Source organism: Sesamum indicum, linkage group LG1 (assembly GCF_026168435.1).
Source record: "Sesamum indicum cultivar Baizhima isolate 11 linkage group LG1, ASM2616843v1, whole genome shotgun sequence".
Lineage (NCBI taxonomy): Eukaryota > Viridiplantae > Streptophyta > Magnoliopsida > Lamiales > Pedaliaceae > Sesamum > Sesamum indicum.
Window position 1 is genome coordinate 13,993,279 of NC_142657.1, and position 57,548 is coordinate 14,050,826.

A 57,548-nucleotide genomic window follows, 5' to 3' on the forward strand; every position below is an offset into this window, starting at 1 on the left:
TTAATTTTACTCACATATATATATATATTATATTTATCATTTATAAGTACAAAAAAATATATAAGATTATTAAATGATGGATAAAATTAAAAATTTATGCAAAAAAATTTCTAATGCAAGTATAATTTATTCAAATCATGATAAAAGGGAGCCAGATGTAGATAATAAATGAAACAAAAGTATAGTTTTAATTTTTTTTTGTAAAAGGTGTAATTTTATATTTTCAAACTACTAAGTTTAATTAATTCTAAAGTGTAATTAAATGTTTATGTCCCCTACATCATCACTTCATCTTCAGTCTTCTTCCCTACCAATTTCCTCAACTCACTCACGCCACGTACTTCCCCTCTCCTCTCACGTGCCATGCACATTCGACAAAGCCACCACCCATCCGCTGACGTGTCCATTTACATCCACGTCACCGCCCTTAAATCTCAGCCGCCACGTGTCCAACTAATAAATTTCCTGCCCATTATCCATCACTAATTTCTCCCTTCATTTCTTCTTACAGAAACCAAAATAAAAGAAAAAGAAATTAGAGAACTCCTAGAGAGAGAAAAAATTCCCGAGAAGGGGAGAAAATTTCCTTCCTATACGAGACCGGCTTTTTGCTTAATCAGCTCCGTGTGTATGACGAGATGGCGACGCCGGGGATACAGAACGGTGGCGTTACGGTGATGGCGGCTGAGCCGGTGGTGGCGCCGGTGGATCAGAACGGACACTCAGCTGCGGCGCTGAGGCTTTCTTCTCCGATTAGGATTTTTTTGTTTTTCCATAAGGCGATTCGGACGGAGCTGGACGGCCTGCATAGGACCGCCTTGGCTTTGGCGACTAATACAAGCGGCGGCGACATCAAGCAGTTGATGGAGAAGTGCCACTTCTTAAGGTCGATTTACAAACACCACTGCAATGCCGAAGATGAGGTTTGTGCTCCTGTGTGCTCTTTGGTTTTTTTGGTTGTGTCTCAGTATTGGGCGGTACTTTTGTGAGTCTCCGTAGTATGTGTTTTGTTGATTTAGTTGGAACAGTCTAAGCATTTGAGCTCAAAGTTTTTAAAATCTAGGAATTTCTAGGTACTTCAACTTTCCTTTTTGGGTGAAGTCTTTCCTTTTAGCTACCTGATTTCTGTTATTTTTAATGAATTATGAGGATTATATGCATATTAGCGAAGGAACTGATTCATGGAAGCTTGTGCTAATTAGTTTTATTGGATGGTGTTGTTTTTCTTTTTGAATGACAACTTTTGCACTGTCGGTTTCTTTATAGCTATTCTAGAGTGCAAGTTATCTGCATTTTGGTTTAATCATGAATTTTTCTCATGAGTGTCGGTTGATAATACATGGGCTTTGAGCCTCAGAAAGATAATCCTTTTGAGAAATAGGGACGATATAACTGCAATTCTTACTGATTCCTATTTCGTGAATACTGGTGGCTGTTTGAAAGCAAAGTTGGGAAAGTATTTTTCCTTGCAAAAGTGTTCCTACCGATCATTAGTATGTAACACGCTTCTTCATGGTGGAGCTATGTGCTTTCTGAAGTTTTATGGGCGTGCATTCTGTGTGTGATATAATATCTTCTATCCATGGAAAATTACTAGATTCAGGATGTTTTTGGAGATATTTAGCATTTTATGAGGTTCAATTTTTCTTTACCCCTCTGGTGTGCCACGAATGCTAAGCTCATTGTTGAATATACATTTTGGTCCTGAACTTTCTTAATGTCCATGTAAGCTCCCGATGTCTTCTTCCTGCTGACTTTGGGGGGGGGGGAGGGTTTAAAAGTATGTTTTTGGTCGTCAACTTTCTAATCTGAAGGTCAGTGTTTCTACAGCATGGAGCAAATTGCATGATTACTCAGAATGTCATTTAGGAGCTCATAATAAAAATCTTACATCTGATGATGCCATGAGGATCAAATATTAAACTGTGCAAGCATTACTTCATTAACACACACATACACCTAACCTGATTTTCATTGTGCACCTCTTCCCAACTGATAATATTACACTTTTAATAATGACTGAGGGAATCTCCTGTGCATCTTATGTGCCTCCAGTTCCTTAATAATTTCCTTAATTAGTCTCATTGTAAAATAGGAGAATGTACAAGATAATCATTAAAAAGCCTTTCATATTCGTAATGGCAGGTTATATTTCCTGCGCTTGATATCCGTGTGAAGAATGTGGCACGGACTTATTCCCTTGAGCATGAAGGGGAAAGTGTGCTTTTCGATCAGCTGTTTACATTGCTTCGAAGTGATATGGAAAATGAGGAAAGCTACAAGAGAGAGTTGGCCTCTTGTACTGGAGCACTTCAAACATCCATCAGTCAGCACATGTCCAAGGAAGAGGAGCAGGTTTAGTGTTGATCTTTCTTCTTCATTTCCTTGTCTGATGACCATATACAAGTATGTTTGCTACAAAGCAGTGCGTTTGAAGGATCTTCAATAGAACAAAAATATCTCCTCTGGCTGCAAATATGTGGCCTTTGGTGCCCTGCAGGATGAATAACACATCCACACTACTGCCACATGTGAGATGGAAGAAGTGCGTCGTATTTGTCGTTATAGGTGGAGCTACATGTCCAAATGTCATGTTAGACCTAAGAAAGGCAGGACTGCTTCTCAAAAGGTGCTTGTCGTAAGCAATCGCCTTGTTGGGGTCACATTATAGAATCCAAAAATTAAAAGGTCGTTATACCCCATACCATTTGTAGCATGTAGACTTAAAGTTATTTACCCCTCAGCCAGAGTCATCATGGCCAACTACTTTGTTGATGATTCAAGGCAATGGGTTAAGGCGTGTCAGGAGCTAGGGTGGATTGTTCGGAATGGACAATCAACAAATTCTATTTTTGTGTTGGACTAATGGTCTTTGCATTTCAAGCAGCTTGTAGGCCACAAAGAACAATATCCACTCTCAACTCTGGGGTTTATTTTGTGGCTTTATCTAAAATTAGTTTGGTCCTCTAAAAATATTCCTTGTTTGGTGGATGCAAATCTGAATATGCAGCACTGACTCTTCCCTTCAGTTCCCTGGCGTCACTTTCGAAAACCCTGTCCTCCGTGTCTGTTTCTCTAAAGTGCCTTTGACCTCTTATTTAGCAGAAAATTCAAAGTATTAAACAGGAGCAAATAACAACTGCATCCAGAATGCCAAATTATGAATGTTTTGTCTGTATTAAAATAAGATATTATTTTATAAGCTAGGAGGCGATGGAAGCTCATTTTTATAGTAAAACATCGAAGTTTGTTTGGCCCACAGTCCACTCAACAGGAGATCTTATTAGACGACCTATATGCAGTTTATACTTTCAGCATGCATAGGCTAGATTTTTGAATCAACACCTTCATCATCTTATGTCTGATGCAACTTTGGGCCTGAGATCATTCTTATGGTCTATTTAAGGTACTCATTTTCCTGGTTTAAGACCTGTATGTTCTTTTTCACTTGCCAGGTCTTCCCCTTGCTTCGTGAGAAGTTCTCATTCGAGGAGCAGGCATCATTAGTGTGGCAATTCTTGTGCAGTATTCCTGTAAATATGATGGCAGAATTCCTGCCATGGCTTTCATCATCAATTTCAGCAGATGAACGGCAGGATATGCGTAAATGCTTGCAGAGAATAATCCCGGACGAAAGGCTGCTTCAACAGGTTAGGTTCATTGAGTGGAAGCACTCGTGAAACACTTGCTGATCCTGTGTTCTGACCTGTCTTTCTTGTTCTTAATGAAGATTATATTCAACTGGATGGATGGGCTAAGGATGAGCAACAAGCGTAAACGCTGTGAGGATGTACCTAGACTTTCTAGTGAAAATGAGAATGGACATTGTTCTTGTGAATTTTCACGGTCTGCTCAAAGTGATCTTCCACTGTCTGATTGTAATGCTACCAGCTCCTCACTATATCATCCGGTGGATGATATATTGCATTGGCATAAGGCTATCGAAAAGGAACTGAATGACATAGCTGAAGCAGCTAGAAGTATAAAGTTAACTGGAGATTTCTCTGACTTATCTGCCTTTAATAAGAGGCTGCAATTTATAGCTGAAGTCTGTATTTTCCATAGGTACTTTTCTCGAAATGCTTTGAGCCTTGCTGTTTTATATTCTAATTTCTTTTACTAATCAAGTTCTGCGTAAATTTGGACTGTTTGGTAGTTTGGGGCTGGAATGTAATTGAGGCATATTTTTTTCATACCTATTTCTCTACAGTGAAAATGTCCTCAGTGGTTTGCCATTGTAGTTTACGTTCTCGAGAAGAGTACAGATCTCATAATTTACGTGCTCTAGGAGATGGTAATTTATTTCTTGAATCAATTTTTCCTTGATTGATCAGCTGTATCATCGACAGAAATAGTATAATGTTCGCAATTTTGTGTCCCGAATCAATTTGTGCTAGTTTTCAGAGAATCATTATCTTTTTTGAAGGATGACTTGACAATCATTTTAACTTCGTTGCAGCATTGCTGAGGACAAAGTTATATTTCCTGCAGTAGATGCACAAATGTCTTTTGTCCAGGAGCATGCAGAAGAAGAGAGTGAATTTGACAAGTTCAGATGCTTGATAGGAAGTATTGAAAGTGCGGGAGCCAACTCATCTGCTGAATTTTATTCCGAATTATGTTCACAGGCTGATCATATAATGGAGACCATAAAGAAGCATTTTCTCAATGAGGAGAATCAGGTTTGTGTTTCACTGCTTAGTTGTTTGTGTCTGCACTTTGCATATATACTGTTGTAGCATTGGCAAGAAGGACAATCTCTTTAATAGGAAACAAATTTACCGGGGAACAGTATGATATGTGAAACATAGAATGCATACATCAATTGGAAGGTCTGCTACTACACTATCCGTTTTTGCCTGTTTAATAAAAGTGGGTAGAAACAGTGAAACTTTATTTATATGGTTCTTGATGTCTTACTGAATTATATTACAGGTTCTTCCACTTGCAAGGAAGCATTTCAGCCCTGGACGGCAGCGAGAACTTCTCTATCAGAGCTTGTGTGTGATGCCACTTAGACTGATTGAGTGTGTCTTGCCCTGGTTGGTTGGGTCGCTGAGTGAAGAAGAAGCTCGGGGCTTTCTTTATAACCTGCATGTGGCAGGTACCATCTCAGTGGCTGTCTTTTGAATCTTCGTGGCTCCTTATCCATTGATTATTGTGTGCCAAAAGCTGATGCTTATGATTTCTCTTAACCAAATTATTTATTGCAGCTCCGGCATCAGATACTGCTCTGGTTACTTTGTTCTCTGGCTGGGCATGCAAAGGTAGTCCTAGAAGAATGTGTTTGTCTTCTAGTGCAGTTGGCTGTTGTCCTGCAAAGGAACTCAAAGAAACACTAGAGCATGTTGGCAGATCTTGTCGTTACTGTGCATGTGCAAGTACTTCCAATGAAAGTACAACTTTTGGACTAGCACATAAGTGTGAGGAGACACTAAAGCAGGGAAACATAGTCTCTTCAGTGGAAAGTAATGCTTGCAGTGCAAAAGCTTCTCTCACTAACCAGTCTTGTTGTGTTCCTGGCCTAGGAGTCAATAGCAATAATCTAGGAATGAGTTCCCTTGCTGTAGCAAAATCTTTGCGCTCTTTATCCTTTGGTCCAAGCGCTCCTTCTCTCAACTCCAGTCTTTTCAGCTGGGAAACGGATAATAGCTCCAGTACTTGTGGTCTTACAACACGACCAATTGATAACATCTTTAAATTTCACAAAGCAATCCGGAAAGATTTGGAATTTCTAGATGTTGAATCTGGGAAACTTGGTGATTGTGATGAAACTTTCCTCAGACAGTTCAGTGGTAGATTTCGTCTTTTATGGGGCTTATACAGAGCTCATAGCAATGCAGAGGATGATATTGTATTCCCTGCCTTAGAGTCCAAGGAAACACTTCATAATGTTAGCCATTCTTACACCTTGGATCACAAGCAGGAAGAAGAACTCTTCGAGGATATCTCTTCTGCGCTAGATGAGCTTTCTCAGCTTCATGAGAGTTTGAACGCAAAAAATGTGGCTGGAAATTTGGGTGAAAGTTCCTCTGGTTCCTTAACTGGTGTTGATTGTTTGAGAAAGTATAATGAGCTGGCAACAAAGATTCAGGGCATGTGCAAATCCATTAAAGTAACTTTAGATCATCATGTTATGCGGGAAGAGGTTGAACTTTGGCCACTGTTTGACAGACATTTTTCTGTTGAGGAGCAAGACAAAATTGTTGGCCGCATAATTGGGACAACAGGAGCAGAGGTGCTTCAATCAATGCTGCCTTGGGTAACATCTGCTCTTACTCATGAAGAGCAAAATAAAATGATGGACACATGGAAGAATGCAACTAAGAACACAATGTTCAGCGAGTGGCTTGATGAATGGTGGGAAGGGACTCCAGCAGCATCGACACACGTGTCCACATCAGAAAGTAGTATCTCACAAGGTACTTGTGACACATTAGTCTGTCCTTGCACTTTTCCGTACTAAGTCAACTGTATTGTTTGTTACTAGTAAGAAATGTTTACCAATGTGATAGTCTGATGCTTCATAAGCATTATATACCATTTTCAGGTTATGATATACATGAATCTATGGACCAAAGTGATCATACGTTTAAGCCTGGGTGGAAAGATATATTCCGCATGAACCAAAATGAGCTTGAATCAGAGATAAGGAAGGTCTCTCGTGATTCAACTCTTGATCCAAGAAGGAAAGCCTACCTTATTCAAAATCTAATGACCAGGTACCACTCTCTTACTAGCTTCTGTTGTTTTGGAGCCCAATATTTTCACATTGGTTCTTATTGCCTTAGCACATTTAACTTACCCGGTCACTGTAACTGTTGTTTAGTCGGTGGATAGCTTCTCAGCAGAAATATTCACAATCAAGAACTGGTAAAGCTGACGAAGGTGAAGATTTACTTGGACGCTCCCCATCGTTTCGTGATCCTGAGAAAAAAATCTTTGGATGTGAGCATTATAAAAGGAACTGCAAACTTCGTGCTGCTTGTTGTGGCAAGTTATTTGCATGCAGGTTCTGCCATGACGAAGTCAGTGACCATTCAATGGATAGGTAACTCTTAGAGAATTGATTACTTTGTCCCTAGATCTCTTCCCTATATTTTAGCCCTGAACATTTTGTTATCTTGCAGGAAAGCAACATCCGAAATGATGTGCATGAATTGCCTACAAATTCAGCCTGTTGGGCCAGTTTGCTCAACCCCTTCTTGCAATGGGCTTCCAATGGCGAAATACTATTGCAGCAGCTGTAAATTCTTTGATGATGAACGGTAACTTTTCATGAGATCTCTTTCTCCTGATTTAAACTCTAGCCATATTTTTCTTCAATTTCTGTGTTTTTTCAGGGAAGTCTATCATTGCCCTTTCTGCAATTTGTGCCGTGTGGGAAAAGGACTTGGTATAGATTTCTTCCATTGCATGACCTGCAATTGTTGCTTAGCCATGAAACTATCAGTTCACAAGTGCTGGGAAAAGGGTCTGGAAACTAACTGCCCCATATGCTGTGACTTTTTGTTTACATCAAGTACAGCTGTGAGGGCTCTGCCATGTGGTCATTACATGCATTCTGCTTGTTTCCAGGTCTGTTCTGTTTTCTGTTTTTTCGAACTCACTTGCACTCTTGAATTATGCAATTCATCCATACTGATACCTCTATTTATCTTCTCTCGCTTGTACCAGGCATATGCATGCACACATTACATCTGTCCCGTTTGCAGCAAGTCAATGGGAGATATGTCGGTAAGGATGAACTCTTCCATTTAATCTGCAGAATCTTAAAATCGAAGAAAAAATTTTATATGCTTGTGCCATTATACTCCATATTTTTGCCTGCATTACATCTTTTCTTCCTCTGTATGCTGTTTGGCTCTTTTATGTAGTCCTGTATCCTATCCGTGGATACAAATGTTTCTGTCTGACCTGTTGCTAGTATGGGCAATATGGATGAGTAGAGCACGTGTTTCCATCTCTATACATGAAAAACAATTTGTACCATTTTTGAGGCATTTGGATTACTAAGAAAGCTGCTCTCCTATCCAGGTCTACTTCGGCATGCTTGATGGTTTAATGGCTTCGGAGGTGCTTCCAGAAGAATATAGAAATCGATGTCAGGTAAGCATCAATCTCTGTATTTCATTTTCATTCAGCCATTCCCTTTGGCACAAATGATGAAGAACCAAATCTTCCCTACGCAGGATATCTTATGCAATGACTGTGATAGAAAAGGAACAGCACCATTTCATTGGCTATATCATAAGTGCGGCTTCTGCGGTTCATATAACACCAGAGTAATCAAGGTTGATCAAGATCATGATTGTAGTTAATCAGGAAAGGAAATTGGAATGCTTCCAACAATTTGTTCATATGTGTATAAATCGTTGGTGGTACGATGTGGGCTATTACATGTAAATCGCGGAATCATCTATAACAAAATTTTGTCTTCCCTTTTTACGTGGAACAGAGAGAATCTGCTATTGGGAAGTGCTTAATAATAAAAAGCACTGTACATTCTATAGGTAAATATGAGAATAATAAAATTTAGCCATGGCTATGTGGTTTCTTTTCGAGTCCAAACTGAGTTTCTTCGAATTACATCTGTAGCTTATTTTCTCCTCTTGTTTGCTGTCTGAATCTTGGGAAACAACAATAATTATGATCGTGTTTTACATGGGATATGTTCACTTATCCAAATCCAGGTCCAACAGTATGCCTTTGTTCTAAGTTTTTTTGTTTTTTTAAAGTTTTTGTCGAAATAACACCGCCACCACTTTTCTAGTTACGAAAATTTATGTCACATAATGCTCCTTTTATTAAACTTTTCTGAAATATAATCCAATTTGAGAGCATAATTTGACAAATATATCAGGAATTAAATTAACTTTTCGTCGGATAAGTTCTAAGGCATAAATCATGTTTTTCTGTTTTTGTGATAATTACTCGTAAATCACGTTACATGTAAAGGTTGTCAGACAGGCAATACGAATAAATTCAAAGAATAATTGCAATGTTCTCTCTCTAAATTTTGTGTAATTATATATTGACCTATTTGTAATTTAGAAAATTATATATGGCACTCTTGATGTTTATTTCCATCTAACAAATAGACATATTTATTAATCAAAATCCATTAATTTGCTATTAGCAGCAAAATTATTAAATGAGAATTCATATATACCATTTGGTTGGTTTATTACTGACTTCTCCTAACGTTTATTTTTGTCTAACAAATAGAGTCATTTTTTTTAACCAGATCACCTTTATACATCTTCACACGTTAGTGTATTTGAGGAGATATAAGCTCATCCTCATAAGGGTATTTTGATTAGAAAATATTTGTTTAACTTGCAATAAGTCATTAATAAGACAATCGAAACTAATACGAATCTTCTTTCATTTTTTTTTTATTTTGTTAATATTAACAAATTCAATGAGTCTAACTAATGAATGAATTATTTATTAAATGAAATAAATATTATGAGTATCAAATATAATTCTTTTAAATTATAAAAAAATTATATATAAGTACACCAAATATAAAAAATAACAATATAATTAGCCCTCAAGAATAAGTTTGTATATCACTGTCGCGGAGGCCGAGTCATGAAATCGGTCTTTTTTCTACCATAACAATTTCACCTTACAATACTAAAGTAAATGTAAATATCTTTTAACTCGTAAAAGAAAATCGAAAGAATCTAAATACAAAAAGGTGGAAGTTAAATTATAATTGCAAGTTAGAAATAGAGAAGCAGTCACAGCAGTTAGTAATACTAAAACACTATACGAACAGCTTATGAAGACTTGATGCCAGCAAAAAGGTTTCATTTGACGAAAAAGGAAAAAAAGGGAAAAGAGGAAAATATTGAAAATTGAAAGAAGCCTCTCATTGGTCACTGCTCATCCTCTTTGTTTTTCTTCTCTCTTTCCCCTAATTTGCATATCCAAGGTAATTTCTCCAGAAACCCTAGTTTCGTTCTGTTATTAATTGTTATTGTCTGTCTGTATTTTGTTCTGTATTTGAGTGTTTAGGGTTGTGATTATTATGTATATAAGCAATCTGAATTCTCTGCGAGATAGATCTTGCATACAGGTCGAATTTCTTATTGTTATTATTATTTTTTGTTTTTTAATTGTTAAATCGTTGTTATTTTTGGCTGATTTTGCATTGACCCCGAGGTACTTTTTTAAGCGATCCGAGACATTGGATTTCGGCACCTACTCTAGCTTGTTTTCTCCCAAAGATTTTGCTTGTTTGTTTTAATTGCATTGTGCTTGCAGATTTGCAGACAAGGGGACTTTCTGTACGTTATACGTAAGACTATATATATTTGGGCGGAATGTTATTCAGATAGCTGAAGACAAGAAGTTGATTTTGGTTGGTGAAAAAGAAGAAGAGGACTAGGGGAAATAGGTGAATTTTGGGGGAGAAAAGGAAGACAAGTTTAATTTGGAGAGAAATATGGTGGGGTCAAAAATGGAGGGGCCGTCTGCACCAGCATTGCGGCGAGACCCATATGAGGTGCTTTCCGTGTCCAGGGATTCTTCTGATCAAGAAATTAAGACAGCCTATAGAAAGCTTGCTCTCAAGTAAGTTTCTTCCATTTACTTTTTAACCTTTCACCTGAGTTTTTCATATGCTACATAACTCGTATTTACTTTTGCTGCTCATTTTGAGTCTCGATATGTAAAATTTGTGCATTGTCTATGAAGGGTTTATGAACTTTTTGTATTTATGGTTTGTTTTAGAGCTGTAGTTATCTGGTTTAGATATTAATGTAGTTTGGATTCAATTCGATTGGCGCAGAAGTGTTTCCAGTGAAATACTGGTACTGAATATCACTCGTCCATAGTTTGATTGAACATTACTGATTTTAGTTTGTTCTTTAATTAATGTCCTTGAGAGACTTTTTTGGTGTGCTATTAAGGATAACGAAATGTATTCTCTTTTCATCATGAGGGACTATTTTTGTAATTAGAATTTAGACATTGTAATGGCAGCTGATAAGAGAAAAGCATTTTATTTCAATAAGATAGGACTAATGATGATTTCTACAGAGGTGTTAATGGCATTGCTTCAATTTGTTTACTGTGATAGAACTGGGGAAGTGCCAATGCTTTGCTTACAAAGAGAGAAAAATCTGCCTTCACTCTAGGATATCCATAGTAGTTAGTGGCGCACAATGGCGCCAAGGGCTCCTGGAGCCATGGCGCACGGTGCGGCGCGCGTCTTTTTGAAGGTTGGCGCAAATATAACAAATAATCTATATATTTATATAATTAGTATTAAATGCGTTATATATATATATATATATATAATATTTATATTGTATTTATAAGAATCTAAACAATAGTTACTTCATCATCTTTAAGTATGCTGCATGCAGTTTTGAGTTTCATGATTTTTGGCAAAAATTTACAATAAATATCAACATCAACATAAACATACAATAAAATACTGTAATTAATTTAGAAAAAAGTCATACGTGAAGTGTGAACAGCAGCGGCAGGACAAGATGCTTATAAGTTATATGGAAGAGAAGAAGAGAACTAGAGAAGAAGTAAGAAGAAGATGTGTTGGCACTTGGCAGAGGAAGAACCGAAGAAGAGAAGAGAGAACTGAAGAGTCATGTGAGAACTGAGAGTCAAGTCACAGAACTGAAGAGTCAAATTCCTTTTTTTAATTAGGGTTTACCTTTTTTTTTTTTTTAATTTCATGGGCCTGGGTGAGCTGCAGCCTAGCCAGCAGCCCGCTGCCCAGGCCCCTTCAGATGGCGCGCCTGGCGCGCGCTATTAACTACACTGAGGATATCAAGAGCTTCTTCCTATAAATTGGGGTTCTTAGTATTGGAGTCTTTTACTCTAAGATAAATGATAGTAGGGAAAGGCAGGCACCAAGAATGAGAAATAGGTCTGACAAATCTCTTCCATTGTTTTAACAATATTTAAGACTTTGAGTCTCTTTTCAGAGAACTGCATTTCCAAAGTACATACATAAAGGAAAACTTGATGTTTGAAAAATCTTCTCGGACTGGTTAAAAATAAATCGAATTAATTGACAGGTACCACCCAGACAAGAATGCTAACAATCCTGAAGCTGCAGAACTTTTCAAGGAGGTTGCATATTCATATAGCATTTTATCCGATCCAGAGAAGAGGAGGCAATATGATAGTTCAGGGTTTGAGGTATGCAGTTTATGACATTTTTTAACCACTTGGTTTGGATGAAATGGGCAGCGGCTAAGGTTCCTACTACTTATAAACTGTTAGTATTCAAAATGGGCATCCAAATATTCCCAAAGTTTGTTCTGTTGTAGATGGGTAATTTTTGCTTATGTTCAGATGGCCATCTCAGAATCATTTTTGGTGATTAAAGTTTTTCCTTCCCCCACAGTCACAAAAACACATGTGGTCCCATTCTTTTCCTTTTGCTGCTCTAAAAATCATGTATCATTATCATATATGTGTATGTACCTATATGAATGCTGTACACGAGACAAGATATTTATATTGATCTCTAATCGTATGTCTTGTTATTGTTTCACATTATCTTTCTCCTTCGGTAATTTATTGAAGGACGTTTTAATTGCTTTAACATATGTCATTAATGATAATAAGGCCCTTGACGCTGAAGGAATGGATATGGAGATTGATTTGTCAAATCTTGGAACTGTCAACACAATGTTTGCAGCTTTATTCAGGTTTTATTCTTCTTCAAAAAGTTGGATCTTGTCGTATAGTGTTTAACTTGTAAGTTTATTATTTACATTTATTTTGATAGCAAATTGGGTGTACCTATCAAGACCACTATTTCTGCTAATGTTCTTGAAGAGGCTTTGAATGGAACCGTCACAGTTAGACCTCTTCCAATTGGAACTTCAGTCAGTGGAAAGGTACATGTCTCTCGTAGCAGAATATGAAACCTTAATAACTTTGCTGCTCACATTTTTCTTAATCAATTTGTTCACTGGTAACTCTCTTAATTTATTATTTCTGAAACAGGTAGAAAAGCAGTGTGCACACTTCTTTGGTGTAACTATCAGTGAAGAACAAGCAGAGTCAGGAATAGTTGTTAGAGTTACTTCAGCTGCACAAAGCAAATTTAAGGTGTTTGTTTATATAACGTTCAGCTAAAACCTTGCGTGCTATCTACGATGGAGAAAATACTTCTTACTTGTATAATAATCCTTCTCTTGTTCTTAACTGGAGTTACCTTCATGGATCCTCTTCTTCTGTACCCTTTCTGTTTAAGGGCCAAAAAGAAAAGAAGAAAGGAAAAAGGGAAAAAGAATGGATTTTCACTCTTTCTTTTTGAGATTCGTACGCATGCAAGGTGCGACTTCCATACTAATGATAATGTTGCATGGTATTGCAGCTCTTGTACTTTGAACAAGATGCAAATGGGGGATATGGTTTAGCATTGCAGGTTTATTTTACTTTTGTACCAAACTTCTTTATCTGAAATTTCTTAAATTAATTTTGATTTCAAAACCTGCACAAATACCTCATTTTACAAACTTGTAATTCTGCTCATATACAGGAAGACAGTGAAAAGACAGGCAAAGTTACATCAGCTGGAATGTACTTCTTGCATTTTCAAGTGTACAGAATGGATTCAACTGTAAATGCGGTGCGTCATTTCTCTTTTTATTTTTAGCTGGAGAAGCTTATGACGTGTTCAATTATGTTTACTGAAAAGTGTATTGTATTTGGTGGTGTAGTTGGCAATGGCTAAGGACCCCGAAGCTGCTTTCTTCAAAAGACTGGAAGGCCTTCAACCTTGTGAGGTTTCGGAACTAAAAGCTGGCACTCACATATTCGCTGTTTATGGTCGGAACTGCTTATGACATGCTTATTGTTTTGATTTCATGGCAGATAAATTTTAAACTATAGATTGTATAAAGCAGCTATCAACTCCTTCAGGGCTAATGTTTGGTATGATTCCTTCAGGAGATAACTTCTTCAAACCTGCTACCTATACGATTGAGGCTCTTTGTGCGAAGACATATGAGGATACAACTCATAAGCTTAAGGATATCGAAACTCAGATTTTGAGGAAAAGAAATGAGCTACGCCAATTTGAGACAGAATATAGGAAGGTATTCCTCCCTATTGAACCTATTCATTTTTTTATTATGTATTTCATAGTAAGAGATTTGTAGATATATCCCTTACTGTACAACCCTTTGTCTCCCTCTATTTTCAGGCATTGGCACGATTTCAAGAAGTCACCAACAGATATAGTCAGGAAAAACAGTCTGTAAGTTTGCATCATAAGAAATCCTTCATAAATATGTTTTTTTGTTATCATAATGTCGTTGCCCTGATGCCTGAGTTTTGAACTCCCAAGCTTATCCTCCACATAAACTGGGCAGAGTTTCTTAGATAAAGGAATGGGACTACAACTATAGAGTTGAGGCATTAAGAGAAGAATACCTTCTCTATTTATTTGTAGATCCCCCCTAAGTCATATTTCAGAGATCTGATAGCTTTGTCTTCTACGGTCTGCTTTTTGTGCCTTTGTCAAGCCCCTTCTCTTCAATCCAGTTAAGTACAAGGCATGAAAGATTTTACTAACCTGGAATTTCCACGCTAATGTTCAGAGTATCAAAGCGATTTACTCTTATCTATTAATTAATCTGCATGCTTTGCGAGTTGCAAACAAGGAGAAGAAAAACTTGGGAGACCCAGTTTTCTTTCTTGACAAATAAATCACTTTCTCGTGGTGTTTGATTAAATGCACTGCACGAAGGAATTTATCGTCTCTACAGAACTCAGAATTTGGCATGACAAGGCGCTCCTACTTTCTGAGCTTGCTGGATGTGTGTAATCAATAGGAGGAGCCACATCATTAAGCCCCTTTATGGGATCCACTGATAAGTTGTTATAGGCAATCACTTACATCTTTTTTGGGACTTCTCTTATTTAAATCATAATTGTTTCTTTCTTATATATTCTTGTTAATTGGACTGTCTTAACGTTGGTATTTTATTCTTATTGGTTAGACCACTATGTATGGTTGACTTGCTGACGTGTCAACCCTAGCTTGTTAGTGGCTTTTGATTCCCATCATTTGTGCTTATGCTTGAACAGGTTGATGAGCTGCTAAAACAGCGAGATAGCATCCACTCTTCTTTTACTGTTGCGAGGGCTGTTGCCATCCCAAGTGGGAGTGGACATTTTAGCAATGGAAGCAGCAGTAAAATTCCTGGTGAAGATTACAAATCTGAGAGTCCAGGGGATGAGGGCAGTTCAGATTCAAAGGATAAGTCTTCAAAGAAGAAATGGTTCAATCTTAACCTCAAAGGATCTGATAGAAAGTGAATATGGTATTAGCACTATACTTGTTTCCTGAGGTTTGAAGTTCCTTATTGCATGCAAGCGTTTCTGCATGGTAGTCTGTTGTCAATACAAGGCTTGCCTCTTATTATGTGGTTGATGTTACTGAGAATTCTCGTGGCTGTTCCATGTGGTCTGTGATATTATTTCTGTAAAATGTTGAAAATTGTAGAGGTTTGTGTTACTAGACATGTAATTCTTGGAGCTGTCGAATATATGAGGCCCAAGTTGGGATAGTTTCTAGAACATTAGAACAAACCAATTAGAAAATGTTCGATTTTGTTGTAACTGTAATTTTGTTTGCAACACATTTCATTAGTTACATTGTCAAAAATATTAAGCTTGACAGAGCATCTTTATTGGCCCCTTTCTCATGATTTTGGTATAAAATTGCAAATGGCTCATATGATTAGTTCCTTACATGGTGAAATAGGCAAAAGAGTGACCAGTCCAGACATAAAGTTAGAGACTCTAAATAAAATCAATTCATTCATGCACTACAGAAAAACAAGTTTCTACAGATCTTTATTTCAAGAGATGATGACATTTGTTTTTGTTCGATATGGAGATGAATGGTGACTGACTGGACCTTCAACTATCTTCACTTGTGTTTTTTTCTCTTTTCTTTTGAACAAAGCTATCTTCAGTTTTTGTAATTTATTCTCCCCCGAGTTTCCGGGTTTGTTCTTCTTGGCCATCATTCGTATCCCTAAACATGTACATCACAACCCTTAATTTATATTCCATATATGCACAGTTAGGTAGGTGGAATGGTCGAATTTGAATTACGCTGCATTACGATATATAATATAAATGATCTTATGTCACTATGGTTTATATGGCTCTTTGCAGGCCTATGCTAAACTCTATGTATATAGAGTACTATCGATTTCATTAATTCTCGTGATTAGAAATCTCCCCCAAAATAGTGGCCTACTAACAAGAAACTTACCAATAAATAACTTTTTTTTTTATCAAATCAGGTTTGATTGAACCAAATCAATCATAGTACAAGTGTTGATATACTCATCATATAATTGATTACTTTTTCAATTTAACCCGATTTGTGCTAAAATTTTCGTTGATAAATTAATCAGTACTCCTAAACCCACAATATTGCAACTATGGGTTACATACAACAATAGACCAGAAAAGGCCGTCTTAGGTCATCTTTTCACATAACTTGCATACATAGTATTGCAGATTTGAAACTACATTAACATTCCTTTGATGGCAACACTACACTCGAACTTAAGTTGTCAACATTTGTTGATTATTTATTTATGTTGAGACAAATTGCATCGTCCCACTTGCATTCTTGGATGGCCCAAGTCATTGAGTGACGCTAAGAACTTGAAAAGACTAGTTGTTTATCTAAGGTTCTTTTCTTAAATAAAAAGCTCATCATCATGTTGTTGATGTATACAAGGAAAGATTTAACTATTTCTCAATGATTTGCTCTCTCACATGCATATATACATGTGTGTGTTTATGAAAAATATATATTCATGTCTTGGACCTCATCAATAATACTTTAATTTAATCCCTAATTAGATTCTTTTTATTTAGATAATATAGGATTTGTGAATCTAATAATCAACAGATTCATTGTATCTTCAAAGTCGATGCATTATTATATGTACTTATGAACTGCATTTTTGAACTTATGCTTTGTCTTTTACAGTATTTGATCAAATTGATCCGTTAAATTTATGAGATGAGTACAAAATAAGAGTGTTTTATCGCAACATTTATGAATACAAATTCATTGTGGTAAATTATTATTAGTGCTAGCAAATCAACTATATATAATTTTTTGAAATTAGGAGATTAATAAGAACTAATGCTGATATGTACCGTCAGAAAACACGTGGCGGATAAAATACAACGTGTGTCAATCATACTGGTCAGAAATGAGCAGAAAGAAGAGCTGCCCACAAGGTCAAAATATTTGTTGTAAAATAAATTAAATTAATTCCAAAACTGCCCAATTAGCATAATTCAAGGAGCAATTTTTCTTTAATTAATCCCTTGACATGTGCATGTGTCCCCCAACTAATGTCTTTGCATTAACATGTTATGTGGTGCTTATGTTGCCGTCTAAATGTCTACTTTATTGGCAACCCAAACCACATTTAGTTTGTCTTATTGATTGACCAAGTCCCCCCTACACATCCCCCCCCCCCCCCCCCCCCAAATCTCTCAATTCACGGGGCTTTCAATTAAAGCTTAATTTAATCTCAAAAGCTGATCATGGAGGTAGATCACTATGATCAATATAATTAAAAGAAATAGTAGACTACATTGTAGCTGTAATCTAGGGTTAGGGTTGAGGTAATTAGATTAGTATTTTCAAGTACTTAGATTTGTTTGATTATTGACATGTGTGTTCATTACAACAAATGGAGGTATACATTACATACATATATATATATATATACACACAGTAGAGTCGCACTTCACATGACTTAAAAAGCAAACTCCACCAAACCTACATTTCACTTTATTGTATTAATAAAAATATATGAAGTAGGTAGTGTCACTTGGAATCCATAGAGGGACTTATTTTGAGTCACCCCCACATAGCTTGGAATATTAATACTTAATTAATTATCATTATTATGCTTTCAAGACATCTTAGAAAAAAGGTGGGATCACTACTTGAAAACTAAGTCACATTATAGGGACTATATACATATATACATCTTTTTGGATCCTTCCAAAGTCATGGCTGTGAAAAGGAAACAAAGATGATCAGAAAGTTAATTAGGGTGGGGTTGGGGGGGGGGGGGGGGAAGTATTATGGTAGGATCATGTCCGAAATAATCTTATGTTGGTATTGATGTAATAAGCTCTTATTGGCTTATGTTGCCTTGATAAACACATCAGAGTGGGGCACACACGCGATTCGAGCAATCTCAAGATGATAATTATCACGGCATCACTTCAATCAACACTAAACAAAGCATGATTAAGGGTCCTAATTAAAAGTGTTTTATAATCATCGGTGGAAACCATTAACGACAAGTTAATCCATTATCAATTAAGTACAATATTAGTATATTAGTGAAGAAGCTTGAGAGTTGAGAAAAGTGAGTTGATTGGACAACCTAAAACAGTCCATTTATATGTATGAAAGCTTTGATTAAAAGCATAAGTACAGGGAGGGGTTTGTAGTTGTGGCCGATGGGGAGGATTAAATTGTAGAATTGTATGAGGGAGCACATGTATTTCCCTACAACAATGGAGTGGCCATGTGCTTATCTCTTTTCTCAAACCTTAACTATGTTTTAGCTCCTCTGACACTCTTGTCTTAAGCATACCATGAGTCAATATAAAATATCAGAGAATTTTGGTTGGGCCGATTCTTTGTTTCCCATCAATACTTTGTTTTATATACATATACTAGTCTTATAATATAATATTTCCTTTTTCTTTTTTCAAAATAAATAAATAAATAAACATTGACACTGAAACTTGATTATTAAAAATAACCTACCCCTATTTATACTTTGAGCTCCCTCAAGTTGATGGTGAAGCTTCTCAAGAACTCCCTCAAAAATACTTTTAAATACTATAAAAGCTTATACAATTATATATACATCTTTCTTAACTTTCCATCTCAAGTTCTGTATTTCTATATTTATATAAAATATTTTGAATTTTTCTAACATGGGTAAATTATTTTACACGAAACTGTACACCAATCACACGGTAAGTATGTTACACTAATCATATAATTATTTCAGGTTCGACCAAACTTCATTTGGATTAGAATTTTCTGGTTAATTTGGTCAAACATTTGATGAAAAGTGTAACTTTTAGTTTGTTGCATTTCTCTAAATTTTTGTTTTTGTGGTTGTGATCTAAATTATGCAGTCCGGGTTAAAATGCCAAAAAAAAATAATTAAGTACATTTTATTTGGACCAAATTTAAAAATATTCGTATAGATGCTTATAATTTTCTTAGCGAAACTTAGCAACAAAAGATTTGATCGGAATTTAATTGATCGAATTAGAAAATAATTTTAACTCAGTTGCGCGAACACTTTCAGTTAGTTCAAGATTAATTATTTGAAATATATATAAACGTATAAGTGGTAAAAGAAATACATAGCTTTATAATTCAATAATCAATAATAAATCTATATCTTCTTTAACAAATAACTTATTTTTTAATTTATTGTAATTATGTAAGTTTGTTGATTAAATCAATGACCAATTGTAATGAAAAAAAAATAAAAAAAGTTAAGGGTGTTGAAATTATTAGCTTAATTAAAAAGCTTATCATAAAAAATAAAAAAGAAAAAAAAGGAATGGATCTTGGACGGATGTTAATTAATCGGATGGAATTTTGAAATTTATGGATGGCAGCTGGTCTATTAATACCAAACACACCCTAAAACGAACACCCAAAAACCAATTTAATTGGTCAAGTTTGACTTTTTCCACAAAAAATCATCATTATCATCACCCTTTTGTATTTTCAAATAAAAGTTATTAGAATTGAGTACTTAATTAATTAACCCAATATATGTACACACATCCATATCACATAAAAATATGCATATGCATCATGCCATATTAATTAATCGAAAATGATGAAATTAGGAATCCGACGGTCCTAAGATGATGAAATCATGCATGGGGATCAAAGTCAAGTCTTGAAGAAAATTTGAATGTTGACCAAGTAGTGCTCATGTATATAGATGTATAGAGAGAGAAAGAGAGGAAAAAGAGAGAAGAGAGAGAGAGAGAGAGAGATGGCGGAGTACATATGGAAATTGAACACAATTGAAAGTGGAGACATGGTGGGTCATTCTTGGAGTTGTGGTGAAGACTTTGGAACCCTTGTTGTCCTTTACTTTATTATTAATACACACACCTATATATATACTTGTAATAAATTTAAAAGTTTCAAATATACATTTCATATATATAGTATGCTTTTTTTATTTATATTTTTATTATATATATATATATATATGAGTACTCTCTCTCTCTCTCTCTCTCGGTAGTTAGTAAGATTCGGGGAGATCTTTGGCATGGAAAGCAAAGCTTAAACAATGTAGATTTCAACGTCAATCACGCAAACATCCTAAACAATAACTCATCATCACCACGTAATTATGGTGTGGTGGGCTCCACCATCTAACTTGTAACGCCCTCATCAAATGCCCTAATTCAAACATATATGAATAAACATCATTGTATATCTATGCTTTACATATATATATATGGTTCAAATAAGAAGATATGCATGGAGGATATGATGTAGACACATGGGCCATGCAAGGATGTCCGACGCTGCTAGATCTTACATGTATCTACTCATAGATACTCTTATATTTCTACCTATACATATACATACATACATATAAATATGGATGCTAGGTTTGACTTTTTTGGAGTTCATTTCAGGGAGAGATATATATGTAATTAAGGTAAAATGAAGTTGGTTAATTCTGTCGGCTTTTTAGGTTGATTAGCAACATTAATGTTAAAAGTTGAAATGAAAGGGTAAAAAGATGGAGACATGACGTGAAATGGCTTTAGGAGAATTTCTAATCACAGACATTCTTGTTTTAGACGCTGTCTACCATGCCTACATTATAATTAACTATAATTATTTAATTAAATTTATAGAAATCAAGATTTATAATCTTTTTTCAACCTAAGTAATTAATAACACTACATTAATCAGAATTCAAATACCAGAGATACAGAATATCAATATTACACAACTTTACGCATTCAAATAACATTCTCTCTCATTAAAATTAATAATCGACGTATATTAATTTTGCCATTACTTAAATCTACATATATATATATGTAAATAAATTACATTAATATTTTTTGAGATTGTATCTAAATATATAAAAAAATTCTGTCATTTATAAAATTACAATCACACGTTTTAATTAATATTATATTGTAATTACAAATACAACATTTATTCACCAACAAAATTATACCCTATATATAGATATATATATATATATATATGGAAACACACGACAATATATGTTTTCTATGATAGAAAAGACATTCTTGGCACTTCCATGCATTACGAGGTCTAGACATTAATTATAGTATATGCAATTATACATATATATGGGGTGGGGTGGGGGGGGGGGTATATATAGAAGAGTCAGATGAAGTGAATGTGAAGTATGTTAGTTTTGTAGCAGAGGGAGTCAGATCAGAGAGCAATGGGCTTCACGCTACCTCATTGGGGCTCGTTCCACTATATTAATATATCTATCTCTCTAATTAATTAATTAATTAAAAATTATTATATTATATATATAGAAAATAAAAGGTGGTATGGCTGTGGAGTGCATGCCCAAAGCACTGAAATTTTAATTTTGGTAGCATTCAACTCTGTCAGCCTCTCATTGGAAATGCCTACTTATGTTCTGCAATCAACAACTACTCGAGTTAAAACCACCTCATTCTCTGACACCTTATCAATGTGTGTATCTGTGTGTGTTTTTATACACGTACACACACATATGTACGTATATATATATATTTTTAAATTATATTTTCTTGATGGAAAAGTGTTAAATCATTCTGGGGAACAAGTTAGCTTTCTAGGGTACAGTAATAATTTAACATTTTTGAATCCCGATCTAGAGACATTGATTCTCTACGGTTCTTTGCCATTAACATGGAGTCTAATTTAATTACTCCCTAATTAATTAAAATGAAGAAGGAAATCAAGAATTAAGAGTAATTAAGTGCAGTAATATTTCAGTTGATTTTTTTTTCCAATTTAATTTTCAACGTACTTTTTGGTACTCTATCATCATAATAATTGGAGTAGGACAAGAAATTGAATGGTAAATGTGAAGTAATTTCTTCCCGGTTTTCCCGGACCGGAATATTAAGTAAAAGTTAGGTAAATACCTAAAATTTAACCAAACTTGATTCACAAGATTAATGATCTACATTCATCTAATTATATTACGGAGCTGTGAATAATTAAATTATATATAATTAATAATATTAATATTTTATTTTGATGGTATTATTTATTGAGCTGCACTGATTAGGCGCAGAACAGATATTAAAATGATTGACTGTTTCTAGTTTTGAAATATTGTGTGGGATTACCAAATCTTTGATTAAACATTAATTATCCAATAAGTGTGTTTTCTTGGAGTTGTAATGATGGCAACTGTTTGATGCAAAATATGATGATTAGTAGGTAATTGTGATGTGATGATGTTGGGGATGATATAATATATGCATGTATGAAGTGAAGATTGATCTGATGAGAGTTGGTAACAAGAAAAAGAAGTGGAAATGTAGAGTGTTAGCAAGGAATTATGTTAGTAATTAGGGGGAAACTCAATCATTTGATAGTTCAACCACCTCACATGCATCACATTCTTTCACTCAAATCCCCACACACTAATCACAAAATTAGCAAATTAAATTGACAACCCCCCCACCGGAGATATACCCTTCATGGCATTACATAGGACTAATGTTTGTGGATAAAATATTGTCTTTAGGACATGAACCAAGGGCAATGTAGGAACTTTACATCAATGTGAAAATTTTACTTGGAGAAATGAATCAAGGATGATGATCAAAAAGACAAGTGCAATCCATTGGGTCCCCAAGTGTTTCTTGGGTCGTGTTCCCAGTTTTACACTTAACTTTCTTCTCCTTGGGATGTCCGCAACTCTCTCTCTTCTCTCTCTCTCTCTCTCACACTCATACACACAGTGACTGCTCACATAAGATTTAAACCCTTTTAAACTTGTATAAATACCCCCCCACACATGCATCAACTCTCTTCAACCACACCCCCCATATTTGCTTCCTCTTTTTCTGTCTCTCGATCGCTTTCATCTCCGAAACTCTGCTTCTCTCTCTCTCTCTCTCCAAAATCACACACACAACACCCACTGACATCTACGTGTGTGTGTATATATATAGGGTTGTATGTATAGCATGGCGGAGCTCGACTATCAAAACAAACCATGCAACAATAGCACAGCCAACGGTCGCTTGAAACTCTTCGGCTTCAACATGAGTACTGAAGATCAAGAAGAGGTGGAGTCGTCCACCAAAACACCATCAGAATCGCCGGAGCGCTGCGGATTCCCGCCGGCGGATGGCCGGAAGTATGAGTGCCAGTACTGCTGCCGAGAGTTCGCCAACTCACAAGCTCTCGGCGGCCATCAAAACGCTCACAAGAAGGAAAGGCAACAGCTCAAGCGGGCGCAAATGCAGGCCAGCAGGAACGCCGCCGTATCATATATGCGTAACCCTATGGTCTCCGCCTTCGCTCCACCGGCCCACCTCCTCGCAGCCTCCGGCTCCGTCGTCATTCCTGCTGCGGCCGCTACGTCTCCGTCGTGGGTTTATGTTCCACGCGCCGCGACGCCCTTCCACGTGTCGCATGGCTGTGTGTTTCCTGCTTCTAGCAGTGGGAAAGGTGTAGGGAGCTTATCGTATGCCAGCGGTGTAGGGGAATCGAGCTTGACAAGTATTGGGCCCCAGCAACCCGTCAAAGCCCACAGTGGAAAACTAGATGGGCCCTCTCTGAGTAGATTTTCTCGGGCTGATGACGGGCCCACTTTCGATGATGCATTTGGGCTGGATCTTCACCTTAGCTTAGCCCCAGCAGCACCGTAAGTTTTTAGACATCGTAATTCGTCACAAATCCGTCGCAAATTTATCAACAGTCGGACTTTGTAAATTTTCAAATTTATTTATTTATTTTTTTCTCAAGGAAAATGCACCGTTATTCTACTATATTTTGGTTCCGACTTTCAGGATTCCACATTGTAAAAATATTTAATTTCCCGCACTTTGATGTACATACATTTGTGAATATATATCTCTATATATATAAATACATCCTAGAATATGCCAAACTAAGAAAACCTGAAAGCCAAAAATAGATTAGACAATTAAATAAATAAACCTAGATGCTATAATATATAGTTGCAAAAAATTAATTCTGAGCCAAGTGGCTATTGTTAAGTACTCATTATCAATCACTTTCACGATTTCACAAAATAAGACACGATTTTGATTCGAAAGTGTGTGTGTGTATTTGATGTAACAAAATTATTAACCACTTCATTGTAGCAAAATTTGACTAACCGTACGTACCAAAGTGAGACATAATTTTGATTCAATCAAATAATATAAACTGGAAGCGTAATTATTAACTACTATTCGTCATATAAATTAACAGGAATTAATTACTCTCTAGGGGGCAAAAAGGGAAATTAATGTGGCCGGCTTAAAATAAGTTGAAAGTTGAAACAACAGCTTGAAAGGTGGGAAAAGAGGAGAATTAGTTGGGAAAATCATAATGAGTAGTGATCGTGAAAGTAGGGTTTCTTGGCAACCAATTGATGGTATGTATATGTTTGAGGAAGCTTAGCTTACGTGTAAGCACGAAAACAAGATAATGCATTTCCAAGAATCAAATCATCAGCTAGCTGCTTAATTTAAGCTGCCCATGAGAAAAGCTTTTTTAAAGTAGAGGGTGAAATCGTCAAATTGGCACCTCCTTTTCGGTGCAAAGTGAGGCTTAAAAATTGCTAGTATGTGTGAAAGTCGGTGCTTTTGCTCATTGCATGCCTCTTCATCTTAATTACCTTTATACTCATGAATCAAGTGTTGAAATATTAAAAGTTGTTTAGTGCATATTGCATCATGCCATGAGAGTGGAACCACATTGGTCAAAAGACACTAGCTAGAGTGATGATAGACACCCAACCAGCTCCTCCATCCCCTAATTATTATTCGTTATAACTTCAAATTTGTACATATATTTTGTTGACAAATAAAAAACTTGAACGACTTATAAGTCACAATGCCTCTTCTCCCTAGTGAGGTGTTTTTTTATGATAAAATCGTGAGTTTCATGCGAAACTATATTGGATAAATTGGTCGTAGAAAAGTAATATACGAGGGCGTTAAAACAAAATGCATATATTAGTACGTATATATGGTGCTTAGATTGAGTTTCGATTATGAATGAGCTAGTACTAATGACCTTGATATATAAAGTTATTATATTATCAAGTGCAAAAGTATATGGTGGAATAAATTAGTAGGATTAGTTTGGATATATAGGATGCTTTTCTTGTCTTTTCGGAGATATTTGATGACAAATGTATGAATCTTGGTGAAGAAGAAGAAGGAGGAAGGATTTGGAGCACAATGATAGATTCTTGCAAACTTGTGGACTTGAGGAAAAAGTTGTCTTCTTCCCAAGATCTTTTTGACAAATTGAGACATACTAAGTGGTTGGGCAAGGCAAAGTTGAAGAAAGCTATAACTCAATCCCACATTTCCCACAACTTTGCCTGAAAGAAATTGTACTAAGTTAGCTGTGGGTTGGGGCCCTATAGGGTTTTTTCTTCCTATGTTGAATTGATGTGTGGACAACCACTTCATATGAGTAAATCAATCAAAAACCCAAACTCTCTCTTTCTCTCTCCCCCCAACAACTTTGTTTGTGGGTTTGGACTTAGAGAGAGAAGAAGTCACCTTCCACTGCAGCTTCTATGTACAAATATAGAAGTTAAAGCAAAAGGGACCGATCCTTATGCCGACAGTACCATCTTCTGATCCAAAATTCTGATGGTGGTTAACTTTTGTCTCATTTCTAACATTTGGTGGGTGAGAGCTAGTTAGCTAGCTATAGCTTCCTCATAGTCAGACAATCATGCCCATGTATCATTAAACTCTGATTTTGATATTTCATTTGATCATCATCCCATCTCTTTTATATTAGAAAATCAATGTTTCATTGCGTATACTTTAATATTTAATATTTTGCTGTAATTATTGTTTAAGGCGAAAAACCATATCTCACGCCCCGATTCCTTTATTGTATAAAATACAAAATAAAATATTAATTGTAAAGTAAAATATACATATGAACTGACTTAATGATCTAAAGTACGTGGTGGGACATTTTTTCGTCCATTAATTTAAGGTCTTTCGATTATTAGTACCATTGGTTACAAAAGTCTTAATTTTATAGCTTTTAAAAAAATAATATTTTTTGTCTTATAACATTTTTTAGTGAGATATTTAATAAAAATTGCCACATGATGGTTAATTATATGAGACTAAAAGTGAGAATCTCGTAACTAATAGGACTAAAAGTGTAAAATTCTTAGTGGCTACATGCTTATTCAATAAAAATATCTAAACAAAATGTGTCATAGGAAAACCATTATTTTTTAAAAGTTCTAGGACCAAAAATGATAATTCGATAACCAATGAAACTAAAAATTTTAAAAAAAAAAATTGGTAACTCGATAACCAATGAAACTAAAAAAAAAATCTAAGTTATAAGACGAAAAATATTATTTTCCTATACATCCTAGATGAATTAATTCTTGATAATGCGTGCACACTTAATTAAATTCATTATTTGAGTGAGAAGACTATGTACCAAACTTGATTTTTGGGATCATGAGTAGGAGGAGAAAACACTAGCCAACTCTAAATATGACAACCATCAACTTGATGTGTACAATGATGTTATAAGATTCTTATGAAGCCAATCACATGTTTTGTTCCACTCATTCTCACTTGCATGCATGTGTGCCTTAATTAAGATTAATGTGCACTGTCACGGACTCGAGGGTTTTGTCTTTTGAGTAAATTTTGGCACTGATAATGGATCAAATTCCTAGGAGTACGTTAAGGTGGTTCAACAAAACTAGAGGCTCAAACCTCATTATCACACTCTTCTTCATAATTTTTATATGTGCATTTTTCTTAAATGCAATAATGACAACACATTAATCAATCCTAGTACTTCAATCGGTGATTAATAAGACAGTCCCATTCTAAAGTTTGGTCCCCCATCATCATCATAACATGGCTGTTCATCTATAAATTTCTGAAGCGTCTCTGAAAATTTTCAATTTCAAACAATCACAAACATTCAACAACTAGATTTATCGGACATTTTTAAAGTAACTTTCTTTTTAAAATAAAATATAATTTTACACTATAATTAATTATTACAATTAACTGTTGTTTCTGCAAGCAACGTCAAAATATTTGCTACAATTAAAAATTATGGTAATATTTTGACTATATGTAGGTAAAACCATAGCAAATGTTTATTAACCATAGTCAAAACTTAAATTTTTGCATTGATTTTGTATGATCATAATAGATAGTATTGATTTAGTACGATTTTTAAGCTGTAATGATGTATAATGTAAGGAATAATCATTTTTTCTCTTGGAGAAGCAACAAAGTGCACATAGGCATATAAGTTTCTTACAATATTTTATTTTCTTACAATATTTTATAAGTTTAATATATATCTTATAAAATGTTATAAAATGATTGGTAAAAGCTGAAACTTATTATTTCGATCTTAACTATATTATAATTGATCTGGGATGTTTTTTGTTGCTATCTGGCAGCCTAATATATATTATCTTTATTCAAAAAGAATTCAAGAACTTATATTTAAACAAAAACCAACAATGATTAATAAATAATTAAGCTTAAAAAATATCTGATAACCCCTAGTAACTAATTATAAGATGTATCAAACTAATTTACCCAAACAGTCTCAAACTCTAATCTAAAACATTTATCAGTCTGTATTATTTAACATACGACTTATAGAACACTAAACATTTCTGATGCGATATTGAAATTGCTTGTGATGGTACGTACTGCTGTGTTGTCGCAAGCTTATATAGATGAATGAAGGGTCAATTAGTTTAGCTTATTTAATGGTTAAAATGGTGAAAGATAGAGTGAATCTGTGTGTCCTTTTGCTTTCATAAGCCTCTTTCAAGTTTCTCTTTGCAGACTAAAGGTTAAGTCTGTAGGCCACACGTCCTCTATATCATATTGCCATCATTAACATTTCATTTATTTTCAATAAGTTTTTTGATGTGGACCTTTTTATTGCATCGTTCATATGATGATTATACCGAACGAACAACATTAATTTTCGGATATAACTAAACAAATATATAAAAGGTCTAACAATAATTTCTTCAACTTATATACTGTTGGAGTTTATGAAATTATTTACAGAAGTAGGAATCCAGAGCCAGTTTAGAGTTCTAGCTTCGGAAGCAGTGGATTAGCAGAGTAGGGTTGGGGCCATGGACAATGGAAACCGAAACTGTACCCAACTGGAATGCCAGAAACTTGATTGTTTCTCCTTCTCATGCTTCACGTGCATATTAAATGCACACTCTTCTCTGTGTAACTCATTAGACATTGGTGAATGCCTTGCATATTGTTTGTATATAAATAATTTTCACGTACTTGTCATTATCTTGCAAAAAAACAAAGTAGATATTTGTCGATTATCTGACTGTACAGTGTATTTGGCACTGAATGTAACATCTACGGAATTTTTCTTATTCAAATTAGGACGTATGAATGGTTTCGGACACTTTGTCACTCATCCGTATCTAATTTAAAAGAAAATAATGTATTTATATGAATTTAAGATTGTAAGGAAGAGGTATAATTTGAGAGAATACTTCGGACAATATTATCATTTTAAGAGCACGATTGTAAGTTTGCTGACTTGGTGAGTAATCGTAAGTGCTTCAGGCCAATTTATTTGGGCCATAAATTTTGGTGAAAGCTACAATACCATAAATTCTGCCCCTTCGCCATAATGTTGCCTGCACGGTTGTACGTTTACAGGCATGGGGTTGGTGACTGCTCAGATTGCAGATGATTACGGCCGGGGCTGTTTCAGTATCCTGGAAGGACCCCTACCTCAGGTTTTTCGACACCCTGTTAACTCCTTGAATGTCAATTCAGGAGTCGTTTTCAGTAATAATCCTGGTAGACCAACGTCGTTGCAATGAATATGGAAACTCGAAGAAACTGCTTGCCAGTGTTGACTGTCTGATCGATCTCTTGGATATACTTTGTTCTGGGAGTAAATGTCACAAACATGAGTATAAATGGGATCAGGCACCTACTAGGGGAGATGATATAACTACAGGAGAAACAAATAACATCAATTTTCAAGTTGATGTCATAGGAGATTTTAGTGATACTATTTTCTCTGTAACAATAATAGAACTTCAATTTTGTAACAATCAGTGAGCTTCTTGGCCCTCCATCAAGGTTCCAGGGCAAGGGAAAAACTCGGTAAAGACCCACCGACACAAAGATCTTGTCATAACATAAAAAGCAACTCAAAGTTACAGTTTTAACATTGTGTCACCTGTTGATATTACTTACCTAGTTCACAAGTTAAGTTAGCTAGTTATCGACTGCTGTTTATCAGCTGGTACAATGGACTGAGGCTTTTCAGCAGGCGGAGGGTTCTGTTGTTCACCTGGAACGCCAGGTTTCTCCTGTTGAGCTGGCGTGCCTGGCTGCTCTTGTTGCACTGGAACACAAGGCCTCCAAACAGTTTCCTTTCCGACATCCATTAAGGCAATTCCCTTAGCAGCAAGATCGCTCCTGATCTGATCACTTCTTGAGAACTCTTTGTTTTTCCGGGCTTGCATTCTATCCTCAATCGCACGCAAAATTTCAGCTTCAGTCAATCCCGCCCTTTTCAGAGCTTTATCTTTCAGTTGTTGCAAAACCTGTACCACAGAGTGCCCATTAACACAAATTACAACATTAAAGTCATTGAAAGTGTCACAGGTACAAATATGGAAAAGGTAGATTGGAATGCACCTCCGCATAACTCAAACTGGGAAGCAATCCGAGAACATCCAGGACTTCTCTAACTTGTTTCTCTAAATCAACAAGAGACTTAACAGTGGATAACTGCTGCAGCTTCTGCTGCTTCTTCTGGAAGCAAAAGGAAAATACCCTTAGAAAGACTAATTTTGGTAAGCATCCACAAGAAATGAGAAAGTACAGAGAGAGACTATTGAGTATAGATCCCTGCCTTAAGCATGTTCACAGAACTGTTGACAAATCTCAGAGCTTCTTGAAGAGCAGCATTCAGGATTGTCGGTGTGTGCAAATCATCAGCTAATTTCACTTCAAACTCATTATGCAGCTTACTGATGCAATCTTGAGCGGCAGGGCTGACACGGACTTTGGCGTTTGTTGCACTTTCTTCTTTCAGTGCGGATATTGCATCTTCACAATCTTGCAAAGTCTGCTAGTACAAAAATGACTCATAAAACTGTTCACTAACAATGTCCCAACCTTGAGCACAGTGTGGTGAAACAAAACATGTGATTCTTGACTTTGTTGTACATGCATGCACTCAAGGGGGAGACTAACCACCAAATTTACTGTGCATAAAGCATAATCTATCAAATTAAGAATGTTTGAGCTGCACAACAAGCTCATGCATAACCTGATTGAATTTCCCAAGATATCAGATCGACTGAAACGGAACAATAAACAGACACCATACTTAGTTTCTGCTGCCAAAGGACATAAAACAGAGTAGCTGGTCAAAAGCACAATTCATTTACCCAGATCTAATATGCAGGTCATTTCTCACCAGTTGTCAAACAAAATCTACCGACAATGATCCAAACAAAAACAATGACAACCTTATTGATGTGCAACTCAAAAATAGAGCAATCATTCAAGAGCCTAACAATATTCCATGAGAGAAAATTGGCATATTTTCAACCTGATATATATAGAAAACTGCTTCTGAAGAAATTTCTATCTGTGATATTGAATAATTGACAGGAGAACGGTAGTGAGTCCCCAGCAGGAAATGCCTCAATGCAAGTGGGTGGTATAATTTTGTAACCTGCAAAGGAATATCACGATAGTGATGACCCAAACCAGGCAGAAGGTTCAAAACTACCAAGTGAAGGGAATTAATCTCTCATCTTTTACCTCACGAATGGTGAAAAAGTTACCCAGGGATTTAGACATTTTCTCATCATTTGCTGTAACAAAACCATTATGTATCCAGTAATTAACTTTACTCTCTGAGCAAGCAGCACAACTCTGAGCAATCTCATTTTCATGATGAGGAAAAATCAAATCCATCCCACCACCATGAATATCAAATGTATGTGTCAAGTAATGAGCACTCATGGCACTGCACTCTATGTGCCATCCAGGTCTTCCGGGACCCCATGGACTGTCCCATAGCGGCTCACCAGGCTTTGCCGCCTGCAAAAAAGAATATATATACATATACATATATGTCGAGGCATGAAAGAGTAATTACACCAGAAATCAAACTGTAAAAGTTTGTTCACCTTCCACAAGGCAAAATCAGCAGGATTTCGCTTTCTGTCATCAACAGCAACTCGTTCCCCAGCTCTATTGTCTTCTAGCTTCCGTCCCGATAAAAGACCATATTTTGGGAAATTATCAACAGAGAAGTAAACATCTCCATCAACCGCATAAGCACAACCGTTGCTGATAATCTACAAAAATGAAACATAAATAGCACAAGAATATTTAATGAACTTAGAGAAAAGGATGAATTGAAATGTAGAAAGAAATAGAACTTCTATCTCCAGAAACAAGGTCATAAAGATAATATCCCTACTCGCATGACGTGAGGAAAAGAGATTCATATCCTAATTTCTACATAATTTCCTGTCAAACATAACAAATTTAAAGATGTCTTATTACAATATTTGAGCTAAAACACGTACAAAACATCAAACAAAATTGTACATAACTCATTGTTTGCTTCAACTACTGAAAATGCTTCTGTCCAGATGTATGAACATCAGAATCAAATCATTTTATACAGGAGAGAAACATGTATGTATAATGAGGATAAGAAGAAGATCATGATCTATATAAAATCAAAGAAAAAAAAAGGCGAGGAAAGAACCTGAGCTATCATGTCCTTGATTTGCTGCATATGATCAGTAACACGTGGCTGGTGGGTAGGAAGAAGGCACTGGAGATCAGCCATGTCATTGAGAAACTCTTGGCAAAACCGCCCACTTAGTGCTTTAGAATCCTCCCCAACCTCATTCGCTCTACGAATAATCTGAACATATTACTCCTTTAGGAACCATTACAAAAGTAATCCGAGAATATAATGCCCCCTCACCCCACGGCACTCTATAACCAAGAATCATGCTTCTCAAGCACAATTCATCAAGCATGCATATTAGTCTTTGAATGAAAAACCCAACTAATAAGTTAGATCTGGCATTGAGCATATTTGACATGAAACAGATTGTATGTTGATATCATTGAGAAACAAAAACCAATTCCCCATCCCATCTTCAATTTACTCGATTTATGTCCCATAGATTTGAAGGATCTCTTATTAAGATGTAACACATTCACCAATAAATGCATATCCTTGTTCTGTTGACATCAATTCCCAATTCACTCTCCTTGTCAACTTTGACAGAAATACAAAAATCACCATCATTTTGCAGCAAATTTGAAATTGAACAGTTTATTATCCACTCAGTAGTTCATTGTCTATAAATAATCTGAGCGCTTTAGAAATCAGTATAAGCATCAAGCAAAGACATCTCACCTTGTCATCAACATCAGTGAAATTGCGCACATAAACAACCTCGTAGCCCAAATATTTCAGATATCTACACAAATCAAATTTCAATAAATAAATTCAGATGGAATGCGCATGTAGTATAATATGAAAGCAACACTACTTTGTAGTACCAAAAATTCATACAGTCGCAATAAAACCATCCAATGCAAGTTCAAGAAGAAAATATTTTCCCCTCTCAACGATGAAACTAGCTTCAGCATGTTTGATCTCCATAAATGGGTAATATAATTGAAAATTAGAAAAAATGCAAAAGCAATCCATACAGTCTTATCAGCCTAAAAATCAACTGAATTTTAGCACAAAAACTAGATAACTCTAAGAGTACTCACAACTTCAAGATGCAAAAGCATCATTGTACTTAGCCTGGCAACTTAGGTTTGGCGTGCATTTATCAGTTGGTACTTTCTATCTATGAATCAAAGCAAATTATTGGTAAGATTTTCACAGGTAAAGCCACATTACATCCCAAATGCATCATTGTACTTAGCCTGGAAGTTTAGTTTGGGCGTGCATTTATCAGTGGCTATTTTCTCTCCAAGCATCAAAGCAAATTTCTCATGAAATTTTAACATATAAAGCCTCATGATATCCTGAATCAAAATACATCCATACTTCATCCCCAATTCAAGGAACTCACCATTTACAGCCCACAATTTGTCCAAATTTTCTTTTTTTCCATTAAAGTCTCGCGGGTTACGAAATCCCCAGTATCTATTACCATTGCCAAGCAATAACCAGAAACAAACATCCCTTATCTCCAGTTTAAAACACAAACACAAGAAAAGAACTCAATTTTGTAGATACATCTTCCAAATAAATGATAAAACAAATTCAATTACCATTTATGCACATAATGAACACATACACAACAAAACTATTTATCCAAAAGAATACGTGAATCCAGCTTAATCTCCATAGTTAACCGAACCAATCTAAATAATAAAGTCTAAAATCAAACCTGTAGAGAACATCGAAGGCAACGTAGGCACGCGCGTGGCCAATATGACTAAGGTCGTAAGAGGTAACGCCGCAAACATACATTCCGACTTTGCCCTCAACTATGGGCTTAAAGATCTCTTTTTGCTTCGTCATACTGTTGTACACTTGAAATTCTGGCCTCTTGTTCGCCATCTCCTCTAGAATTAAGGAAATTTGAGAAAGAAAAAATATGTTTTTGATGGATCGGAGTGTCTGGAATCAGATATGACGATTGAAAGGATGATTATTTCAGAGCAATTTCCCTTTATAAATCTGCAATGTTCCTTGAACCCTAAACCCAAAACCGCGAAGATGTTTGAGGCTCTGATGATTTTTTTGAATCAAAAGATGAGATTTTGAGCGAACCCGTATGTTGGAGAGGCAAAATCTGTGCGGCTTTGAGATGGGATTTGCTTTATTTTACTCGTTTCTCATCTCATTAGGCTACTGGTGTTCTGGCAACTCAAGAATCCAGAAACAAAACCCTAATCGTAGGAAGACGATGGTGTGTTTCTATAGTTGTGGGACTTGTCTTTATTATCACGCTGTCTTCATTACAAGGAAGGAATTAAAATCTTGAAAATCCATAAAAAAAAATACTAAAATCTTGAAAATCCAATCTATAATCTTGACATATGATTGTCCTAAAGTTTCCTAAAATTATATTGAGAATGAACAATTTATGTTGCATTAATTGAGTTGCAACTGGCATGCAGTTGTATATAGTAACTGCAATTTATTTTGTAGTAAATCTTTTTTACAAAATTCAATTTTTGAGCTTTGACATTTTTGATATTTTTGCTTAGTTCATTTTACTATACAATTAAAATTTAATCTAATTATTAGATTTATTCCAAAGTATTTAAAGAAATATTAATTTTTAAGTTTTTTACTAATAGTAACATATAAATTACAAATTCTATATTTATTCAAATCAATACATTAATATTATGACACGCTGAATAGCATGTCTGTCCAACTAATACTTTAATTTGACTATCAACAATGAATAAATTATAATTGCTGGCATGAAATGAAACAAATAATCACATAAAGTGAGATAAATACCCACCACACATATGGTAAAATTTGAACCCATAATATTGAACTTGTTTATAGAACCTCAACTTTAGCCTTTTGTAAACTTTTTTATTTTATTAAATGAGAGTTCATTATTGATAAAATTCCAAATCAAATGTAACTAACTCAAGGAAATTTTTTTGGAGATAAATACTTCTTTGAATATTTTGGAAAACAAATATTTTGTAGATAAACGCTGCAAGTCGAGTCATATTTGCCTCGCTCCTATATTAATTATATATGGCAAGAAAGGAAATTGAGGACTTTCCGATCCAAATATCAAAGCTGCAACTAGTGATAGAACAGATTGTTAGATTCATATCAACTATTAGCTGTTGAGTTGTGTGTAGTCTAGAAGTGAAGGAAAATAATAGGCAGTCATTGCATAGCAAAATCAAGCTCTATTTTCTGTATATATTGCAAAACTCTCTTATGAAGAAAATACAAAGGGTATATATATATACAGTGAGACATAATCTTTTCTAAAGAACTAACAAATATTGTTACAGAAATTGATAAAACGGTTGTGTTGTATCTATCTTGTATCTAATAAGATTGTAACAGAATTGTTGGCGACCTCACTATGTGTGACTTCGCGACGTGCTGGATCTAGTGCAACCTCAAGACGAACGACCCGATGTTGTACTTCATTGTGACCGGTTGATGATGTAGCGACCTCACGACCCGCAACCTCTTGGCGATTGGAGGTCGAGTTCTCAACATTAGCTCACTATAAATCAGATTTTATAAAGATTGTGGTTGTTATTAGAATTCGAGGATAGTTTGCAAAGTACATGACTTATGACGCTCTTGATTCTTGTTGTACATTATTATTATTTTTTATCTTGATGAAATTTACCTTTCTACCAAAAAAACAAAATAAAATTATCTTATGTTGTGTTAATTGATGAATTTCAAATTTAAAATAATAAAATAATAATAATAAATCCACTACAATTGTTACTTTTTCCGTTATTACTATTTCACGTGCATTTTTTGTTAGCTTTTAATGAATAATCAACGACAAAGATTAATTATGTTAAAAAATAATATATCGGGGAACTAAAGTTGTAACTCGTGAAATACAGAGGACCAAAAACGTTTTAATAATATTTTAAAGGGACCAAATATATAATTTTCCCAAAATTGGAAATTGAAGGTTTTGTAATTTATATTAATTCAAATCAATTATATAACAAGCTTTTCAAATCTTATTGAAGTTTCAGATATAATAAAAATTTCTAAGAATTACGGAAAATGAAATTTGGCACATCAAAACTCCATTAACAAGGTTGAATGAAATAAGAGCTCCGACCCTAAATCTACCTTAAAAATTTATAGTGAAATATAGATCCCATAAATATTTCTAGCATCAAACTTGGAAATTTCAATTTGTATGCATATTTATTAATGGCGTGTTCCTTACTCTGCACGACTGAATTTATTTATCTAAAACTATATTTTATAAACTTAAATTATGTAAAGTCAGTTGAAATAAATTCTTTTAATTAGATTAGTAATATAAAATAATTTTTTTCTCCAACTTCTTTTTGTATTTATTTATTATTTGCATTATAATAAAAATATTAGGCTATGTATATAGAGTTAATTACACTTAGACCCTATTTAAAAATATATATTTATATTTTTTCTCAATTTTTTTTTGAAATTACGCTTATACCCCTTTGAAATTCTTCTTTTACATCTAACATCCTTCCATTAGGGTTTGAACGAAATTCTATGACTAACAAAATAAATTACATAAATTTTTAGGTTTGTCCATCATTTAATATTTTCATATATATTTCTATACTTATAAATGGATAAATATAATATATATATGTGTATGTATGTGGAGTGAGGTTAACATTATTATAATTTTTTTTTATAAGTAAAAAATTATTACATAAGAATATTAAATGAGGGGTAAAATTAAACATTTATATATTTTTTCTACTAACGTCAATATTTTTCGTTCAAACCCAATGAAAGAGAGTTACATATAAATATCCAACTTTTTAAAGAAATATAAATATAATTTCATATTTTTAATAGGAATCTAAATATAATTAACTCTCAAAATATATTTTCCTTAACATAATAGTAGACACCCGCTCAAGGCAAACCCCTTAAGATAAAAGAGCGACTCAGTTGTAAAACGATTTAAATTGCATCAATGGGCCAATGAGTTTACGTGAAAGTCGCGTTTCGGCGCGACTTGCGCACAATTTTCCTTTCCCCCCTCACCTGCCCAAACCCAAATCAAAATAAAACCCGAATATTCAAGAAACAGACCCGCAACTGCAACCGCAACCGCAACGGAAAAAGGTCGAAAACTCAAACAGCTTCCCCTTCCCGGCGATTTTCTCTTACTATATATCATCAAGAAACCAGGCAACAGAATAGAGAAAAAAAATCCTTCTCCTCCTCTTCTGTTCCCTTCTTCTCCATTGTACAAATTCTTCCATTAAAATCCCAAGAACGGAGCTTTCAGTTTGTGAGTGTGCCCGGAATTGTGGATGAAGGATTATGGCTATGGGGATAGAAAGATTGAAGGCGCTCCACAATTTCACCTTGCCGTCCGAGCTCCGCTGGGGGAATCGGCAATTCCTCCGCTGCATGAAGATCAACTCCAACGGTCAAATCTCACCCCTCCGCCGCTTCACCACCACTAATTCCTATTCCTCTGATCAACACCAGCAAAACAATTATGTCCAACAGCCCCGCACCACCAGAGACAGAGAGAGAAGACGGGAGAAAGAGTCGTCTGCTGAGTTTCTGCATGGATCTCACAAAGTAGGGCCTAGTCCGCCTCCGGCATCGGATGGCTGTCGGAGATTTGGCGACGACGATGATGGGATTGCCGCCATGAGGGAGAAAGTGATGTTCGATCTCCAAACGGCGACAGATAAAATGAAAGACGCGATTTTTAAGGATGGGCTTGAAGAGGGCCAGGTGTCTGGTCCTCAGTTGCTGCGGACGCCGTCTGCGGCTGCCGCGGTGGAAGGTGAGATATGCCGGCCATGGAATTTGAGGACAAGGCGTGCTGCCTGTAAGACGCCATTGAGTGGGCTCGTCTTATGTAGAAATGGTGGTGCTACCGTCGTCGGCGCCGAGAACGACAGTGCCGGCGGGAAGGGTTTGAGGGTGGATATCCCAAAATCCAATTTAGTATCTTCCCAGATGAGGGCTGGCTCAGCGGCAGTGGCTGACAACTCGACGCGGCTGAGGAGCGCCGACAACTGCTCGGCAGCGTGCGGCGAGAAGAGGGAGCGAGCGAAGTTTTCGGTATCGCTTTGTAAAAGAGATATCGAAGAGGATTTCTTGGCGATCGTAGGTCACAGGCTGCCACGCAGACCAAAAAAGAGAGCTAAGATTATTCAGAGACAATTGGATGTAAGTTCATTAAAATTCAACACCTCATTGATCACAAATTCTTACAGATGATTTGTTCGTCAATTTTTAAAATCACTGTTCCATTGATTCTTTTTTCGTTTTATGGAATTTTCGCAGACGTTATTTCCTGGAGTGTGGTTGATAGAAGTTACACCTGATATGTATAAAGTTCCTGAAGCTGCTCCATAACAATGAAGGTGGACATTGCAGCTTGTATGGAATTTGAGGAGGCTTTTTTCCTTCTTAAAATGGTTTATTGTCAAGGATGGACTAATCGGGAGTTATACAGCACCAGCATTATGAATACCAAATTCGATGAGAATCTTGAAATTCCTCCGGTAAAATTTGGAGTTAAAGAAAGGCTCAATTTCTCGGGAAATGCTAATTTTTGTGCAGTTCTGATTCTAATAGTTCATAATTTTGTTTTCTCATGGAAATAAAACTGGCATAGTTCGTAGTTGGATAGGTTGGTGGCCGTTTTTCGTTCGGTCTTTCTTCTTTTACAATTGAACAGAATGCTTTATGAATCCAAGTTTATTTCTTAATAAAAGCTATTCTTCCTGTTTGACCCCAGTTTGTTCTGCTCATAGTGTGCTTGGTGTTATAGACGCTAGTGAAATGCAATTCTTGAGTGTATGCTTGCAGCAACATTCAGATCTTCTCCATTTAGCTGATTACCTGCGTTATCTTAGGAAAATTTGAGATGGAATTCATAAAGGCTGCTGAGTGGTAAATTTCTAGTGCACCAGACTGAGAAATCTCCAGTATGCTTTATCTCTGTTTCTCTCCAACGCCACTCGGAGATATTGTTTCTGTTTTCTATCATATTTAACATGACGGTGCACCGTTAAAATTAAATCTTTCAACCAGCTAGTTTGTGCTATTGGTGATCATGAAGTATTGCCAGATTTCTTCTCCTTGAACAGGTTCAATATCTATTGAGAATTGTGGATTATGATTCCCATTCAACTATCTGTCCTCATCTCCACCGACATTAAATACGAAGCAAAAGCATCAAAATCATCTTCTATAGCCGAACAATATTGAAAATTTTCATCTGCATAATATCCATACCACGACATTGTATGTTTCTCTTCTTCAATATTTGGAAATTCTTTCTATCTTAATTCTTTCACTGCTCTTGTTGTCATGATTTCAGCAACGCTAGTTGTGAAAATCAAGATCACAGGACAGAGGCAGACCGAGGAGAAATCGTTCTTCCACAATGTTCATATATTGGTTGCTCTGAGCTTTCATTGGGAACTTTGAAATTCAATCCAAATTCTATGTGCAAGAACTGATGATGCTCATGTTCTACTTCTTCGAGCATCGACATTTTCATACACCAGTGGCTGAGGTGTTTTCTTGATGAGCCCCATGCCTCAATTTTGGTGGAGCCGCTTTGTTATAGATTAATTTAGGCCATTCATTTTGTGCGCACACGTTCAACCTATGCTCTATTAACTCTTTCTACACCATTTTGCTGTGTTACTATAAGATTTCAGAAAATGCGTTGCTATAGTATTCGGTACAAATATTTTCATAAAACGAATAAGCAACACGTTTTTGTTTAATCAAGTTGTAGGTTCAGTTTAAACAATTGAGCAGAAGTGCTACAGAGGTTTAAATATAAATCACATATTTATATCGGTGTATGGTTTGCTAATGAACTAAAATTCTTGTCCCATCTTGGACTTGAAATATGAGAATTTTTTTTATAAATTTCAACAGCGATTTGACTATTTAATGAATGAAACCGAACAATATATAGAGTATGATGAACAATACAAGAGATGATTACCACCACTTATCATTAAAATTCTCAACATAGATATGCTAATAATTGTTAGAATTCAACCAATAATGGTAGTGAAGTAATAAATTTATCATCACCCTTGCTCTTATCAAATTTTAATTAAATTTCATTGATATTGTCCAAATAGCCCTCCTAGTCATCCCTACAGAAACACATAGAGGACAATGGAAGTGAGTCAAGGACAATGAAGGTGAGTCGTGTATATACAAGAGTTGAGCATTGTAGTTCACCAGTCACCATCAGTCATGATCTGATATATGAGCTCAAATTGCATTGGATGCCATGGTCATATTACAATAATACTATTATCTACCTTTATAGCTATGCTAGCTACTATCTAAACATTTATAGAACATTGTGTATTATCTACAGGAAAGAAGGCCCTACACTTATCCAACTTACTTCTTTTAGTCCTTTATCAAAATTGTCTAGTAAATGTTTTTTTGGATAAACTTAAACTCTTTGTCTTGATCTGATTATAGAGTTTAACAGTAGCCTGGAGTAAAAGAAAGCACAAACAAAGTATTTTATCTACATTATAAGGGCAAATATGTCCATGAATTCCAGCTATATATGTATGTATGTATGTGGGTGTGTGCGCACAGTTCCCCTTCCATAAAATAAGGATGTCTTGTTATAAACTTTTGACTTGTCGATATATGTGAATTATTCTTACTGCAATCATGAAATATCCAGTGAATTAGTTCTATATTTACTGTTTCAGCTAACGAATTATTCTATTACTGGATAGATCTACTTCGTGCAACCAATAATTTCATTAGGTGCATTACTGTACAGAAATATGAACAACTTTGAGCCTTCATTTCTTCTTCTTCTTCTTCTTTGAACCCTTATTGCACAAAAATGAACCAAAACCAAATAGAGTTATAGTACCTTTGCTAATGTAAGTGGGAGGAATGTTCAAAATTGGGCTAATTCCAACTCCATTCATGCCATGTAAACTGCTGTTACTCTTCCTTAGAGAAGGCTTTTTCCATGTATTATTGTGAGAACAGTATTGACTGTTCGCTCTAACCTTTGAATTTGAGCCGTAAGTTGCTGACTCTTTCAACAAGTGCTGCTTTTGAATAACTTTTGGATTTTGATTTGGAGCAGAACTCGTTGAGTTGCTTCGTGTTAGAAACTGTAGGGATCGGAGCAATCCGTTAGTCCTGCCAGTATCGCAGTTCAAACTGCTGCTTCTTCTGAACTGCCAGAATGGTCGTGGCAGTGGTTTATCCTCTTCATCACCATCAGAGTTGTAGGATAGAAACTCGATCAAACGCTTCTTCATCGTGTTATCATTTACGTTTCCTTGTGTTTTCGTTGCAGCTTGTCTTGCCTCACAATGGCCTAAAATTGGATCAGGTTGATGAGTTTCTTTCTGGGGTGTGATTTTCTTGATTTCAACAGGCAGGATTCTGCCGTTGGCGAAGAGCTCATCAGCCGGAGAGATTTTTTCTGACAAGCCTTGACTGAGGCAGAAATTGAAATCTACCGTGGAGTTTGGGAGCAGTGCATTTGATCTAGCATAGTGGAGGAGATCTATTTCTGTGATATCATCAGAGAATGAGAGTCTTGGACTATCCACTGGACTTGAACTTTCTGAGCATATATCAACAGCCATGGTTGTTAATGTTTCAGCAATTGTGAACTGTTGCAAGGAGAGAGGGATTTTAGTTAATGCACAGGAAACAGGAAATTAAATTGAGAATGAAAAAGAGGGATGCCCTCTTCTCTTGCCATGTCTAGTAAAAAGGGTGCCTCATTTCATAATCTGAGGGCAAGAATCTAAGATAGAAGCAAGAATTACTGTAACATCAATGTTTCCGAAACGTATTATGTGGCAACCCACAAGGGTCTACTCAAATCTCAAGGCCTCGCCTTGTAATTAAAATATTATTGGTTCGAAATTCATAAATACATATATTTTTTATTTTAAATTATTGAATACCGATAAAAGTATCAAATAATGTAATAAATTGAATTAGTTAAAAGAGAAATGAACTAAGTTGAAACTTTTAGAGGAATGATGAAATAATTTTTCCGAGAGTTTATTTATGCAATGATCCTCTTGAATTATTACTTATATCACCCCAATATTATGATTCTTGAGCTTGGAAAAATTGGTAGAAAATTGCTAGCAAAGCATCCCACGTGGAGTAGCAAGACAGAGTGCATAACACAAACACAAGTCTGCTGAATTGTCCATTATTCGCGTCTTATCATGTTGCTTGCCTTGACCCCTCAAATCATATTGTTTATAACAAGATATATTTGGCATATCATACAAGAGTTTATTCTTTAACTGACACCATAACTGAAGGACAGGGGCTAAAGTGAAATATTTGGAAAATGAAGAATAAAAATGAAATAGAAAATAAAATGAAAGGACTAACAATGTAATTTGACCTTAAATACTCTACGGATTTCTATTTCCCAGCCGAAGCATGAGGTATAGGCCCAATAGGTCCAGTAGTATTTTATCAAACTTCTGTTCTGTTTACATCAAATGTGGGCCCAACTCCACTCCTATTGGCCCATTTCTTCTTCGTGGCGAAGAAATTTAGATATTCAACTTTCCAATTTTGACCCTTGATTGCCAAGCAAAAACCTTTGTCCTAACAAGAATCTTTGAGCCGGAGAATCTCCCAAATTCACTCTCACTAGGGTTATAATACTAGCTTCCACGCGCATACGCAGACTCTCATACGCACATAGCTTTTCCCAACTTTAGTTTTTTTTTTTCTTGTTTACATTTGAAAGAAGAGCAGATATAATTTGCAGAAGGAGGAGATGGTGGGGAAAAGCGAGAGTGAAAGTGGTGGCGAGAAGCCCTTGGATTTGTTCCTGAAGATTGGTTTAGATGAAAGGACTGCAAAAAACACCGTTGCTAATAATAAGGTTACTGCTAATCTCACCGCCGTCATTCACGAGGTATGCCTTTTCTTTTGCAATTGCGTTGTGTGAATGATGCGTTTGTATGCAATTTATTGTTTGTGCATGTGGGTTATGTTGATATATAGCTGAAGTTTGCAACTTTCTGACGGGTTTCTGGAGAACTTAGAGTAAAATGGATATTTGCTTACTGGGAAGAAGTAAATTTTATTTGGTTTTGGCATAATTTTGCCTACTTATGGTTAGTTTTTTAGTGTTTAATTTGCGTGTGGGCTTCTTTTAAATTTAAATTCATACATTCAAATTTCAATATCCTCCACCGTGCTTCAAGAGTTTGAACTGGATTAGTTTGTTTAAACGAATTGCATATTTCTATACTGGCTGCCTCGGAAAGGCAGGAGTGCTAGCGGAGAATCTGTAGTATGATTTTAAGGGGGTGGTTCTTATGAGAAAAGCAGAAACCTTTACTTATTTCTCGGTACTAGTTTTGAGTCCAGCGATGCAGTCTTTTCCAATTTTTTTTAGTAGACTTGTGAACCTTTTCCTTGCATTTTAAGATGAGATGGAAGTTGAACTTATGAATACTAAAGGAACTGACTTCATCTGAAAAAACATAGACACATGCTTTATGGACTGGCTAGAGGATTGATGGGATCAATAAACTTATTTCGGTTATGTTTTCTTGCTTAAAGTATGTTGATTAAAATGGAAAATAAGTAAACTGAGGAACTTCTGATAAATAAGATTTTTCTATTTACCTTTTACTTCTTTATTCTTTTGTGCTTATATTTCAATTTTACTTTCTTTAACATTTTGTGGATTTATGCTATCTGATTCGTCTTAAAGATTGCTAACTACTCGCAGATGGAATGAGGTTTATATATAGTTTAATATTTGAATATGGTATTGCAGGCAGCTGTAACTGATGGTTGCGATCGGACTGTTGGAAATCTACTGTACTCAGTGAGTTCTCACCTTTTTAGAGATATGTTTATGTTTAGCTTGAGGTCTTCAATTGGAGTGGTTTGCTTCCTCATAATGGCCTTTATTTGGTTCCATGTTTCCTTTTAAGATTGGTGAAGGAAATTCAGATACTTCATTCATTGTGCTTTATTCTGAAAAGAATTTTCAACTCATTGTCATTAAGAACTCACTCATCAAGGATGACACTTACTAATGTTGCATTCCCAATTTATTATTTTTAAAAACTTAATCAAATATTCAGGTTATAATTATTCTGTGCTAAATTTGGATTTCTGTTTGTTTTCTGATATGAATATTCCGAACGGAAAAAAGATTTGATCCTTTTACTTGACAGGTTGCTACGAAATTCCCCACAAATGCTCTTGTGCATCGTCCTACATTACTTAAATATATTGTTTCATCAAAGGTCTGAAGCTCTTTTCTCCTCTTCCTTTTTCCTAATTTTATATTTTTCTATATGTTGACACTTTGATTTACTTTTCAAGCATGTGATACTTACAATTTATTTTGACTTGCATGCCAGTTGATAAATAACTTTTCTACTGGTACAGATTAAAACTCCTGCTCAGTTGGAAGCTGCCTTTTCATTTCTTGCTGCTACTGCTTCTGACAACTTGAAGATTGATGATTTTGAAGCTGCTTGTGGTGTTGGTATGAGACATTATTATTGCATCACTCGTTCTATAAATAATTAGCTTTCTACGGAGTGTTTTTATATATATCCAATCTACATATTGAGTATTTGTCTTGAATAGGAGTTGAGGTCTCCCTGGAAGATATTGAACGTGCTGTTGATGAGATTTTTGAAGAAAACAAAGCTGTTATTATGGAGCAGCGGTACCGGACAAATGGTTGGTTTACTTATTTTGGCTCATTCTAGTTTAAATGAGTAATCCTATTTGGCTATGTTAATACAATAATGGAGGTCTCTTGGGAACTTTACTAGATAAATATATATAAAGGGGGAAGGCTGAGGACTTTGTCAGTTTGGACACTACTTGTGCATATATATTGCTTTTTTAATGAGCTATGGTTGTTGATATCAGGGCTTGATAATTGCATTGAACTGTTATTTTCCACTGTTCTTGTAATTATAAAGGCTTTCATTAGCAGTACTCTCCATAAGCAGCATATTTAATGGAACAGGAACACATATATCTATTCTCATTTGTGCGAATCAGTTGTCTCAACTTTGTACTGTTTGTAGTGTACATGGTCTTTATTTCATCATGGAGGGTCATCTTCATAAACTCCTTATGCTGTCAAAATTTTGTTTAGTTTTGTTTTCCTTGTACTATTATGATGATGACTGGTCACTTTGATCAACTATTTTGGATACAGTTGGTGAACTATTTGGTTATGTGAGGAAGAAACAGCCATGGGCTGATCCAAAGGTTGTCAAGGTAATTATTGCTACCTGCTTCGAACTCTCTCAAAAGATCTCGAATCAGCAAAATAACATTACCATGTCTCTTCATCTACATTATTATTCATTTTCTGATTTGGGGCAATTTCTGGACCAGCAAATCATTGACACCAAATTATATGCGCTACTTGGTGAAAGAACAGCTGCAGACAATGAGAAACCTGTGAAAAAGAAAAAAGAGAAGCCTGCCAAAGCTGAGGTGAGCAAGCTGATTTATGTTAGATTTTTCTTTTGAGTATATGTTATATGAATTTTCTGTTGGTATTTTCAAACCTGTGGGCTTCAATTTCTGTTCTTCAGAATTAGTTACACACCTGTTTTGGATCTGTACTTGTCATCAGATCTATATGGTGCTGAGAGCAGTTTATGGTGTTATATAATTCATTAGTTTAATTTACTTTTGCAAACTATAGCTATATGCTATGGTAATTTTCTTTAACTTGTGTTTGGATTTAGCAGGATAAAGCTATTGTTGAGGAGACAGCTCCAGCAAAACCATCTGAAGAAGAAATCAATCCATTTTCAATATTTCCTTCACCAGAGCAGAACTTTAAGGTAGCATAAACCAGAATATGCCCCTTGCTCTTGTATGAATTGCTTGGCTCAGTACTGGCAAACTTATTGTTTGGGTATCTGAAGTGAAAAGGTCTACGGATCAAAGATACAATCAGATAGAAGTTAAAATTTGCTTGATTTTCTATTTCTCTGAAGGTTGGAAGAAAGTACAAAGAAGATTAGAATTAGACATTAGACTAGAGGCCTATGGCATTGCGCCATGGTTTTGGATTGTTTTCACACGTTAATCACCATGAAATGTCTCCAAAGTATAGTATTAAAAGAATTATAGTGATCTGTGTGAACCCAAATGCTAAATGTATTGACTCCCTTATTTCAGCTTTTAAGTTTTCCTTTGAATTAGGAAATGCTTTTAGCAAGTTGAGAAAGTTAGTATTTGGTGATTTACCCATGGAAATAGTGTCCTCATGATTCATCTCGCCATTTGAATTAAGGGCGGGCTTTGATTTAATATTATGCAACTGCCCCTCTGAATTTTCTGACATGAAAGCAATCCTTTTACCTTTTCGGTACCTAGGTTTTTGGTTTAAATCAATTTATCTGACTTTGGCTGGGTGTGGTGATGTTGCAGTGCATTAATTTGCTGGCAGATGCCAGGCTTCATATTATTTGTTGAAATCTTGTTCAAGATTTTGATATCTACCAATATCAAGTGCCTTAGATCATATTTTATCACAATTAATTTTCAGCATGTACAGTGATTTTTGATACTGAACTTCTGTTTTATGCCAAAAATTGAAGCTTATAACTGCCTAGGCATGCTCCTAGCCACTAGCTACTTCGAAAAGTTATTTCAACTTATTTCATCTGTTCTTGCTGTTCTGGAGGTGCATACAGAAATATATTTCAGTGACCGTCCTGTGCTTAGAGCTTGCAATTCAAAGGAAATACTTGACAAACATTTGAAGGTCACTGGAGGAAAAGTTTTTACACGCTTCCCTCCTGAACCCAATGGATATCTACATATAGGTCATGCCAAGGTGATTGTTTAGCCAAACTTACATAGGTGAGGTTTTATTTGTCTGGATTTCTTGTTCATGCTCTTTATCTGGTACCTGATCATGTAGGCTATGTTTGTGGACTTTGGTCTAGCAAAAGAGAGAGGTGGATGCTGCTACCTGAGGTAACACTGCTTTGTGCGATGTACTTTCTTTTTGGGTTTCTTTTCCTTGAAATGGTTTTCCGATTTGTACATACTTATGTTGGTTCAAAGTTGACTCAGTTAAGCTACTTTTCTTATATCTAGTTTTTAATCTTTCAGTTCTATCTCCCCCCTCTTCCTTTTGGTGTTAGTGTGCCTGCTTTTCAGGGAAATGTGCTCTTCAAGCAAAAGATTGAATTCTTTGGTTCTTTATAGCAGGGGCTCTGCATCAGAGTCAGTTAATTCAGATTATTGTATGTACATATTGTTATACAGTTGTTCAGAAAATAGGTTAGTCTTGGTGCACATACTTCATGCTCAATGTGGAGCTTGCTACTATGACCCCTTCTTGGTTTTTACGGCCTCTAATATCTGATATATGTGTATAGAATTCGGTTTTCTAATAAATCTGCTGCTTTTGGTGTAATTAACGATATTCGTGTGTGACTTTGTTTCTTATGTAGGTAGGTGAAACTTTTTGAGTTTTAAGAGTAAAATTGGGCCTTTGATAGTATTATAATACTTTTTTGGGCATGCTTTTATTCAACTGGGGAAAATGAAGAGCTTCCTTGTTTTCTGAACTTAGTTGTGATATATAGGTATGACGATACCAACCCAGAAGCTGAAAAGAAGGAATACATTGATCACATTGAAGAAATTGTTGGTTGGATGGGGTGGGAACCCTTTAAGGTATAATTCCCTCCTGAATGGTTACTGGTTTACTCTGTGGACAGCATCTAATATGTCGAGTTCTCAGATCACCTACACTAGTGATTATTTCCAAGAGCTCTATGAACTAGCAGTGGAACTAATACGGCGAGGTCATGCTTATGTTGATCACCAGGTAGGTTCTTCTTAAACACTCATCTCATCTTCTTGTTCCAGATTCTTATTGAACTTCCTTGTTGGGCTCTCTGATATTACCTTTGATTGAACCATTCCTGCCATATGACAAGTGTACGTACAGATTGTGGTTGGTAAAGTTGAAATATGACGATATTTTTGCCAAGCTGACTATTGCTCCATTATTGTGCGACATTTAATTGTGGCAAGAATATCTTTGTCATTTAATGCAGACACCCGATGAGATAAAAGAATATAGGGAAAAGAAGATGAACAGTCCTTGGAGAGATAGACCAATTGAAGAATCTCTCAAATTGTTTGATGACATGAAGAACGGACTGATTGAGGAAGGAAAAGCAACATTAAGAATGAAACAGGACATGCAGAGTGATAATTTCAATATGTATGACCTAATTGCTTATCGTATTAAGGTATGTCTTTGAACATGGAAGTCTGAGTTGCTAACCTTGAAAAGTTGCTAATATACTTCTCTTACTACCTATTGTCCAGTTTACACCTCACCCACACGCAGGAGACAAATGGTGCATCTATCCAAGTTATGATTACGCTCATTGCATTGTTGATTCTCTTGAAAACGTAACTCATTCGGTATGTCGTTTGCTTCTACAGTACTTTTCCTGAATGGACATGTGCAAATTTTTCAAAGCACATCCTTTGCCTATGTTTGAATGATGAAAAGTTTATCAGGATTCAGTCTTCCCCCCCTACCGTACTAGCTTTTATGGATTTTCTCTTCACATATAAAAGATCAAGGTTTTCCGTCTCCCCTAAGTTTGAAAGTACTTACCGTTGGTATATGTCATGAGCATTTTAATACACTTTTGTTATACTGCTGTGCTTTTCCCTAAATGTTTGGAGGTCAATTTTTCTATGCAGCTCTGCACACTTGAATTTGAGACTAGACGTGCATCATACTACTGGTTATTAGATGCGCTGGGTCTATACCAACCTTACGTGTGGGAATATTCACGATTGAATGTCACCAACACAGTGATGTCAAAGCGTAAGGTGACTTGAAGTTTGGAAACATCGTGGCTTGATGGTTCAATTTCATGTGCTCCCCATTATATGGAACTGATCCTTTCCCGCATCTTATGGCAGTTAAATCGTTTAGTAACGGAAAAATGGGTTGATGGTTGGGATGATCCTCGTCTCATGACTCTTGCGGGATTGCGACGAAGAGGGGTAACTGCGACTTCAATAAATGCTTTTGTTCGAGGAATTGGAATAACTAGAAGGTCGAATTTGTTTATTGAATTTTGCTTCACAAATATGCTTCTCTTCTCTGTGGTCTCTGATGATTGCATTAATTTCTTTTGCTGCAGTGACTCTAGTATGATACGTCTAGACCGCCTGGAGTACCATATAAGGGAGGAACTGAACAAGACAGCACCTCGAGCCATGGTTGTTTTAAATCCACTAAAGGTTGTGTAATTTTGCACCATATGTTTGTGCTTGTTGGTGGACTTCATTTCTAGTTTGCTCGTCTTTGTCGGCATGCAGATGTTTTAATAAAAAATCTTGTATTTCAGGTTGTAATCACAAACATGGACTCCTCTGTAATGGACCTTGACGCAAAGAAATGGCCTGAGGCTCCTGCAGATGACGCCTCTTCATTTTATAAGGTGCGGTTGTGTTGGTTGATGACTAGTTAAACTTGTAACTTGTCTTCATTTATAGGTGTTTTTTTCTTATTATATTAACTTACATTAATGTGCATCGTCTGTGAATCACTGATGCCCTTTTGTTGCAGTTATTTGATCATCGTTATAGATATTCAGCTCTCAAATGCTATTATTTTTAAGCACTGATGATATTGGCTGATTAAAGTTATTTGACTTTTTGCCTTGCCCTCGTCAAGGTCCCCTTTTCCAAGGTTGTGTATATTGAACAATCTGATTTTCGGATAAAAGATTCTAAAGATTACTATGGACTTGCTCCTGGCAAATCTGTCCTCCTCAGGTGCCTGTTATTTGCAGTCACTTCAATTCTTAATTCATTAATTTTCACATAACACTGAAATATACTTCTTTCCCAACATAGGTATGCATTTCCTATTAAGTGCACAGAAGTGATATTTGGTGATGATAAGGAGACAATTCTTGAGATTCGTGCCGAGTATGATCCCTCAAAGAAAACCAAACCGAAGGTACTCCAGTTTCAATCAGTTGTTGGTAAAATATACGAGTGAGATTCTTGAACTTTCCCTCATTAACTCTGGCAATTCTGTTCCTCAGGGGGTTCTGCACTGGGTTGCAGAAGCTTCACCAGGGGTCAATCCACTGAAAGTGGAAGTCAGATTGTTTGACAAACTATTCCTTTCTGAGGTTGGAACATTTTTTGCCTCGAGTCAACTTTTTACTACATTCGAGCTCTAAGGCTTGTGACTTGCATCAAAATGTGTTTTAGCACTTATTTCTGTTTCTTATCGCAACCAGAATCCTGCTGAACTTGACGATTGGCTCGGTGATTTGAATCCAAACTCTAAAGTTGTTATGACGGATGCATATGCTGTACCTTCACTTAAAACTGCTGCTGTTGGAGACAGATTTCAGTTTGAAAGACTAGGTAATTTTCTTCACCCCAAAACTTCTTTCACCGTTGAGCCTCCAAATAGTATCGACATTAACTTTTGTTGCCATGCCTCTTGATAAACTTGAAACCAATAAATTATAATATCTTAAACTTCTTTTTAGCAGTGGATATTGATGGAAATGAAATTTGATATAACGCCCCTATACAATATGTTCTGAAATATTAATCCTGATTTAGGCTGATGTCTCGAATTATCACATTTTTTTCATATTTGTTGCACCCCATTCCAGGCTACTTTGCGATGGATAAGGACTCGTTGCCTGGGAAGCTTGTCTTCAACCGGACTGTAACACTTCGAGATAGTTATAGCAAGGGAGGGAAGTGAAATGGAAAGCAGAAGGATTAGCAAGCAGGATGAACAAACAATTCATGGATATATTTTATACAAATACAAGAACATCGAAATCACTGGTAAAAGTGATATTATACTATTTTAAGAAAAAAATAGACCTATCTTGAGAATTTCAGATTTTGTATATCACTATAAAGCAGATGCCATTTATATTTTCTGTTTCGTATTTACTAGAATTGAACTCGTCTTGCCCAGTTTGTGTACCCTTTCATGCTGCTGAAGAGGTAGGTATAGACAGTAGATAATAGGCATTACGTGCTAAAATTTCCAAATTTGTGATTGCGTGATGGAATTTTTTCGCGCCTGATTTCTCATTTATCACCTCTGCGCAGGCAACACGAAGCCTTGACCTCACCCTGATGTGCATGTGGCTACCTTAGTAAATTTATACCAAGTACCAATTGTTGTAGTTTGGTTTTCATGGATTGAAAAGCGTCCACCTCGATTAGTACCATAGTACTCTGTGATATCACATCTCAACTTGTCAGCTTAGTGCTTCTTGCTATGGGATTGAGAGCAGAAACTGTGGCATTGAGTTGGTGACATCTCATTTATTATGTGTATAGACTATATGCATTGTGGAAGAAGCAGACAAAGTGATTGGTGTTCCATCTGAGAAAAGCAAGAAAAACGCCAAAGAAGCAGCTGCCTGATGGCTAGGTTGTGATTGTGGCCAAAAGAAAACATTGATCACTTGGGGTTGATTTGTGGCCTTTCATGTCAAGGGGCCGACCACCTAGTTACAAAGGACGGTTGATGTTACATTTTCTTTGAAGAAACTTGAAACTTGTTAATGTCATAGAAGAGCCAATAGGAGATTGGAACTCCTCATCAAACAAAAGTAAATGTAAAAGCCCATTTACTGTGGAATCATTTGACTTGGCCAAGATTTGAAGTTCAGTTTGTGCTCGGGTTGATCATTTTAAAATTTATAAAGTATATAAAAAAAAATATCAAACTATGGGAGTTCTATGAATTGCTGTTTCAGTCCGATTATAGTTCATTCGAGTTTGACTGGTTTAATGAAATTAAATTCAAATATAATTTCTATTTCGATAAGGATTCAAAATAAAGTTTGGATAATAGTAACTGATCGAGTGAATAAAATTTGAATTTGATGTAAAACTTCTCCCTTACACTCTCTGTCTCACTCTCACGCTTATGGTGTGACGTTGCTGATAGAGATAAGGAGAATAGATGGGCAAAGGGAAAGAGGGAAGTAAGTATATTTTCTTTCACAGGAGGTACCACTTTTGCACATGAAAACTTAGCAACATGCCCCCTTAGGATAACAAGAGATTGGACGACATGACTACGCTTATTTATTGCTCAAACGTAATATCATTCATTCCCATTACAAAACCTCTTCTATTTCCCCAAATCACAAACTGTTTTTACCACTTAGTACCAGAGGATGATGCTCGACTTGCGATTTTTTTATAATATCATTTTTCTTGAATTTTTGTAAGGTCAAGATGTGATTAATGGTTGATTAATTATTAAGAACCCGTGATTAGAAAATTCTTCCAAGACTTATTCTTGTAAACTCCATGGTGCCTATCATAAGATTACGTAATGAAAATTCAAACTTTTCCATGTCTTGTTAATCATATGTTGATTAGGAATTTGCAGTTTAAGGAATACCGACGTCGATCCTATCAGCTTGTAGTTGATTGATGTCACCAGGACACGCGCTTTTAAGGTTTTTCACTTTTCACCTTTCGGCTTTCGTCAATGATAACGTCAAGTTGCGAAAATCCAATCAACTACGGAGCTCATCCTGTGGCCTCAACCTTTCAAGTGTTCTAGTTGGAAGAGCAAGTGAAAGAAAGAAAAATGAAGTCAAGATTAATAAATTTCACGTGATTTTACTTATATGTGTATTTCTGGTCATTTTAATGAACTTTAGTCATTTTTTATTTTTAATATATCAAAAATTTTATTATCAAATAAAATTATTAAAATTAATTTGTACAAAATAAAAATTACTATTCCATACTTACAAGATTAAAATTATGATTTTTTCTGATATTAGAAATCGAATTTATTCTCCATCACGACCTATTGAACATGTAATGATATTCGCCGTGTTTTCCGGGCTAACTCTCCCGTCAATACCGTTAAAAGTTAAATCGAAACAGCACTCACCAGAACTTAGTAGTTGTCAAAACCCAGTCAATAAGAATTCTACGGCCCTCATGTGATTTTTCGTTTATGAATGACGTAATGTGATTTACATAGTCAACTGGAAAATCATAGCTCCATCTTCCACTTTGATCACTATACCTTCATCTCAATCTTTTCCAATCCATTACCATGATCTGACGTACCATCCAATAATATCTCAACTTGCTCTGAATCATAATAAATTTTGCATCTCTTGTTCATTGGTTTGTGTCTAATACTTTTATTTTTTTTAAATAATAATTATAATAATAATGACGACGATGATGCCAATGCATTTCTTATAGATCAGATAATCAGGGTATTATAATTGATTACTTTCACGGGGTTGATAAGCCCTATATTTCATATTTGAATTCTTTTTTGAATTTTTGCTATAAATATTAGTCGGGTGTGAACTTACTTGCCTTAAATGTTAATATATGGATTGAATATACTCAAATTTTGATTACAACTTGAGTTTGATTCATGTGTTATTGTTGGTTTTGTGGATTATGCTCAATTTCTTTTGATATTTTGATGATATTTGCTGGTCCAAAGGCAACTTGAGGCCGTATTTTCGAGTTTTTTTTCGCACGTCTCTAAAATTGTCATTTCAATAATGTATTTGTGAACTGATTGTACCTTAAATTTTTTCATCCAAACTATTATGGTCGATATGCCGTTTATTAACTTTATTCTTGCACTCGCCAATATGTAAAAGAGAACAATAACAAGACTGAAAAATAGAACCATTCATACAAGATAATATGTTTTAACACTGAAAAATATTGTCCTAAATGAGCCATCATGATCATAAAATGTGTAATAAGTTATACAACTTTACATAGTTGGTCTGATTGCTTTCACACATAGATTAATTTTAGTCAACAAAAACTTAAGTATGATCACATTACATTATGATAGAAAGTAGATAGCTAATGAGTACCGTCTTTTTTGGCCCTACTACAAAAACAAGGGCCACTAGTCCTACAGTCTAAACTGTATCTAGACACCAACCTGATCTTCTCCCTTCCTAAACTGCCACAAGTCATCAGTCTCCCAAAAAGTGCTCCCCAAGTCCTCTCCGAACCAGTCGACCTCCGCCACGTGGCATTCGGACAGGTCTGGAATATCTTGGGAGAATTCTTGCATGTCATAGCTGGGAATCATGTCGACACGGTAGCAATCATCTTGAGTTGATTTTGAACAGGAAATTTTACTACATGGTTGTCCACCAGGAGGGGTTAAAAGTCCTGAAATTTCAGGGATTTCCGGGCAGGAATTACTGTCTGAATGTGCAACCATGGTGCCTGGTGGTGGACAGGACGAGGGCAGGGGGGCTTGGTTAAAAACCGGTGAAGGGGCTGTAAATTTTTGAGTTTCCAGAGTTGAGATGGAGGAAGAGGGAGATGATGTTACTGATGCATTTTTCTGTTCCATCTTTTCCAGCAGTCTTGGCATCCAATACATACGAATGGCTTCGAGAAATTTCTTGCTGTTGGAATCAACCTTCAGCTGTCGGGCCTGTTTCTGCACCCTTGTTCTCCAGTAATTCTTGATTTCATTATCTGTTCTTCCTGGTAAATGCTGGGCAATTTTCGACCACCTGGAATCACAAAACAGGCACATAAATGGTAGATTTCGGGGCAATTAAAGCTGGGTCTATTCAATCTTACTTGGAAATTATAAACTCACCTGTTCCCCAACTTGGAATGGAGTTCCAGGATCAAGAGCTGCTCATGAGGTGTTAGATTTCCACGCTTAATGTCAGGCTTCAAATAATTCAACCACCTCAATCTGCAACTCTTCCCTGTTCTTTTAAGCCCTGTTGACGACAAAACATTGTCTAAAAACGTCAAAACCTCTTTAAGAAAAGGACTAATTCAGAGAATTGCACGCACAAACATGTGTATGTGTGTCTGCTATACTGTTACTACCTGCACATTTGGCTAAGGAATTCCATCGCCCTTCACCATGGCAAGTTATGTACTGAATGAGAAGATTGTCTTCCTCAAGAGTCCATGGCCCTCTTCTCAACTGATGATCAGTTCCATCTTCATACAAACTGCTGCTCCTGACACTTTTAGGAATCCTACTTTTACCACAACTCATCATCATCAAAAAGAAGAGGGAATTTTAGTGTAGGTTGAGTGTCCAAGTGAAGTTTTGAGAGGATTTTGAAAGCCCACAAGAGGTTTTATAGTAGTTGCCAAAGTGTCTAATTCTAAAGCTAAAAAGACTTAGAAACAAGAAAAAGAAAAAAGTAGACCCCATTTAGAGAGGTTTTTTCCATAAGATATGGCTTTATTTTTTGCTCTAATAATGATATCCCATGTTGAATTTTCTTTGATTTGAGGCTGGTCAGTATGTGCAATGAACTAAGTTAGAGGAATCCTCTTTTTGTGGGCATCTAAGTCTGCGGAGATTGCAGATACTTAGTGCGAATTGACTAATCCACTGTATATCAAGGAAAAAAGTTTATATTATTATTATAATATAAAATAATAATTTAAAAAAGGACTGTGTGGTGTAGTGTATTTAAGTGAATCAGAAGTTACCTAATTAATTATGGGTTTTGTATAAAATTGTAGTAATTATTACTAAATTATGCGAAGAAAAGCGTGTTTTAGAGCATTAGTTCTAGAACTAATTACAAGAGAAAGAATCATATTAGTCTTGAGCTTTCAGAATTAAATTCTAGATTCTGGCCCCCATAAGACAAGTACTAGGCTGTCTATATATGATATCATCTGCAGATAATGAACTGATCAAAACAAATGTTAAAGATATGTATCTCAACATTCTAATATTACCACAAATTAAGATGGGTGGGAGGAAAGAACAAAGAAACGCCTAGAGAAAAGGGTGAAAAGAAAAGCGTGTTCTTGAAAATGAGCTGTATTTTTATTGGGGGTGGGGGGTGTTTCTTTAATTCCTTTTCATGGAATTTCTACGCAAAGAAACGTGGTTGACTAGCTAGTATGATTTTTCTTCTATGTAATTCAAAATACAAATGTGGGATTATTCGGTTAGATGAGTAGGGCGGCAAGTAATGGGGCTTGGCAATTATTTTGTGGATTCCAACATTGTGCTTCAAGACATTGATGTCCCCCCAAAGCATAACTTTGATTTCTCCTATGCATATTTCCATAAAACCGATGTCATTTTGGAGAGTTATACACATTCATTTCCACATCTTGCTAACTTCTATGCCATTATGATCACAACATTATATTAATTTACTACTTGTTCATGTTATTTTGTGGTGTAATCACGTTTTTAATTAATTTAATACACTTACGACATATGCAAAAATATTCTTCTAAATACATGATAGCGTATATATAAGTATCTTTCTCCCTCACACCACACATTTATATATATATATATATATTCAATTAAATGAATATAAAATGTACATAACATTATAAAATTTTGTCATAGAAAAAGAATATACATTTTTAATTCTTATAGTAAAAACAGATATATGATACAATCACTATAAAAACTGCAATAGTTCACTATGGTTAATAGTCATGATTAAAAATAAAATAATTATAGCAAATAGTCATTGACCACGGCCATGCAACAGTGCTAGGCCGCAGTATCCGCGAGGGTGGCTAAAACATTTGCCATGACTAAAAGTCATGACAAATATTTTTATCATGGCTCTTAGCCATGACAAATAACTTTTTCTTAATGAAAAATCTATATTTTTGCATCGATTTTATATAATCATAGTTAATAAAAATTATTTATCATGATTTTTAATTTATAGCTAATATTTCTTTTTTTTTTCTAATGAGCATAGTTATAGTATTTAATTGTGCTGCAAGGAGCGAAGTTCCAACAGAACTACTAAACAGCGTATAAGTGAAAATATCAACCAAAAATTTGTTACAAAAAAATATTAATATCAACCAAAAGGGTAGATCTGTAGTTAAAAGCAGAATCTATGCCATCCTCAGATGACACCTTAATTTTTTATAATTTTTCCTGAACACTCACCTTATTTTCTTTAGTCAAGACTCAAGAGTAACAATCTTTGGATTTGATTTTGTCGAGAATCGTCTAAATATTTCATCCTCAAATGTCATAATCATGATTCATATGGTCCCAGATTTTTAGACCAAAAATTCGAACATAAATGAGAAGTTTATAGAGGTAATTTTTCTAGAAGAGTTAGCAATTTTTTTTGAATTAATTAGTAATAACTACCTTATGAATTTTAATAATTAACAATTATAATGACCGACATATTTGATGCATATATCAATTATTTTCTTAGTTAAAAAGACAAATTCAACTCATTTGCATAAGTGAGTTAGATCGAATCTACTCACACCCTAGCACACCCAACCCTGCTGGCCCAAGTGCAGTTATTAGACAAAAAGCATGATGACAAGCCAACTACTCCAGATCCTACTCAAGTCTAGTTTCAGCAGGGTTAAT

The 57,548-nt window shown here is 35.6% G+C and overlaps 8 protein-coding genes across 14 annotated transcripts; 5 read left to right on the forward strand and 3 right to left on the reverse strand.

Annotated features, from left to right (window-relative positions):
* The first annotated feature begins 504 nt into the window (after positions 1 to 504).
* LOC105160721 (zinc finger protein BRUTUS) lies at positions 505 to 8,571 on the forward strand. Its single transcript, XM_011078204.3, has 14 exons — positions 505 to 923; positions 2,146 to 2,355; positions 3,456 to 3,650; positions 3,731 to 4,065; positions 4,460 to 4,682; positions 4,936 to 5,104; positions 5,214 to 6,422; positions 6,551 to 6,722; positions 6,830 to 7,051; positions 7,131 to 7,268; positions 7,344 to 7,578; positions 7,678 to 7,737; positions 8,038 to 8,109; positions 8,193 to 8,571. The coding sequence occupies exons 1-14, from the start codon at positions 639 to 641 to the stop codon at positions 8,319 to 8,321; spliced, it is 3,654 nt and encodes a 1,217-aa protein (XP_011076506.1). The 5' UTR covers positions 505 to 638; the 3' UTR covers positions 8,322 to 8,571.
* A 1,186-nt stretch (positions 8,572 to 9,757) lies between these two features.
* Positions 9,758 to 15,686, forward strand: LOC105160732 (chaperone protein dnaJ 15). Its single transcript, XM_011078215.3, has 12 exons — positions 9,758 to 9,943; positions 10,276 to 10,584; positions 12,057 to 12,180; positions 12,613 to 12,695; positions 12,776 to 12,887; positions 12,997 to 13,101; positions 13,370 to 13,420; positions 13,535 to 13,624; positions 13,716 to 13,824; positions 13,945 to 14,093; positions 14,201 to 14,254; positions 15,088 to 15,686. Exons 2-12 carry the CDS (start codon positions 10,457 to 10,459, stop codon positions 15,316 to 15,318), a joined length of 1,236 nt encoding a protein of 411 aa, XP_011076517.1. The 5' UTR covers positions 9,758 to 9,943; positions 10,276 to 10,456; the 3' UTR covers positions 15,319 to 15,686.
* A 7,396-nt stretch (positions 15,687 to 23,082) lies between these two features.
* LOC105160750 (zinc finger protein GIS3) lies at positions 23,083 to 24,214 on the forward strand. Its single transcript, XM_011078231.3, has one exon. It carries the CDS (start codon positions 23,296 to 23,298, stop codon positions 23,989 to 23,991), a length of 696 nt encoding a protein of 231 aa, XP_011076533.2. The 5' UTR covers positions 23,083 to 23,295; the 3' UTR covers positions 23,992 to 24,214.
* Positions 24,215 to 29,345: 5,131 nt separating this feature from the next.
* On the reverse strand, positions 29,346 to 34,369 carry LOC105160761 (cysteine--tRNA ligase 2, cytoplasmic). The gene is made up of 9 exons (XM_011078239.3): positions 33,783 to 34,369; positions 32,789 to 32,852; positions 32,123 to 32,284; positions 31,533 to 31,703; positions 31,162 to 31,443; positions 30,947 to 31,072; positions 30,242 to 30,457; positions 30,025 to 30,141; positions 29,346 to 29,930 (listed from the first exon to the last, which is right to left on the reverse strand). Exons 1-9 carry the CDS (start codon positions 33,953 to 33,955, stop codon positions 29,595 to 29,597), a joined length of 1,647 nt encoding a protein of 548 aa, XP_011076541.1. The 5' UTR covers positions 33,956 to 34,369; the 3' UTR covers positions 29,346 to 29,594.
* Positions 34,370 to 37,058: 2,689 nt separating this feature from the next.
* LOC105160775 (uncharacterized) lies at positions 37,059 to 39,778 on the forward strand. Of its 2 annotated transcripts, XR_016063978.1 has the most exons (3): positions 37,059 to 38,278; positions 38,396 to 38,616; positions 39,438 to 39,778. XR_016063978.1 is itself a non-coding variant. In XM_011078260.3 (2 exons), the coding sequence occupies exons 1-2, from the start codon at positions 37,412 to 37,414 to the stop codon at positions 38,465 to 38,467; spliced, it is 939 nt and encodes a 312-aa protein (XP_011076562.1). In that variant the 5' UTR covers positions 37,059 to 37,411; the 3' UTR covers positions 38,468 to 38,851. The 2 variants fall into 2 exon arrangements, 1 of the variants encoding a protein (XP_011076562.1); XM_011078260.3 differs by lacking the exon at positions 39,438 to 39,778 and having other exon boundaries at positions 38,396 to 38,851.
* Positions 39,779 to 40,848: 1,070 nt separating this feature from the next.
* On the reverse strand, positions 40,849 to 41,949 carry LOC105160785 (uncharacterized). The gene has a single exon (XM_011078275.3). The coding sequence runs from the start codon at positions 41,719 to 41,721 to the stop codon at positions 40,915 to 40,917; it is 807 nt and encodes a 268-aa protein (XP_011076577.1). The 5' UTR covers positions 41,722 to 41,949; the 3' UTR covers positions 40,849 to 40,914.
* A 754-nt stretch (positions 41,950 to 42,703) lies between these two features.
* Positions 42,704 to 51,830, forward strand: OVA9 (glutamine-tRNA ligase, putative / glutaminyl-tRNA synthetase, putative / GlnRS). 6 transcript variants are annotated; one of them, XM_088878685.1, is made up of 23 exons: positions 42,704 to 43,031; positions 43,905 to 43,955; positions 44,311 to 44,382; positions 44,528 to 44,627; positions 44,732 to 44,827; positions 45,318 to 45,379; positions 45,500 to 45,601; positions 45,859 to 45,957; positions 46,806 to 46,958; positions 47,046 to 47,101; positions 47,719 to 47,809; positions 47,877 to 47,963; positions 48,196 to 48,393; positions 48,473 to 48,571; positions 48,860 to 48,991; positions 49,085 to 49,221; positions 49,309 to 49,408; positions 49,516 to 49,608; positions 49,845 to 49,945; positions 50,027 to 50,132; positions 50,221 to 50,310; positions 50,422 to 50,551; positions 50,809 to 51,113. In XM_088878685.1, the coding sequence occupies exons 1-23, from the start codon at positions 42,891 to 42,893 to the stop codon at positions 50,901 to 50,903; spliced, it is 2,391 nt and encodes a 796-aa protein (XP_088734811.1). In that variant the 5' UTR covers positions 42,704 to 42,890; the 3' UTR covers positions 50,904 to 51,113. The 6 variants fall into 6 exon arrangements, 3 of the variants coding, with proteins under 3 accessions (XP_088734811.1, XP_088734813.1, XP_088734810.1); XM_088878687.1 differs by having other exon boundaries at positions 45,862 to 45,957; XR_016064678.1 differs by lacking the exons at positions 42,704 to 43,031; positions 43,905 to 43,955; positions 44,311 to 44,382; ... (10 more) ...; positions 48,473 to 48,571; positions 48,860 to 48,991 and adding an exon at positions 51,263 to 51,830 and having other exon boundaries at positions 49,066 to 49,221; positions 50,809 to 50,989; positions 51,105 to 51,154.
* A 2,052-nt stretch (positions 51,831 to 53,882) lies between these two features.
* LOC105160804 (transcription factor MYB62) lies at positions 53,883 to 55,315 on the reverse strand. Its single transcript, XM_011078297.3, has 3 exons — positions 55,034 to 55,315; positions 54,792 to 54,921; positions 53,883 to 54,702 (listed from the first exon to the last, which is right to left on the reverse strand). Exons 1-3 carry the CDS (start codon positions 55,212 to 55,214, stop codon positions 54,102 to 54,104), a joined length of 912 nt encoding a protein of 303 aa, XP_011076599.1. The 5' UTR covers positions 55,215 to 55,315; the 3' UTR covers positions 53,883 to 54,101.
* Positions 55,316 to 57,548: the final 2,233 nt, after the last annotated feature.

Coding starts and splice junctions, on each gene's coding strand:
- LOC105160721 (XM_011078204.3), top strand. CDS start 639: ATGGCGACGCCGGGGATACAGAACGGTGGCGTTACGGTGATGGCGGCT. Junction 2,356..3,455: donor TGTCCAAGGAAGAGGAGCAG/GTTTAGTGTTGA, acceptor TTCACTTGCCAG/GTCTTCCCCTTGCTTCGTGA. Junction 3,651..3,730: donor ACGAAAGGCTGCTTCAACAG/GTTAGGTTCATT, acceptor TTCTTAATGAAG/ATTATATTCAACTGGATGGA.
- LOC105160732 (XM_011078215.3), top strand. CDS start 10,457: ATGGTGGGGTCAAAAATGGAGGGGCCGTCTGCACCAGCATTGCGGCGA. Junction 12,181..12,612: donor ATGATAGTTCAGGGTTTGAG/GTATGCAGTTTA, acceptor AATGATAATAAG/GCCCTTGACGCTGAAGGAAT. Junction 12,888..12,996: donor GAACTTCAGTCAGTGGAAAG/GTACATGTCTCT, acceptor TTTCTGAAACAG/GTAGAAAAGCAGTGTGCACA.
- LOC105160750 (XM_011078231.3), top strand. CDS start 23,296: ATGTATAGCATGGCGGAGCTCGACTATCAAAACAAACCATGCAACAAT.
- LOC105160761 (XM_011078239.3), bottom strand. CDS start 33,955: ATGGCGAACAAGAGGCCAGAATTTCAAGTGTACAACAGTATGACGAAG. Junction 30,458..30,946: donor CAGTTTTCTATATATATCAG/GTTGAAAATATG, acceptor TTGTACTAGCAG/ACTTTGCAAGATTGTGAAGA. Junction 29,931..30,024: donor CCAGTTTGAGTTATGCGGAG/GTGCATTCCAAT, acceptor TCTGTGGTACAG/GTTTTGCAACAACTGAAAGA.
- LOC105160775 (XM_011078260.3), top strand. CDS start 37,412: ATGGCTATGGGGATAGAAAGATTGAAGGCGCTCCACAATTTCACCTTG. Junction 38,279..38,395: donor TTATTCAGAGACAATTGGAT/GTAAGTTCATTA, acceptor GAATTTTCGCAG/ACGTTATTTCCTGGAGTGTG.
- LOC105160785 (XM_011078275.3), bottom strand. CDS start 41,721: ATGGCTGTTGATATATGCTCAGAAAGTTCAAGTCCAGTGGATAGTCCA.
- OVA9 (XM_088878685.1), top strand. CDS start 42,891: ATGGTGGGGAAAAGCGAGAGTGAAAGTGGTGGCGAGAAGCCCTTGGAT. Junction 43,956..44,310: donor TTGGAAATCTACTGTACTCA/GTGAGTTCTCAC, acceptor TTTACTTGACAG/GTTGCTACGAAATTCCCCAC. Junction 45,602..45,858: donor AGAAGCCTGCCAAAGCTGAG/GTGAGCAAGCTG, acceptor GTTTGGATTTAG/CAGGATAAAGCTATTGTTGA.
- LOC105160804 (XM_011078297.3), bottom strand. CDS start 55,214: ATGATGATGAGTTGTGGTAAAAGTAGGATTCCTAAAAGTGTCAGGAGC. Junction 54,922..55,033: donor TTCCTTAGCCAAATGTGCAG/GTAGTAACAGTA, acceptor TGTCGTCAACAG/GGCTTAAAAGAACAGGGAAG. Junction 54,703..54,791: donor CATTCCAAGTTGGGGAACAG/GTGAGTTTATAA, acceptor TTGTGATTCCAG/GTGGTCGAAAATTGCCCAGC.